General features: G+C 41.4%; 3 protein-coding genes and 1 pseudogene across 4 annotated transcripts; all 4 read left to right on the top strand.

The window, feature by feature from the left end:
- Nucleotides 1-17,102: 17,102 nt before the first annotated feature.
- Nucleotides 17,103-19,824, top strand: LOC147897591 (TMV resistance protein N-like; annotated as a pseudogene). The gene is made up of 3 exons (XR_015541644.1): nt 17,103-17,569; nt 17,693-18,800; nt 19,066-19,824. The product of XR_015541644.1 is annotated as a TMV resistance protein N-like (transcript).
- Nucleotides 19,825-37,662: 17,838 nt separating this feature from the next.
- On the top strand, nt 37,663-38,558 carry LOC147897590 (uncharacterized). The gene has a single exon (XM_087380417.1). It carries the CDS (start codon nt 37,699-37,701, stop codon nt 38,521-38,523), a length of 825 nt encoding a protein of 274 aa, XP_087236543.1. The 5' UTR covers nt 37,663-37,698; the 3' UTR covers nt 38,524-38,558.
- A 10,049-nt stretch (nt 38,559-48,607) lies between these two features.
- On the top strand, nt 48,608-54,308 carry LOC147897589 (uncharacterized). Its single transcript, XM_087380056.1, has 2 exons — nt 48,608-48,772; nt 53,513-54,308. The coding sequence occupies exons 1-2, from the start codon at nt 48,608-48,610 to the stop codon at nt 54,269-54,271; spliced, it is 924 nt and encodes a 307-aa protein (XP_087236182.1). The 3' UTR covers nt 54,272-54,308.
- A 3,754-nt stretch (nt 54,309-58,062) lies between these two features.
- Nucleotides 58,063-59,190, top strand: LOC147897588 (uncharacterized). The gene is given in 3 exon segments (XM_087380055.1): nt 58,063-58,103; nt 58,286-59,048; nt 59,050-59,190. Coding segments are annotated over 3 exon segments (945 nt in total).
- Nucleotides 59,191-72,089: the final 12,899 nt, after the last annotated feature.

The raw sequence follows: 72,089 nt of genomic DNA, 5'->3' as shown, positions 1-72,089 counted from the left end.
TAGTGCACATCGTTGCATTTTTTGTTAGCATCCTTTTTAGGATATATCATATAATTTTGTACAAATGGATACAATGTATCCTTTTGTATATGAATTTTTCCTTATGTAGATGAACTTATCCTTTGTAATGCAAACGATTACACAATGGATTTATTGTTGGAGTTGTTCTTCTATTGTAATTTAAAGTAAGAGAGAGAGAGAGAGAGAGAGAGAGAGAGAGTAGCATCCAACTTGAAGTTTTTGTTGCAATTTTAATACTTAAAATAAAATTAATAAATTTGAAGACATTTTAATATCTCACTTTGAGACCTAGTGGAGTGGGTCTCTACCCTATCATAGACGGGTCATGTTAATCATTTAAACAAAAAGAGTGAGTATTGGTGTGCTCAACCACACAGCTTCAAGCAAACTAAGCTAGCATTGTGTGAGTGGTGGTTCTAAGGGGGTATGTCTCCCACTTGTACTTATTGAAAATGCATGTTGTAGTGTGTTGGTTCATGTGCAAAAACATCTAGTGTGAGGGTGTTGCTATGTTGAGTTTGGTTGTGGGTTTTCTAAGTTTTGACACAAATACACCAAGCACTACTTTGTGGATGTGCAGTGAGGGGGTAGGCATATGAAGACAAGTTGGGATGCTTGCGCAAGTATCCCATTCAGGGCATTGATTGGCAAGGAAAGATCATGGCCATTCATTGGGCCTCATCTAGTACATTAGAGCAAAGACATGGCTAAATCAATATTTCAAAGTTTCATATTTCAAAAACAAAAAAGTAAGGGCAGTTTGCATCTTGTAGCCTTTTAAACATTCTTTTAAATTCTGGGTCATTTTGTTAGCCAAATTTCGAGTACATATCCCAAGAAATACTTCCTAGCTTGTAGGCTCTCCCTTCCACTACCATCTTTTGTTGTCCTCCTTTAAATTGGCCTCTCCCCCTTGTTTGTCCTCCCCCCTCTTGGATTTTGCCCATCTTCAACCTCCTTGTAAATTATGTCCTCTCCCCTTCTTTTGTCCTCCCTTTTTTGATTCTAATCTTCACACTCCCTACATATTTTTCCATCTCCCCCTCTTTTGTCCCCCCCCGTGCACAGGTTAATGCATGTAATGACTCAAGCAAATATCCATCAAGCTCACTTTTAGTGTCCATACAAACACCTCCATTTCACAAAATCACATGAGTGGGATGATTGAAGACACGAAGGCTATGATGGTAGAGGTGGAGGCTGGCAGAAGGAGTCTAAAAGTAGTTGGTAAGAAGTACAAAATGGGTTCATCTTCTCTTGCTGACTAGCTTCTAGTGTCCACACAAACACCTTCATTTCATGAAATCACATGAGTGGGATGATTGAAGACACGAAGGCTATGATGGTAGAGGTGGAGGCTGGCAGAAGGATTCTAAAAGTAGTTGGTAAGAAGTACAACATCGGGCATCTTCCCTTGCTAACTAGGTTGATGGTAGGACTTCTACAAAGCAGAAAGGATCAATCCATTATTGTCAAAGTAAGAGGAATAAATAATTGCCAATTCATTACCTGAACATGTTGAGGTAGCACAACCATTGACTTAGCATTACCTCATGATGAAAGTAGCCAAGTAATGTGACCTTAGATGCACACCTTTTTTTGGATAGAATTCCAAGCAGAGGTTGGTCGATGGGATTTTAGTGAAGAAACCTGAAGCTTGTGCAAAGGAATGCCCAAGGCTTGGATAGAGACAAAGCACTGAATTTAAACAAAGGATTGGTTTGGACTTTATGCAACAAGGAGTCAATGTATAGTTAGTATTGATACGACCCATCTTGTATTTGGAATTGTGATGAGATACATTGTGAAGCTCAAGGACATGAGGTATGAGAGGTCTTGCAAGAAAGGGAGCTTGTGGTGTCAAAGGGTTGATTCCAAAAGCATGAGAATGGAATAATGTGCATTGTTGCCTTAATGGCATGGGTGAAAGTATACCTAGCTTCTACATATTCACGGGAAATTGCAAGGTAATATTTTGCCTTGGGGAGTGTGAGCTAGCTTAAAGGTTGGATGGCAACTCATTTATTCCATCTATGGTTGAGACATTTCTAGAACTCAATGAAATGTATTTTAGCCCTGCCCATTCATATATGCTAATTTTGAAACAGAGAGCAAAACATAGATTTACATGGTTCAACCAATGTGGGCTACGTCCATGGATAAACAACTAGACTTAGTGTTTCTTATCCAAGAGACAAGCATATACAAGCTATAGTGCAACAATACAATCACACACTCTTCTCTACACCACAAAACAAGCCATTCGCTACTTTTTCTACATGAGTTAAAATTGCCATAATTTCACCACCAAATTAGCCAAAATCATCAACCAATTTTAGCGTGATTTTTGGCTTCGGGGGTGTTGCCAAACCCATGCTAAGGGGGCCTAAAGAGCTATTTTTGGCCCCCCTTGGAACCCCCCAAAAACCTTGTCCACTCTAGATGGCAAAAAACACCATGGGTCCCAAGCTCGACATAAAGACAACCTCTTCACAAGAAATCAAGCTCCACGTACAACAATCTCCCACTTGGAGAGTGATCATACCAACTCCATGCTGCCACCTTACGTGCATCCTTCACTTGATTGTTTTCCATTCTCCTTATTATCCTTGAAGGCCAATTGAAATTGAGCAAAAGTCTAACTTTTCCCTAGTTACCACCTTCATCAACATATCTACAGGATTTTGGCTAGTGTGTGTCTTCTCCAGCTTCAACTAACCATCATCCAAAATTGAATGCATGCAATGATACCTGAGATGTATATGTTTGGTTTTTGAATGAAAGGTTGAATTCTTTGCAAGATGAATAGCACTATGGTTATCACTATGCAAGCTGCAATTTTCTTGCTTCTTTCCAATTTCCTCCATAAACATTTGGAGCCAAATCATCTTTTTACTAGCCTTTGTCATTGCAACATGTTCAGCCTCTATTGTTGAGAGTACAACGACCTTTTGTAACTTTGAAATCTAGCTTACTGATGTTCTCTTCCTACAAGCAGTACTCCTACCATGTTTACCACCCACCATATCAAAATCAACATATCCTTGCAAAATAGCATCTAAATCTCCAAAGCATAATGCATTCTTATTGGTGTCTCTCAAGTATCTAAGAATCCATTTCACTACCACTCAAGTATCTGAGAATCCACTTCACTGCCAACTAATGCTCTTTTCTTGGATTGTTTATAAACCTACTTACAACTCCCACTACATGTGCAATATCCAGCCTTGTGCATACCATAGCATACATCAAATTGCCAATTGATGATGCACATGGGATAATTGACATGTAATCAATTTCTTCTTGCATCTTAGGACACATATCCTTGCATAATCTAGAATGATTGGCTAAAGGAATAGGAATTGGCTTTGCATTTTGCATTCCAAACTTTCCAACACCTTCTCAATATTATCACTCTGAGACAAAATCAATTTTCAAATTTTCATAACCCTTGTTATACGCACACTAAGGATCTACTTTCCAATACACAAATCCTTCATTGCAAAAGTACTTGCTTTTGAGTGCATTGATATCCTGCATGTTTGACCCTGCAATAAGCATGTTGTCAACATATAATAGCAAAATCGCATATCTACCATCATCTAATTTCTAGAATTAAACACAATGATCTGAGTGACATCTAGAATAGCCTTGCTCTACCATAAACATGTCAAACTTCAAATACCACTCCCTCAAAGCTTGCTTCAAGCCATATAGACTCTTTTTCAACCTACATACCAAATCTTCTTTTCCTTTGACCTCATAAATCACGTGGTTGTTGTATATAAATCTCTTCTTACAAGTCTCCATGGAGAAAATCTATTTTCACATCCATGTGCCCAAGATGGAAACCTTCTATAGCCACAAGACTTAGAATAATTCTAATTCAAGTCATCTTCACAACATGCAAAAATATTGCATCAAAGTCAACACCATTCTTATGTGCAAACCTGCAATGCCTTTTTAGCAATAGGAAGACAAAACAAATCCCAAGTTTGGTTTTGAGCCAAAGAAACTATTTCATCCATGCATGCGTGAATGATTGCATCTTGTTTCATGGTGCACATAAAGATGCTTAAGAGTGCCCTATCTATGGTAAGTCAAGATATAGAGTAGAACATATTTGAAAGTAGGAGAAGATCTCTCATGTGGTCGACTTACCCTTATAAATTTTCTTAGTGGACTTAGAGGTGTTTGAAGTTCTTGCTATGCATTCTCATTTGCCGCTCCATTTGGAATTAGTTTCTTAATATTCTCATCAAGATATGAGTACTCTTCATCTGCATTTAATTTCTGGCCTTTCTGCAAGTGATCCTTATGCATAATTGTCTCATTAAAAGCATCTCTACCCCTAAGAATCTTGTTGCTCTCATAATCCCACATATGATATCCAAATTCACCAACTCCATATCCAATAAAGATACACTTCTTGGACTTTGGCTCACGCTTAGTTCTCAACTCCTTATCAACATGAACAAAAGCTTCACAACCAAAAACTTTCAAAAACAAATAATTGACTTTCTTACCAGTCCATACCTCTTCTAAAATTCCACCATCCAAAGCATTTGAAATCTCTATATTTATCAAATAAACAATCATATTCACTACTTCTACCCAAAGCTATAAGGAAAATCCTACGTGTAGCCTCATGATCCTTGCACACTTCATGATTGTTTTTCTAACACACCATTTTCTTACAGTGTCCATGGAGTTGTCTTGTCTTTGCAAATACCATTGTATGCACAATACTTTTCAAATTCCTTGCTATAGTACTCACCTCCATTATCCGACTTGAGACACTTCACCTTTTTACATGTCTCATTCTCAACCAAGGCTTTCCATTTCTTAAATGCTTTAAACACATCAAATTTCCTCTAAATGCAATAAACCCTTATTTTCCTACTTACATCATCAATAAATGTGACATAATAATGAGATCCACCAAGAGATGATACTTCTTGATGACCCAGTACATCTGAATGCACAAGCTCTAACTTGTCATTAATATTTTGTTTTCCAATCTTGAGAAGACGTAATCTTTTATGTTGTCCATAAACACAATTCTCACAAAATTTTAAATAGATTTAATCCTGGCCACAATTTCCTTGAGTGAAGAATTTGCATCCCCTTCTCACTAATGTGCCCAAGCCTATGATGCCACAAAATTGTATTTGCATTTGTAGAAGCTGAAGCAATATTGGAGCAAACATTTTCAGCAAATAAATACAATGTACCAATTTTCTCTCCCTTTGTTAATACCAAAGATCCCTGGATAATGTTCTACGATTTTTATGAGTGTAGTCATGCAACCTTCATCATCCAACTATCTCGACAAAATAAAAATGCTTCTTAAATCTGGAATACATTTTAAATGATTTAGCATCCATTGGTTCCTGCTTTGTAGCTTTATCAACATGTTGACTTTTTCGACAACTTTACATGCTTTATCATCACCCAAATACACATGCAAAGTCACCTTGGAATAATCTTGAAATAGTTTCTATGAGGTGTAGCATGAAACAAGGCTCATGAGTCTACCATCCAAGCATAATTAATATTATCCAATGAAAGAATTAAGGCATCTTGCACAATAATACTTGCTGCATTTGTTTCTCACAAATTCTCCTAATATACTTCTCCTTCCCTTTTGTTTCTCAACCAAGTATCTTTCTTCACTTGTCCTTTATTTCCACAATTCCAACATTCCAAGTTAGCTTTCGACTTGTTGCAATTATTTTCTCTCTCCTTTGTCTTCCCATATTCTCAGTACTCAACGCACTACTTGATGTTTCACATGTGCTTTTCCTTGGCATTTCCTAACACCAACAACATCATCAAACACTAAAGTATTTGCACCAAAAACATAGTTACTCACAGCCATGACCAAGCTATCCTAGCTTTCTGGCAAAGAGCAATCAAGAGTGCTTGAACATCATCATTGAAATTTAGTGATACAAATCTTAGCTGGCTTGTAAATTGAGTTGAAGTCGTTCAAGTGACTTGCTACATTGCCACCTTCTGGCATCTTCAAATTAAACAAATGATTCTTGAGAAATACCTTAATGGAAGCTGACGGTTTTCCATACAATGTATTTAGTGCCTTCATCAAATCTTTTGTTGTCTTTTGTTCAGTGGCATTGAAAGCCACTAATGCTACTAGACATAGTCACATGGTGCCTAGAGTCTTTCTATCAAGCACCTCCCATGCTTCAATTGGCATACTCACAGGCTTCTTTGCAATCCTACCCAGTGGCAAGAATAGATCCTTTTGAAATATATAATCTTCAATCTACATCTTTCATTCTAGTAGTTCTTCTCATTGAACTTCTCGATTTTAAACTTGCCTTCTAACGTGGCTCCCACTCAAACTAAGATATCTCCTTTCCAATGAGTCACTGGATGTTGCTCGACCCAAAGTGAATGCCTCCAATTACAAGTAGGCTCTGTAACCAGTTATTAAGATCAATGTGCTAGTGGAGCAATGCTACAATGAAGAAGATGCAAAAATATACAAAACCTAAGTTCACAAAAATGGAAGAGAGAGCGAGACATAAATTTATGTGGTTCATCCAATGTGGGCTACATCCATGGAGAAATAATCAGACGTGTTTTTCTTATCCAAGAGAGAAGAAGATACAAGCTACATTGTGCAACACATTGCAACAATGGAGTCACACCATTCTCTATGCCACAAAATAGCCTTTTTGGCTTTGGGGCCATTGCCCCCCAAACCCTTAAGAGGGGGGCCTAAAGAGTTATCATTGGCTCCCCTTGGAACCCTTGGATGACCTTCTCCACTCTAGATGGCACAAAACACCATGGGTCCCAAGCCCGACATAAAAACAACCCCTTGACAATAGATCAAACTTCACATACAACAATATTCAATTAAGAGAATCACCCACTTTGTGTAGCATCAAACCACTTTGTGTGCTTTATCATGTTTCTCGTGTTCATCATGTCAAAAATGCCATTGTGAGATAGATATGCAGTCTCTAGATAGAACTATGACTTATGAGGGAAGGACAATAAGAATAGGGATGAACCAAGTAAAAAATCATTCACTCCCTAGAGGGAAAATTTTTGCACACAATGCATCTATCATGCGATTGAGGAATTTTACATGGATACCCACCCAAATAGTCCCCAATTGATGTGAAACTTTGCAAAAACCCCAATAAAAAATGAATTCAGACCCATGCAAAGTTGTATACCCATATCACACTTGACCATTCCATGATGGTCCACATATGGAAATTTGTTGCACCTATGCACTATCATGTGCACAACTAGGAATTTCACAATCACCCACCTTAAAGGTCCACTAAAGATAGTCAACTTATTTTTCATCTAGATTTTATGCCCATATGACACTTGATCATTGCATGTTAGTCTGATAAATCACCAAGTACTTGTGGAAGTAGTGACAATGATAAGGAGCTTGAGGAAAGTGATGGATGATAGTAACCAAAGATGGAAGAAAAGGCATCATGAGGGGGGAAGGAAACTCCAAGAAGCAAATGAACGTGCCAATCAAAGGAGGGATGAGTTGAAAGAAAAGCAAACCCATGATGAGGAATGCCGACAATGCCAAGCCAAGGTTAGGAAAAGTTGAGGTAGAAATGAGAAACATAGCAGAAGAAGAAGGTGTGCAAAAAGCCAAGGAAGATGCAAGGAAGTAGGCTAAGGATGAAGGAAGGCATAAATCCAAAGAAGAAGAAAAGTTGAGAACTAAGAAGGAAGCTCAAAAAAGGAAGAAGCAGACAAGAACCGATAGAGTGGCAAAGGAAAGGACAAAGCAAATGAAAGAGATCCTGCATCTGCTGATCAAGAAATTTCCACCACCCATCCAAGAAGAACGAGGGTGAGAAAAATGGTCATTGTGGAAGGCACCAACTGAAAAGACAATAGAAGGCTACATCGAGACGAGGAAGTATATATAGAACATACTTCTTGGAAACTCACAAATGATATTTGTTGTAGCCAACACCTATGTTCCTCCACAAATAGCCCAATACAATGTAGAAATTCATGCACAACCATTATGCCAAGTAGTTGTCTCAAAGTGAATCCAAGGTAACAACACTTCAGAATGATTATGAGAAAATGATTATGAACGCTGAATTTTTGGCAATATCCATGCAACTCTATTTGTCGCATCTCAACATAGTTGCCTCATCCTCTTGCACTCCCATGTGCCATAAGATCCTCCTCAACCACACTACTTGTCATGCACCGTACTTTCACAATCGCCAATAAAATTGTAGCAAGACAATTATCACGAACGAACAAGAAGGAAGATTCCAATATGAATCAAACTGTTGAGTCTTTACAAGAATTTTGGAGAAGAATCACTTCGTGAAGGAGCTCGAATCGCCCGTCCACCCCCGAGCTTATCTCACTCTCACTCTCACTCTCACTCGCATAAAGATGATCAAATCAAATGATCAAATCTTGATTAAATCTCAATCACACTCTCACTCTCACTCTCAAAATATCTTGATCTTATCGTCTTCTTTGTGTTGCCTTGATCTGCATGTGATATTGTCACTTTCATGCAGCCTCGATATACGTGCCCTTCTCTTCTCTTGTGTAGCCTCGATATGCATGCGTTGATTTGTTGTCTCCCTCTCATGATCTCCTCTTCTTTTATAGCCTTTCACGACTCCCAAAAAGCGGCCAAAAGCCTCCAAAACCGACCAAAAGCAGCTTTTCTCAAAGAGCGTGGACGTGCTTTTGCCATGTGTGCTTTTCCCATCTTTGGTGTGTGCGTACAAAATCTCGACGTTTCTTTTTTTTTTTTTTAAAGTATAGAAAATAGCCCTGTTCGAAGCCTTGCCACACCTGCCTCGTAGATCTGATGGACAAGCTCAATAGCTCATCTTGAAGATCGGACCCTCTTCTTTCCCTTTGCATTTGGCCCTTCTTGTCTAACTCTTCCATCTCGACCTCCATCTAATGCCTGCAACTCTTGACACGGAAATCTAGATGCACTTTTAGCTCAAAACCACTTTGTTAGCAACTTCTGACCTCCATACAGGCATGAAAACGAATGAACCACAAAATTTTCACAAGGCAAAGTTTTTCTACTCAACGAGATCTAAAACTCTCTCATACAGAGTTTCTTCAAATTATTCCTCTAACCAACTCAAATTCAAGCTGCAAAATCAAGCCAACTCAATAATGGACAAAGACAAAAAATTTTCGACCAACAAAACTTTCCCAAAACCTTCAAAACATCAAAACCATCCATTTTGAACAGTAACTGTGATATATATTTTAAAATATTTCATATACAAAATTGGAGCGTCACACTTCACATGCAACAAAGCATGCTACCTTATACTCAGCCTCGGTAGTAGATAATGTCAATCTTTTGATGTTGACTACTTTATTTCATGTATGGTTATTCATTAGGAAAAAAAGCAGCTCATTTTGGGGCCTTTAAGGGCTTGGAAAAATAGGCTCTCAACCAATGGGATGAGGGCCAACGTTACATAGAGAGAATTATAAAAAAGAGAAAATATTCATGAATATTAGAGAAAGAATTAATATTTCATGCATCAATAACTGTCAAGTACAAATAAAATAGTATTTCAAAGATATTCATAGCATCTAAGGCTTGACAAGGGTGATATTGAAAAGATACACTTTGAGAGCAGAATGTGGCAAATTTTGACATCGTTGATGCATCCAAGGTAGGCCAAAACCCCCCAAAACGACCCTAAAAACACTCAAAATTGGCACCAAGAGGACCAAAAAAGGCCAAAAAAGCATTTGCCAGAAAGTGTGTCAGAGAAAGCAACTTGGGGGCTCTAATAAATCGCCTTCTTGTGCACACTTTTTGGTCGAACATTTTTAGGCCTTTTTCAGGCCTTTTGGTGTCTGTTTCGAGTGTTTTCAGGGTTGAATTGGGAGTTTTGTCCTGCCCCAGATGTGTCGACGATGTCAGATTTGCCAGATTTTGCATTAAAAATAGAGTAAAATATACAAGCATTTATTGTGAAGCCATCATACGTGTGAATATTGAACATAAAATAATATATTTGTTTCTTTTTGCAGGTGCATGGTACATTTTTCATTATTTTAATTGATTTTTTATGAAAGGAAATACAAGGAATTGTGAATTTCTCTCACGGGCCCAAAATGAGCTGCCCTTTCTCCTAATGAATGTGAGCTAGATACTAATTAAAATAATTAGTGAGATAATTGCAAATATGAGTATGAGTGGAGTGCATCATTGTAAATACCATGGGTATAAATTATAAATACCTTGGTATAGGGATAGAGTGGTTTGGGAGTGAAATGTTATTTGGATTGTATTTCAAAAATAGAAATGAGTCATATATTTAAAGTGGGCCAATCACCTACATGGACTCAATAATGTACTAAAATAATATAGAGAGCCCATGGTAAGTATGTGGAGGGCATGTGGAAGAGTGTGGAGGAGTGTGGGATCAAGACAAATCCTTCTAGAATTCCTAAGTGCAATATGGAGGATGTTGACATGTGGAAAGAGAGAGGGACTCCTTGGGCTCCATGTGGGGGAACTCTTGACTTTTCTACTTTACATGATAGAAAAACAGCTTTTGATGGGACACTTGTACAAATGTGTCTAAAATGACAATTGATGGTGACCCGTATCCTCATGTCACATGGGGGTGAAAGAATCGATTGAGAGGAAATATAAATGGTAGAGGGTGAAAATTGCACTACAAAAGAAGCCCCTCCCCTCCCTCTCAAGCATCTCATTTTTCTTTTCTAGTTGCGTCCTTGCCTTGTAACTAGCTCCTTCTATTCCCCTTACTTCCCTTTGAGCCTAAGTCCCTCCTACTCTTGTAGCCCTCTCCAAATGGAGCACTTCTTTCCTTTGTGAATCTAGCTTTTGCTCATTTTCCATATCCTTCCTCTTATTTTTCATCTTTGCATCAATGCTTTGTGTGCCCATACTAATGACTTGTTTCCAATTTTGTTTCAAGTGTATCATGTACTCTCTTAGCTGACCTCATTCTACCATGTGTCTTGAAAGGTGCTTCTTCCATGAGGGAAAACATTGCCTCTCTCCACCAATGCAGTCGGGTATGGACAATTTTGATAGTTTTTGCTAAAATGGTCATAACTTTTTGCTCCACTCTCCATTTTCAATGAAAGTTATATCGATTTCTTTATCTAGTTGAGCTTTATGAGTTTATTTATTCCTTTTTTTTATTTTGATCAAAGAAAAAAAACTAATATTAGTCTCATCAGAGTAGACTTTATATATGGACATTTTTGGTTTGTTTTGCTAAAATGGTCATAACTTTTTGCTCCAATCTCCATTTTCAATGAAAATTATATCGATTTCTTCATATCTTTGATCTATATGATTCTATCTATTTGCTTCTTTATTCTAAGCAGAGTAGGAAAACTTCTAGCTATTTCATCAGTGCAGACTTTGTATATGGATAATTTTGGTACATTTTGCTAAAATGGTTATAAGTCTCTGCTCACTTCTCCGTTTTCTACGAAACCTCTATGAAAATGTTTTTCTTAAGATCTATTCAGTTATGCTCTAATATTTTAGTATTCAATTCCTCCATAGAAGTTATTGCTATTTGAACATAGCTATTTTTTTTAATATCTTGCAATCTTGGGTTTGTCAAATTCTTAAGCCTTTCAAACTTTGGAAAAATGATGCGACCTAACAATCCGATTCATCAAAATGAGCCATATCAATTTGTTTCCTTCACCTCTATTCATGTGATACTAAGTAGTAAGATTTTATTCCAACAAAGGCTTGCACTTACCTTTGGAGTTGACCGCTTGGCTGAAATCAATGCTTCTCCCCAACCTTTCCTTTTGCCTCTTTTGGATTACAACCTCACCTTTTATGTTTATATCTTCATTTTGATTTAGAAACGATGAAAGTGAGTCAATTTGAACTCCAAACCTATGCCTTTTTTCACTTAAAACCTGATTCAATTGGAATCCACCTCATTTATCCAAATCATAAGTCTAATATTGTAAGTCATATGTATTTTTTTTTTCTTGTGCTTCTTTTATTCAACCACATCCATATATTACATGCCTCATCAATTTGAGGGGTCTCTCTTTACAAACATTTCCATACACACATTCAACAAGATTATAATCTAACAATCTTTCTTAACAATCACTCTATAAGGCATGGACAAGTCAACTTTGAGATGTGAAGGGAACTTGGGGAACTTGGTGATAGATTTAATCCACCTACAACAATCTCAAACTTTCAAGGGAGCTAAAATCTTTAGGCAACTCCTTCAGCTTAATGTCTAACTCTCGTAGCTTATTGAGTTGCGTGAAGGAAGAAGGGAGCTTAGTGATGGATGATAATCCACCTGCCTTGAACGACTCCAAACTTTCAAGGGAGCCAAAATCTTCAAGTAGCTCCTTCAGCATAATGCACTAGCTAATGTTCAACTCCCGTAGCTTTTTGAGCTGCCCAAAGGAAGATGCAATGAGGCTACCAAAACACCATCTCATGCATGTCTTTGAATGTGGACATATGGTGGGAATGAAGATCTCAAACTCCGTAGTAAATTTGCATCATTTGCTTCAAATTGGGTCCTTGGTTAGGGCTGAAGACAACCTCACAGCAGAGGTTCAACTCCTCTTCTTTTTGACTTGGGGTCATGTCTCAAAGCCACGTGATTATTTACCAAACTACAATAATGATGATTGGACCTTGGATCTTGGCATAGACCTTGGTGAATTTTTCAAGAAGTTCACAGAATGCCAAAGTAGTCTATCTCATTTTTTAGGAGGCCACCCAATCAACTTCCAGAAGGACATAGTTATTCTTATAAGAAAGATCACAAATTATGATATTTTTTGTTATTATTCAAGAAATATTTGCTTAAAGCCTAGATATTATTTGGCATACATTACATATGCACTTACAAGAGGGATGCCAAAACCTGAGGGCTTACAAGTGCATGAGAAGCATCATCTTGTGAGGTTTAGGGTGCTACTCTAAACAAGTAACAAGGCAATGGAAAGTGAAGATCAATGAAAGGATTTGTAAGAAAACAAGATACATTTGAAAACAAAAGGAGAACAAGAAGGATTCATTGATTGTAAATAGAGCAATGATCTACATATTTGATAGGATGCCAAGAAGAATATGTTTGAATTATGCCAAAAATACATCATTGAATAACCTTTGTGCTAAACTCTATCAATCCACCAACAGTTTCTATAAATTTTGGAGTGCCTCCATTTAGTATGCTTTTGTATTGCAATTGAGTTGTCTAGTATGCATCTTATTCTTTACCTTCAAGCAATTCTTAATGCCAATGTTACCTATAAATTAGCTACTTTTTTATTCACTTCCAGGCATTGTATTATATCGTAATAGAAGCATTGAAATACTTCTTTGAGGCAATTTGCCTTTTGAGCTCCTCTAAAATGTTAGGTGTGTTAGAAGAATGCATTTCTTGTAGTGTAATGTGACTTCTCCATGCCTCCGATGGACCAAATTACAATGTATCCATATTTCTTTGTAAAGAAGTAGGGGAGATGATTATAAAGAATCTTGAGATTCAAGTAGATCCAGGGAACCAACAATCTAAGCTCAATAAGAAGTAGAAAAGAAGAAGAAGAAAGTCTTAAGGAGGCACAAGAGGAACAATAGCAAAAGGAACATGAGGACCAAGGTGAAGATCAAGGCAAGGAGGCCTCAGATCAAGAAATGGATGACCCAACCCCACATAATAGCCTGATTCAAGAACATCAAGGGAATGGTCATACAAATGGCACAAGAGCTAACTAAGAATCCAACACAATAACCGAACCAGTAGCACATGCACCATCATCAAGGACACATATGGATCTCAAAATCTTGATTCCGTCAAAGCAAGAGAGGTTCTCCTTACTACCAATTGCAATCTTTGTATCTGACCCAACAAGCAAAAGTTGCGTGCCTTAGGATGTCATGGTGGATATGTTCAACCATGGCTGCTCTGCGACTTGGCCTCAATAATCTTGGGTTCTGAATATTGTGATGATGGAACATTTCAACGTTTTTTTAGCACTATCTCTTCTAGAACTATAGCCTGGTACCGTGTGTGGGAAGTTCCAATGAATTTTCAACACACAGGCCGTTGATACATGGGAGATGCATTTTTTATGCCTTCGTTCTTGTGGATGACTCAAGCTATGACGTTTCTGGCTTTTCAATGCAACAGTAGGACTTTGCAATAGCAAGGTTTGATGGTTGTGCTACACAGCTTTTTTTTTGTATGCCAAAAATACCCCGTAGGGTTGAGGCACAATCCAATGTCAGAACTGTTGTTTTTTAGTCTATTCTAGCCCTATAAGAGAGTAGACACTGCCCAAATCGTGGGTAAGACCCTCTCATGGCAACTGTGGTTCATGTTTGTCAGCTTACTTCTTGTTCTCCCTTCATCGCTTATATTACACCAAGTTAGTGACGTTCATTTGTTGGGTTTTTTGGTCAAAAGAAAGCACTTACACTCATTCACCTTTGGGTGGTTTTATCTCTTTTTATCCATTAGCTTATATCTTTAATGTTTTATGTCCCATACACATGAGTATTGAGATAGTGTTATATCCCTTTTATGTCTTGAATACATGTAAAGATGATATATACACGTGCTCCTTCTTAATTTTCTTGATTGATTAAAACATTGGAATTAGTTTATGCAATGTAAGCGTAGATGCATTGACATATATGGATATGTATCGTTGAATTCTTTATTGGTTTCATGCAAAAGTAGCATTTGAAAAAGGTTCTTTGGGATTCGAAATTGTATAGCATTTATATTATGAGGTATGCATATGCATCATTGTATTTCATAATACTTGCATGCGAAAGTATGATTTTTATAGTATTAACAAAATTACCATTTCGATAGTATATGTAAATTGTTCTTTGCATTTGGAGATGTGCTATGAAGATAGTGGGAGAGAAGGAAGGAGTCTCACTTGCGGCTTTCTCACATACATAATGGGGGAATACACACAAAGGTGAAGGCTGAAAACAGTTTTCCTCTTCTTAGTTGTGAAAGCCAAAAGAACTCTAGTACAAAGAAATAGAAGAACCCTATATTTGGGTCTCAAACCAAACTCAGCTAACTAAGGTGGCATACTAACTGAGCCACGAACTAGAGTACATAAAGATAGCTGTCATCCAGCTATTGTTCATGGGCGGTGTACCAACCGCATTTGCAGCTAACAAGTTGGTGACATAAATGCACAGCAACTACCCTGGCATATCACAAGTGGAGCTCGATATCTCAACACTCCCCCTCGAGCTCAATCCCAATTCCTGCACGCCAAGTAGGTCTCTGAACTTGCGCAGCTTTCTCTGCGCCTAATGTCTTCGTGAATATGTCAGCTACCTAATCCTCTGTGCTGACATAAACTAGATCAATAAGACCTGGTAAAACCTTCTCCCACACATAGTGATAGTGCACCTCAATGTGCTTTGTTCTAGCATGATAGACTGGGTTATTTGCCAAGTGTATACTGCTCATGTTGTCACAATAAATGACAACTGGCCCATCTGTAGACTGATGCATATCATAAAGTAGCTTATGCAACCAAGCTACCTCACATGCAGCCATTGTTGCACCCCTGTACTTAGCCTCTGTACTCGATAAGGCAACTGTAGGCTGTTTCTTGCTACTCCAAGTGACTGCAGCACTCCCAAAAGAGAACACATATCCACTGGTAGATCGTCTATTAAAAATACTACCAGCCCAATCAACATCAGTGTATCCATGCAACTGTATCTGAACCCCAGTCTCATAAAATGGTCCATACTGCAATGTGGACTTCACATACCTGAGTATGCATCTAGCCGCATCCAAATGCAGTTTCCTTGGAGCCTGCATAAATTGACTTACCAATCCAATATCATAGCTCAAATCTGGCCTGGTAATAGTCATATAAATCAAATTTCCTACTATGCGTCTGTACATAGTAGGGTCTTCCACAAGCTCACCTACATTTGCGCTCAACTTCACATTATGCTCCAAAGGAACTGAAATAGGCTTACAGCCTGTCATCCCATATTTGGACAGCATGTCCAATCCATACTGCCTCTACAAGAGCCGTATCCCACTTGGTGATCTAATCACCTCAATGCCTAAGAAATAACGCAGCTCTCCCAAATCCTTCATCTCAAACTTCTGCTTCAATAGCATTTTCACATGAAGGATATCTTCATCACTATCACCTGTGATGATCAAATCATCAACATAAATGACAAGCAGTGCAGCTAACAAGTCGGTGACATAAATACACAACGATTACCCTCGCATATCACGAGTGGAGCTCAATATCTCAACAGTGCATATTTGTTATTGGAAATTACATTCTATGCATATTTTTCAAACACATGGAAGTAGGAATAAGAACATACCACATACATAGGCTCCCCTGAATGGAAATAATATTTGAGCTATCTTAGCCTATGGGGAAGACTTTCCAAGTACCGTGTGTTGCTAAAATATATGTGAAATGGTCTATAACATGAGGTGTTTAGAGAACAAAAATATACATTAGAGGATTGTATCGAAAAGAATCAAATTTTACAACCATAAAATCTAGATATTAGGATTCCTAATAACACCCCTTGATAGATGTTGCATGCCTATTTTACAGAGTGGACATCTTAGCAGAAAGTGCTTGCTTGATTGCACCTCACCCAAGCAATATCCAAGGCTAAATATTAGGGTTCCTAATAACACCGCTTGATAGATGCTACATGCCGGTTTTATAGAGTGGACATCTTGCATAAAGTGCTCGAGCTTGATTGCACATTCCCAAGTTATATCCAAGGCTTGAAAACTAGGATGACATTGTTAGAATTAATGTATTAATTACAGTGGCCAATGTTTACTAAGAAGAATGGGTAGGGGCACTTTTTTCCTTTTAAAAAGGTTTTTTTCCCCTAACTCCAATTAGTGGATTGAGCTAGTTTGTGTGTGTGGACTAGTCCCGGTTAAGGTGGCACACTAGGGTTTTATCATGTTGACAACTCAAAAGATACACCCATCCCTTTTGTCGTGAATTTCACTCAAGCTTCTACATCCTCCATGGCCTCTTACCAGGTGTTCATCAGCCATCGTGGAGACGTCATCAAGAAGGGCCTTGCAAATCACCTTTACCATGTTCTGAAGTCCCGTGGAATCTCCTCCTCCTTGGATCTGGAGGAGCTTCCTCCCAGCCAAGACGTTCGTGACACCATGCTAGAAGCTGCTCGGACCGCACTTATTGGAGTGGCCATCTTCACTCAAATCTACGGAAGCTCAGGTTGGTGTCTTGATGAGCTCGCGGCAATGATGGACAGCCACCGGAATCACAGGAGCAAGCTCATTCCTGTCTACCTTGACGTGAAGCCAGAAGCGCTGCGGATGAAGGAGGAGAATGGCTCGTTTGCCCAAAATTTCCAGAAGTATGTAAATGGGCCCGAGCGCATCGAAGAGGACAGAATGGAACGGTGGAAATCTGCTTTGGACGATGCCTCCTGGGTCGCGGGCGTCCGGCTGGAGGACTATGGCGGGTATGATGTTTGTTTTTTGCATTTCGTCTCACAAAAGGTCTTTATGTGCAAATGAAGAAAAAGCTTGAGTAGTATCAGACTTGATAACAAGTGGATGGATATTAACTCATCACTAATTTGCAGACGGGAAGGGGCGTTGATCGACGCTCTTGTACAAAAGATAGTGCAAGAGATAGCTAACAGACTCCCCGTGAACAGACTGCCCACAGGAGTTGGATTGGACGGCAAGGTCCAGGATGTGATGCAGCGGTTTCGTTTGCACGAGCAGACAAGTGTGTACGTTGTTCTGCTTTGGGGTATGGGTGGGATCGGGAAGAGCACTCTTGCCCGAGCTATTTACGACACGCATAGAGATTGTTTCCAGGCATCATGCCTCGTTGAGGATTGTGGGGTTGAGAGAGCTTTGCAAATTCAAGCTCGTCTCAGGCAAGATTTACTGCTTGATGGCGATGACGTTAAGGTGGACGATCTTGCGAGAGGGAGAGCACGTTTAGGAGGTGGGTTAAGGAGTAAGAAGGTTCTGATAGTACTGGATGATATGAAGAGATTGGATGGCATGAACAGTGACTTCAGCTCTGTTCAGAAGATCTTAGATCCAACAAGTCTCTGCCCTGGAAGTCTAATCTTGTTGACATCAAGAGACCAACGATTATTCCCTGACACAGACGACCTCTCTGATCTCTTCCGGGGCGAGACATACGAGCTACACACCTTGGATCCTCAAGAGTCACGGAAACTTTTCTGTTCTCACGCTTTTAAAAGATCTCCAGATCCAGATTTTGAGGAGCTTGTAAAGGAAGCTGTGGAAGCTTGTCACGGGCTTCCCCTTGCCCTGGAGGTGCTTGGTCGGCATCTCAGGAGAATGAGAGAAAAGGTACTATGGGAAGAAGCTATTCACAAGCTGAGGAGCAACGAATACACTGAAATATCGGGAAGCTTGAAGATTAGCTACGAAGCTCTCGATGTGGGGGAACAGCAAATGTTTCAAGACGTGTCTTGCTTCTTCATTGGCAGAGAGGAACGGTTGGCTAAGTATTTTTGGGATGGTTCAATAAACGGCTACGAAACCAGTCTAAAGAAGCTAAAAGAACTGTGTTTGGTGAAGGTGGACGAAAAACTGCGCTTCACTATGCACGATCTTTTGAGGGACTTGGGAAAAGAGATGAGCAGAAGTAGCAAGACATGGGTGCGGAATGATCAGGACTTGAAACAAATGCTACACAATAACCAGGTACTTACTTTTCTCTTTTCAGGCACGTCCACAATAATAGTATAGGGAAGTGAGGTATCAGATAGGAAGTCTCCATGAAAGGCTACTCCGTTGAGCTGCTCAACCGTGACCTGAGTATGAAGAATCTTTGTGATTGATGAAATGCAAAGATTACGTTGTGACGTGATGATTTGATCGGTTTGTTTTTGTAGGAATTGAAGTTTGTGACTGATGAAATGCAAAGATTACGTTGTGAGTTGATGATTTGCTCTCTTTGTTGTAGTAGGGACTTGATCAAATCCGGGGACTTATCACTTCCCTGCCCAGGCTAGACGCAGATCAACTTTCCAAAATGCAATCCTTGCGGCTCCTCCACTTAAACGGAACAGATTTGAATGGTACATGTGAGGAACTTCAAGGCCTGCAAATCAGGTGGCTGAGTCTTTGGAATTCTGTCGATATCACTCCTCCTAAACATTTGTCCTTGGAGTTCATCACTGTGCTCATTTTGTCCAAGGATTATCGGGTGGATGTGGAGGAGATGGGAAGGTGGTCATCTCTGGAGACTCACGAGGCTCGTCAGTTTTATGAGAAGAGCAGTTGCCTTTCACAGCTGAAAAGGTTACGGCACTTGGACATTACGGTATGCGATATGGTGGAGAAGCTGCCCGATGATTTTGGCTCCCTCGGAAGTTTGGAACGATTGAATGTTTCGGGATTGAAATTCATCACCAAGCTGCCTTCTACCTTCGGGCAGCTCAAAAAGCTACGGAAGTTGAACATTTCCTGGTGCACGCAGTTAATGGAGCTGCCTGAAGATTTTGGCTCCCTTGGAAGTTTGGAACGGTTGAACGCAATTGCATTGAAGCGCATCACCAAGCTGCCTTCTTCCTTCGGGCAGCTCAAAAAGCTACAGGAGTTGGAGATTGGCTGGTGCACGCAGTTAATGGAGCTGCCTGAAGATTTTGGCTCCCTTGGAAGTTTGGAACGGTTGTGCGCGCATGGATTGTAGCGCATCACCAAGCTCCCTTCTTCCTCTCGGTGATCAAATTATACCTGACTCACAATATTAGATTTATGATTTGGATGGATGAGGTGATCTCCAATTGAATCTATTTTTAAGTGGAAAAGGGGCATTGGTCTAGAGTTTGAATGACTCACGCGCACCATTCATTAATCACAAAAAGAGAGCTACTCTTGCATACACAAAGCACACTAATGTGTGCACACACGCACGAGCGCACATAGATTTTACTAACTAGTTTATAGCCTTAGGGATGTCTCACGCCACACACCAGTGGGTGGATGGACGTTCTAGTCAAAAAGCACCAATAGAATCATAACAAACACGAATCTGGGTGCAAGTTGCATACACACAAAGCTACGAATGTGTTGATTTTGCTGTATTTAATGTTATCGCCCTCTTCTCTTTGCTTTTTGGGCGGGGGAGTTTGCTTGCTCAGCTCCCCATTCAATGGACACTTCTTCTCCACCAATCCATGATAGTTTCATTTAGAAGGAGCATTTAATACTCGCTTTTTTGAGATCTCTGTCCAAATGTTTGGTGTGTAAGCACTCCATGGACATAACATCCTACAACTCCTGCCTATGAACTAGGTGCAACTTGGGTGGGGGGCGAAGGTGTGTAACCACTCTTAATCAAGAGATTCAAATGAACATAGGACAATTATTCTTATGTACAATCGAAATGCTCCATTAGAGTTGTTTATGTGTAAAGGATGCTTATTGTGTTTATTCTTAAGTATGGGGCAATTGTTTTATGCGATACTTTATAAGCAAATCTCAACAAAACAGAAATTCTTGAAGCTTTCAATTTCAAGTGGAAGTTCTCTTTGAGTGGTTCATTTTGACAATGTGGGCAAGCCATTCTTTGTGCTTGCAATCAACAAAACTCTCACTTTTAGCTAAAGTACATCATAGCAAGATTTTGTTTAAGAGAGTTTATATTTTCATACTTCATTTGAGTGATTTGGTCCTTACACTTGCAATTGTAACCTTGAGATTCGGTCTAAAAGTGTTGCATGTTTAAAAATGATTTTTCCTAAGTGCAAGAAACAACTTATACAAAAAGTGCAAGGCGAGAACCATCTCTATAGGAGGTTTTAGGACATGCCTTGGTAAAAATGCAAGTTTAGTTCTTCACCACTTCTTTTTTTAAAAATAAAGGACGAGTTTTTTTTCTTGTCACTCTTACAAAGTCCATATGTTTTAATGCACATGTTCATAACTTATTGTAAAAAGGCTTTGACAAGGTAATGCTTGTTGATATTTTACAAAAAACTCCTCATAAGGACACAAGCTTTGAAACCTAGAATGATTTGATCCTACAATGTTTGAACCATTTTTCATATTAGTTAGAGCCTCTGATATTAAGTTAGATGTAAGAATACCAACTACTAATTGTGAGCCAAGCCACACTTGAAAACCATGTCAAACTTTCATTATGAATTAGATTTCTTGATTTGCTTTAGAGTTGCCGTATTTTGAGGGATTTGCATCAATTGGTATAAAAGAAAGTCATTGAACCAAGTTTGAAGGATACTCACATGTATATTGCCCCTTTACTCTGTCGGAGAAGAGCAATGTAGAGACAAAATGAGTGGAGAACAATTGCATAGAATGAAAGAGAATGAGGGCCATATGTAGGCTACCTCTATATCCACTGTGACATCATAGATGACCTCGGACCAAAGGCCACCAAGCTCCTAGAATCTCTCCCCAATCCTTTAGAAGCATCTAGCTCCACCTAACTGCTCCTCTAGCACACACACAGGATCACAAGTGTGCCTATGGAGAGGTAGGAAAAAACAAAACCCCTCCCAATGGTTATCTCCCCTGCATGTACAAACACAAATCTACAGGAGGTACCAAGGGGACAACACATACTCACATGGTCTACATCGTAGGTGACCAGAGGTGAGGACAAAGATGCTCCAGTAGGCTAGACTAGTGACCATAGGTTCTCCCGCATCAACGTAAACTTAATCTTCATTTGCCAAGTGTGAAAGGCTTGACCATTGAAAAGGTGTGTCTGTAAAAACCACATTTTAAAACATACTAATTTGAGTGTATTCACCTAATAATGCATCCAAAACATAAAAGAGAACAGCTAATGGATAAAATCCTATCGTATATATTTTTGTTCTATAAAACCCCTCATGTTACAGACCATTTCACATATATTATAGCAACACACAATAATTGAAATGTGACCCCCCATAGGCTAAGCTAGCTCAAAACTGCTTTCCATTTAGGAGAGTCCATGCATGTGATATGTTCTCATTCGTACTTTCACATGGATCTGAAACATTTGCATAGAATGTAATGGCAAATATGCACATCTCCAAATGCAAAGAATGATTAGCATATATGTCTTTGCAAATGCAATGGTACTCCTCATTATATTGCCATACATATGCATACCTCATAATACGAATGCTATATAGTTTCAAATCCCAAAGAACCTTTTTCAAATGCTACTTTTGCATGAAAACAATAACAAATACAACAATACATATCTAGATATGTCAATGCATCTACACATACATTGCCTGAACTTCCAATGAATTGTAGCTAGAGTTTGATAATGTTTTAAGAAACCAAGAAAAGTATGAAGTACTACATATGTATGTATTGTCTTTATGTGCATTTAAAACATAAAAGAGAGATAAAAATATCACAACGCCCATGTGTGTGAGACACAAAATATTAAACCTCGGTGCTAAGAAACTTACTAAGGAACTTATCTCCCTCTTTAAGAATGGTTATGGAGAAGCAAAGCATCTCCTTTGATCCATGATAGATTTGTTAAGTCTTCTTGACGGAGACCGACGTGCCATGGGGATCTTCAACCGAGCCACTATGGAGAGCTCAACCTCCAAGCCACTTCATTGTGAGAGCTGGTTCACTGTCTACTGCTGTGGTGTTGTCACTGGCACCGTCCTCGGATTCTAACTCGTGCTACTACGCGATCGTAAGGGGGAGAGGGAGGAGATGAAGAGAAGAGAGAATCATGAGTGTGGTAAATGGGGAAACGATCGTAAGCGTAGCAACAAAATGATAGTAAGATGGAAAGAAAGGAAGCATGACACAACACAATAGTGAGGGAAGCTTTGCTCTCTATACCACTCCTTCAAGCAAGGAAGAATGAAGACCAAGGTCAACACCCTTGGCTTTTATACAATGACCTTTTGAAGGGAGGTTCAATCCTAAAATGGGGCCTAGCCCTCTAGTCCTTTCTCTCTTTGTTGGCCCGCGACCTATATTGAATGGAATACAAATGAATGGACTATGTTACTTGCATAACATGCCCCCCTTCCTGTACTAAATTCCATCCTTGGAATTGTCAAAACTGTTTGGGCTTTAGGATATGCGTTGTCAGACATGCATTTAGGTCTTTTTTTGATGACGCTGGCCGTTGAAGGCTCTCCAATTTCCTGAGGTGCTTTTTGTGCAGTAGTTCGTTTCTTTTTGTCCCTTGCTTCTTCATTAGTGGATTGCCCTAGTAGGTGGAAATGGGTCTCCGATTGGCCACATGTGAATTCTGTGTCCTCTTCCTGAAGGGTGTTGAAGTGTCTTCGGATGATTTCTTCAGTGTCATAAGACATCTTTGGTTGGTTCGGTTGGAGGTAGTTGGGAGATTTGAGGGTAGGTTTGGAGGCTTTTGGTTGTAGTGTAAATTTGGGTAGCGTTCAGTTAAGAACCATAATGTAGCGTGCTGTTGTTTTGCATATATATAGAATTATTGCAATGTGCCCAATTACGATGTACTTGTGGCCTATTTTAGTGCAACAACATTATGAGTGGCATTTTATCTGTCTACTTGATCATTCCATGCATCTGGGTCACTTACTTGGATGAGTTGTCAAACCCCCGATGCATTAGCCTGTTAATGCAGCGTCCCTGTTTTTTTGCTACTGTAAGCACCTAGTTGACCATTCGGAGTTCTCATGGCACTATTGAAGTACAGTATGACCATATGGAACCCTTGGTTGTACTCTATTGTGCAGGCCTATGCATGCTGATGCATTAGCATGTTAATGCAGCGTGATCATTATATATACAATGCATGCCTGGCTTATATTGGTGACTAATGGCCCTGGCATGCTTGATAGGTCTTGTTGATAGGTCTTGTATATGCTCTACCTGTGTGCTGGATACATTTAGTGGCATTTTGCATAGCTCCGATGCAATGCGGTGTTAATGCAACGTCCTGATTTAAGCCACTTTTTGAGCTGATTCTGACCACCCAGTATAATAGACCTCTGATATGCACTGTACTAAGTTGCAAAGACACATTGGATCACTCTTTCGTTGACCTAGGTTATTGCAACGCGCTGCAATAACCTTAACTCCTGCACCTCTTGTGTTGCTGCCTTTGACCCCTTTTACTTCTGGTCATGTGCATTCCATCATGTTTATGTGATAGGGCAGATGTGTGTGCTGGAATGTGCTGACCCTAGTAAGTGCTTAAGCTATTTGATAAAGGTGTCGTGCTTCTAGCACCTACTTGGTTGTTGACCTGACTTGGACTTGGGCTTGACCTTCGTGTTGTGAGTGCTTGTGTATACACAGTCCTGCCCTTGTGCGGTTGTTTCTACTAAGGACCCTAGAATGTTGGCTTGACAAAATTATGCCCTAGCTTAAGTTAGACCTATCTACTTGAGTACTTGATATGCAACACTTGGTTCAAGGTAAAGCATTGAAGATCCAAGTGGCATACCTTGTGGCCGACATCGTTACTGTTGGTGGAAGCTTGACTTGCAATGTTGTGGTGATCACTATTTGCGCAAGATCCTTGAGCATCATCTTTGTATCCTTGATAATGTCCGATTCAGCACGCTCTTCGATCCTTGCATTATCATGTGGCAAGACAGGTTCTTATGGTTCTACTTCCTTTGCGGAAGTAGGTTCTTGTGTTTCTGTCTTCCCTTCCACATGTTGTGTATCTTGCCTTGGAGAACTAGTTTTACTCGGGGCAGGTTCTTGTGTAGCTACCTTAGGTCTAGACACTCTTGTGATTGATTGCGACCTTGGCAAAAAATACGTAGATGTTGATGATGATGGAACATTTGTAACATCTACCATTTTGCCTTTGCCTTTGTCTATGAGAGCAGGTTCTTGTGGTTCTACCTTTTGAAGTGTGGATTTGACCATGACTCTTCTCCAAGTAGGTTCTTGTGGTTCTGCCCTTTGGCGCGGTACATTTGTTGGTGGTGATGGGCATGTTGGCTTTGTTGGAGAGTTTGTCTTTCGTACCCATACCATCTTTGTCCTCTTTGGTGGTTTCTACTGCGGCTTGTTTTGATGTGATATGTTTGTAGCAGCTGCCTTCTTTTGTTTGGGTAACCATATCTGATCATTGCCTTGGTAAAAACCTTGGCCTTCCAATAGCTACACTGGCACCTATTGCTGATGCGTTGTGACGCGATGTTGCACTTTCTTAGCTCGAGATTGACGAGGTTTGGGCCGCGAGGGAAATGTTGGCTTTTGATGTTGAGGTTGATGTGGTAGCCATACATCTCTTTCGCCTCTGGAATAACCTTGAGCTTGTAGCAGCTTCTTGGGAATCTAGCTTGTTACTGATGATGTAGTCTTTTATGGGATAAGGTGTCTTGTGCTAGAGTTTGTTTACCTTTACTCTTTTGCATGCTTGACTCACCACTTGTTGGCATTGGAGATTGCATCAATATGCCTTCTTGTAGCAATGGCACTTGAGTAGCATGGCCTTTGTAAACCATCTTGGCTTGTTGCTTGTGCCAATCGATTTGAGAGTTCGTTAGATAACACCACGTACGTCCAAGGACCACATGCTCTTCCATGGTACCTACAGGCAGTACATAGAAGTGTACCTGCAACACATGTTTAGTAAGGATTACATCTAATGTCACATGTCCAATTGGCCTTGTTCGTGTGCCGTTTATTGCTCTAACAGTCGCATTGGTCGGAACCATGCTTCCCTTGGGCAATGTTTGCCAAGCTTCTGTGAGGGAAAGAGAGAGGGAGTGGAACAAAGGAGACAGAGAGAAGGAGACACAAGAAGTGTGGGTGTGTCAAAAGTGTTAAGCCACACTACAAACTCATAGGTTTTTTTAGGATTAGGGATTCACCCTATGACTGTCTTAAGACAGTCATAGGTGTCATAACATTTTAAAGGGTGGCAATGTGCCTTTACCCCAACAACCTCCCACCTAAAGGCCAATGTGCCTAAAGGGGAGAAAAGAATAAAAATTACAATAATATACAGTTACTGTATACAAGACCATAAAATAAGAATATTCTCATCCTAATCCCATGATGTGGCGACAATGTGCAAACCGCTCTGTAGGCAAGCTCTTAGTGAGCAAATCTGCAGGATTATCATCAGTATGCACCTTCACAAGCTCTTGAGCCGCTTGTCTTCCAGTACCTCCCTGATGAAATGGTATTTCACATCTATGTGCTTGGTCTTCTGATGAAAGACCGGATTCTTTGCCAACATGATAGCACTCTGACTATCACAATGCAAAACTGGCATATCTCCTGTAATGCCCAAATCTCCCACCAGCCGAGTAAGCCATATTGCTTCCTTGCAAGCCTCAGTGGCCGCAACATATTCAGCTTCAGTGGTTGACAGTGCAATGCATTTCTGCAACCGAGACACCCATGATATAGCACCTCCTGCAAATGTAAAAATATAACCGGTAGTAGACTTCCGGTTATCTGCATTCCCTGCATAGTCTGAATCTGTAAAACCATGCACCAATGCATCCTGCCTACCATAGCATATGCACAACTCTTTGGTACCCTTGAGATACCTCAAGATGCCTTTCACTACTTCCCAGTGCCGCTTGCGTGGATTTGCCATATACCTGTTGATGACTCCCACCGCAAAAGCAATATCCGAACGAGTGGCAACCATGGCATACATCAAAGAACCAACTGTAGATGCATACGGAACCTTGGCCATTTCAGCCTTATCATCATCTGATCTGGGGCTGTCCTTACTGCTGAGTTTTAAATGTGGAGGCAATGGGGTACTAATAGACTTCCCCCCCTCCATTTTAAACCTCTGCAGTACTTTGTCAATGTACTCCTTCTGTGACAGAAACAAAAGTCCCTTGGACCTGTCACGAATAATCCGCATACCAAGAATATGGTTTGCATCACCCAAGTCTTTCATGTCAAAAGACTTATGCAGTTGTTTCTTCAAGGCACTAATCTCCTGCTGAGATTTGCTGGCAATCAGCATGTCATCCACATATAGAATGAGTAGCATCAAACTGCCATCCTTTGCCCGTTTGGTGTACAAGCAATGATCGGTTTCACACCTATGATACCCTTGGGACTGCATGAAGGCATCAAACTTCTTGTACCATTCTCTTGGCGCCTGCTTGAGTCCATACAAGCTCCTCTTGAGCTTACACACAAGCTGCTCTTTCCCTTTAACAGCATATCCCTCTGGCTGGCTCATGTAAATCTCATCATGGAGATCTCCGTGAAGAAAAGCAGTCTTCACATCCATCTGACATAAATCCATGTCCTCATGAGCAACAAGAGCTAACACTGCTCTCAAAGTAGTCATCTTGACTACAGGGGAAAAGATCTCATCAAAGTCAATGCCCATCTCCTGCTTAAATCCCTTGGCAACCAATCTGGTCTTATACCTCGGTAAAGCATTTGAATCCACTTTGACTTTGTAAACCCACTTGCATGGCAAAACCTTTCTGCCTGCAGGTAGCTGCACCAAGTCCCATGTATCATTTTGAAGTAGGGAGTCCATTTCTGACTGCATGGCTTGCTCCCACTTCTTTTTCTCTGTTCTTCCCATAGCTTCCTTGAAGTTGGAAGGCTCACCACAATCTGTCAGCATGATAAAATCAACCACATTATTGGCTCCTGGAACAAACCTGTCAGGAGGCCATTGTACACGGGTGCTCCTCCTAACAAAATGTTCCGTAATAGGCTGCTGTCTAGCTTGTTCGTCATGCATGATGGGTGGCTGTACCACCATATTTGGCTGTTCTACAGCCCCATTTTTGCTGGCATATCCAGTGGTGCATCATTGGCAAAATTGTCTGGCTGATTTTCAGCCTGTATACCCTCTTGAACAGGGTTATCTACAGCAGCCTGCTGCTGCATATTAATGGGCATTCTTTGCTATCCGACATCATCATAAACAACCCTCCTGTATTCCACAGGTTGCACGGGTTCTTTGTGTACACTATCCTCTTTAAAGATGACGTCATTGCTGCGTATAATCTTCCGTTTGACGGGATCCCATAACCTGTACCCCATTTCACCTTCGTCACCGTAATCCATGAAGATGCATCTGAAAGATTTTGGCTCCAGTTTGGTGCGCAGTTCTTTGCGTACATGAGCAAAGCACTCGCAGCCAAACACACGTAAGTGCTTATATGAAGGTGGCTTGCCAGACCACACCTCCTTTGGCACTTTCAACTCCAAAGCCTTGTTCGGCGACCTGTTAATTAGGTGAACTGCTGTTTGCACGGCTTTTGCCCAAAAGCCATGGGGCAATGCAGCATAAGACAACATACATCGAACCTTCTCCTGAATAGTTCGATTCATCTGCTCACTCACACCATTTTGAGATGCATTATGAGGGGCTGTGAGTTCCTGTTTAATGCCCTTAGCTTCGCAAAACTGTACAAAAGCATGTGACACATACTCACCCCCATTATCGGATATGAGGCATTTCAGCCTGCGTCCTGTCCGATTCTCAACCTGAGCGACAAACTTCTTGAAAGCATCTAAGGCATCGCTCTTATGCTTCAAGAAATAGACCCACACTTTGCGTGTGGCATCATCAATAAAAGTAATGAAATACTTTGCACCCCCTAGTGATAGCTGTGGCATCTCACACAAATCAGTGGTGCACTAGATCAAGCGGTGCTCTTTTCTGGGGAGTTCTCCTCTTATGAGGAGTCATAGAATGCTTTCCAAAAATGCAATGATCACAAGTAGGCAAATATGAAAATGAAAGAGACGGCAGATAACCCAAACATGACAGTTCTTGCATTCCTTTAACGGACATGTGTCCCAACCGGCTATGCCACAATGAAACCTTTGGCAGCTCGGTTATGGCAACAACATGATTACCTGCACTGGAAACATAAAGAGGGTACAAGGTATCACTCTTATAACCCTCAGCCACTACAACTTGGCCATCAGTAATCACCCATTTGGAATCCCCAAATGTGGTGTGGTAACCACTATCATCCAACAAGCCAATGCTAATCAGATTTTTCTTGATTTGCGGCACATGGCGAACACCATCAAGCATAAATATGCATCCATCAGGGAATACTATCTGTATACTGCCAATCCCTGCAATCTGACATGCATAGTTGTTCCCAAGGTGAACAACTCCATGAGAACCTGTGTAGGAAGTAAACCACTCCCTATGAGGAGTAACATGAAAAGAAGCACCTGAATCCAAGAGCCAGGTGTGCATGTCATGACCATCAATAACCAATGTATGTGCAATTACAGCAGAAGAACATAATACATCATGTCTGTCACTGTCACTGTCCTCTGCTGCAACATTCACTGCATCCAAGTCATCTGCCTTGGCCTTGCCTTTGCCTTTGCTTCCACTGCCTGCATCCTTTGTCTCAGCCTTCTTGGCTTTCTGATCCCGTATAAACTTGAAGCACTTAGACTTCACATGTCCCTTCTTGCCACAGTAAAAGCATTCAATATCCTTTTTGCCACGGGACTGACTGCGGGATTTGGACTTGCCAGCAGATCTCCCCTTCTGCTGAGTCCTACCTCTTTCCTGTACCTGCAAAGCATTGGAAGACTTGCTGCCCATATTATTCTTCCTGCTCATCTCCTCCATAAGGAGAGAGCTCTCCACATCAGCATACATAAGAGTGACATTTGAATTTGACAGAGTGGTCTTGAAAGTGTCCCAACTCTCAGGGAGGGTACACAACAAGAAAGTAGCCTTGAACTCCTCATCAAGGTTCAATCCCTGTGCAATAAGCTGTGTAAAGATGGCATTGAACTCACTCAAGTGTGAGGTCATAGCTGTACCTTCCTTCATGCGAAGGTCGACAAGCTTCTTCAACCAATAAACCTTATTGGCTGAACTCTTTTGGGCATACAACTCTTCTAGCCTCTGCCATAGGCCATAAGAGGTCTTTTCAGCCTGAACATTGAACACAAGAGAATCAGTGAGAGTAAGCATAATAGCAGCCCTTGCAGATAAATCAAGCTCCTCCCACTCATCATCTGCCATCCCAGATGGCTTGACACCCTTCACCCTTATGGGCTTAGAAATCTTCTTTAGCAGAAGTACATTCAAACACTGTTCTGCCCATAATGCATAATTGTGTGCCCCTTCCAATTTCTTTATGTTCAGTATTGAAGATTCACTTCCCCCTGATGCCATATCAGATAAGGAAAGTGCCTGACTCCCTGTAAGTCAAAAATGACTAAATAAAATTCTGATTTCTTAGAAAACCTGCTCTATCAAGAGCCAGGAGCACTCACAATAGTGCTGTTTTTTTTACTGTTAAGAAATCTGCAGCAAAACAGAAAATTTTCCCTCCAGTCACTGTACCTTCTGACACACTGTACCGTGCTCAAATAGGCATAAAACAGTAACTTCAGAATGCTGCAGCTGTTCCACAAGTGCTTTACAAGTGCATCATCATCTGACGAAACACAAAACACTGATGTCCTGATCACTTCTCCCACCTCAGATGAGGTATTGCACTGATTTTATATGCATAAACCACTTGTCATACACTGTTTTGTTCACTAAAAAAGGCTCCAAACACCTCAGCCTGTCACAAACCTGCAACAAAGTATGGGACAAATCCCAAACAATCACCCTTCTGCCAAGGGGATAAAAGGCATCCGAAGTTCTCAAACAGTAACTCAAGGGCTCACAAGCAAAATCTGGGCAAAAGCCCCTTGATTTGACACCTGTACCAAGTGAAAAACACCTCAACACTGAGGTAGCATACAAAATACAGCGCTCTCCTGGCACTTTCACCTGACAAAGTAATGCATAAACGGCCCTGTGTACACAGTAACAACACAGATCCCAACGTACAAACACCGAAAAGAAAATATTTTGAGCACTGTCAACGATGGACAGTTAGGGATCGAGTAAACTCGATACGCCCTGGCCAAGCGTGGCTCAACTGAGATTTTCAAAGTGTCGTACACAGAATGTGACCTGCAAGAAATGTCACTGAATACACTGCGGAAACAAGACCAATGTGGGCACCCTGGCTCCACACTGCCTCAAGGCATACACTGCATACACTTCCAGGCAAAAGCCCTTTGAAATTGTCACCCGAAAACTGAGATTTGCACTTAGCAAAAGCATAAAAGCCCTCTACAAAATCAAGGCATCTGACCTTCCCGAAACAAAATAACTGTGCAACCACCACACACTGTGGCACTAGTCACCTCAACCACGATGGACACGAGTGTACTTGCTGTACCTCAAACACACAGTTTTAGAACTGAAAAATTTCGGGAATGCAGAGCAGAGTGCTCTCTCTTTTTCCTTCTTCCCCAAAACAAAATTTCTGTGCATGCTGTACCTCCTGTACCTGCGCAGGGTACCTGCTGTACCCTGTACCTGCGAGGGCACGAATCCCCAAAATTTTTTTGGCCCTGTACCTGCTTGTCGCGGCGTCCGTACGGTACGGCTGCCTGTACGGCGTCCGTACAGTCGGTACGGATGGTCGTACCTATCGCGGCTTCTGCCTTGTAGTCGGTCGACGGGTTGCACGCAGCCGGTGCTGCGCGCGGCCGATGCTGTGCGGTGCGCGCACTGGCTGCGCCCGCGCAGCTAGCAGCAGCTAGCTGCTGCTGCCGCTATAGTTGCGTGAGCAGCTGCTCCTGCGCTGGCTGCTCGCCCTGCTCGCTCGCGCTGCCCCGCTCGTTGCTGCCTCGCTCTGCTCGCACGCGCTACCGCCCTGCTAGCTGCTGAGGGCACGAGGCCCGAGGGGAGAGGGAGGGGTAGACCGAAATGAGAGGGAGAGATAAAGGCTCTGATACCACTTGTGAGGGAAAGAGAAAGGGAGTGGAACAAAGGAGACAAAGAGAAGGAGACATAAGAAGTGTGGGTGTGTCAAAAGTGTTGAGCCACACCACAAACTCATAGGTTTTATTAGGATTAGGGATTCACCCTATGACTGTCTTAAGACAGTCATAGGTGTCATAACATTTTAAAGGGTGGCAATGTGCCTTTACCCCAACAGCTTCAAATGATATAAAATTGTGACTTGCACTTGGATCTATTAACGACTCCAAACCAAACGTGGTTTCTTCTGTGATTTTCAAGGTTAAGGGGATTCTAGCTGGTTCAATCTATGGTTCATCATCCCCTAAGTCTTCATCTTCAAGGGTGCTCTTGTATAAGGTCATCCTCTTGGACTTCTCTTTTATTTCGCTCTTTTTGGCTTCTTCGCGAGCTTGCTTAAAAAGCTTGATCATGCGGAGTGGGACTATTGTACCCTTAGAGCCGCTCCCATCCTTAACCATATGAGTTCCTCTTTTCTCAGGTATATCAATGGTTGCAAGTAAATGCATCCAATTATGCGAGTACTCTGGTTCAGGTAGAGATGCATACCACGTTTCATCCACATCACCTCCCACTATCTTCTCGTTGGCCGCTTCAAACCGGTTGACAGTTGTTGTCCTAGTGGTCGTTTCTGATTCAACAGCAAATAAGTTGCCACCTAGTGGACAAGATTTCCACGTTGTAAGGTCCACTTTTATTACCGAAGAATCCTTCATGAGATAGAGAGTGTTGGATAGCCAATCATGCACTACTCCCACTGCTCTCAAGAACGGTTTTCCTAGAATGATGTCGTACGAGTCAATTGGGTTCTTAAAGTCCATGACTACAAACCAGACGTGATAAGTGATACCAAAGGTTTTAACCTTTAAGTCCTTTACCACCCCCACCGGCCTTGTAGTGGTTCCATCAGCCAACTTGACTATTAGCGAGGTTTTCTCCATAGGCGGGCTTCCCCACTTTTCCCAAAATTGTTTGGTCATTATGCTCACTCTGGCGCCTCCATCCAGGATGGCTTCCACCTTCCTATGATGATACGATATCGGAATAACTGCATTAGAGTCATCACTTTCAAAATATTGGCCTAACTTATTGATAGGCACCCTGGGTGTGTCGTCTTCTAAGTCGGGACTCCTCTCTTGTCTATTTTTCCTCATTAGCTTCCGTCACTGAGTCGAGGTGTCCGTTCATCCAATCTGATAAGTCATGCCATAACATCGGGTTTCCCCTTAGCAATGAAGCAATTGGCATCTTGACTTCTATGGATAGAAATGCAGCAAGTTCTGCGACATCCCTTGGTCCACCTGGCATTGTGATGCCGTTAGACTGTCTCTCTATGTCGTCATGAAGGTTGTTTAGAACCTCATGTCTCAGTCTTTCCATAATTGGATCCTCTTCAAACATACGATCCATAAGCAGAGATCCATCATTTGACATTCAGTCTTCGTTCATTTCTGCTATGATGGATGGTACTTTCACTGGTGCTCTATGTGTTTGGGTAATTTTGATGTTTTGGAAATTTAATGTTAGCTAGCACTCTGGGTTCAACCTGCGTCGCTTGACATTCTTCGACTAGAGCCATGGCCTTCACCAAATTTTCATTTTCCTTGATTGGATTAGGGTACTCATGAAATCCACTCGGTGTTTTTGGTTTGGGCTCCTTTGCTTTTCTCCAATCGAATCTTCCTCTCCTTTACCTCCTTGACTAGATCTGCTTCCTGTGGTCTCTAAGGTTGCTATCGTGGCCGTGTCCTCGTCAGAACCACTTTGCACTATCACTTTATCCTTACCCTTACCCACTTTGATCGCTGGCTTTTTAGTTGGGCTATTTTGGGGTTTCGGATTCTGTGATGTTCTAGCTTGACCTTCTCTTTCTCTTTTATGCAATTCTCGCGTGATTGCCTTGGCTTGCATATGAGTGATCGCATTTAAGGATACTTGAGCAATGCATCCGCGTTCAATCCCTAACAAGTTAAGACTTGTTGTTCTTGGGTTTGAAGCATCAACAGGTGCTCTTCACATCGAACAATCTTTATAAAGATGGTCTATACCACAACCACTACATAACGGAACATCAATAGCGACTGTAGTCGTAACTGGTGGTGCACTATTATGTTTGTATGGACAATCCTTGTAATACTGAGGTTCCGTGCACCCATAACATTGGACAGACTGTCCAGCTTGCGCTTTCTGTGGACACTCATTCGCTTTATGTGGTCCATTGCACTTGTAGCATTGGATCGGAGGTCTAGTGTTTGTGTTGTTCATATCCCTAGCCTTTGCATTAACTGGTGCTGTTTAATATACTGGGATATGTTGATCACCTTGAACAACATAATGACTGAGGTAACTCGTATTCGTCATCCTCTTGCGTGGATATCGGTTGTTTAGTGTAAGTCTCGGTGATTCTGGAATCAGGTTCATTCCAACCCTGAGACATTTCTTCCACCATCACTTGATTCATTGGCGTAATTCTAGGTGGAGGTGGTTGAGGTCCTAGGATTGACAGTGGTAATGGCACATTCTGCGGTTGGTATGACATTGGCCTAACATTACTAGCCCCTTGAACAAATTGATGCGACTGTAGTGGTGGAGCTGGTAATGCTAGTTGTTGCGGCCTAGGTTGATAAGTCTGAGTTTGTGCTTGCGGCAACATTCTTAGATATTTGCACTAGGAAGTCTAGTGGTTTCCCCACCTATTACAGTGTCCACACCATAAGGCTGGTGGTCTTGCTCTTAGCCTTGGACACTCATTTGAGGGTTTATTCCCTGAGCATACACTACACCATACCATATCTCTCCTTGGGTATAAGTGCGCAATTCCTTGGGTATCTCGATGAGCTGCGTTTTTTGCTTGAGTATTTAGCCTTGCGACTATTAAGTCTGCAAGCTCATCTATGTTCAAATCCTTGGCCTCCTTGGATTGCTCCTTAGAAACCCTAGACGAACTCGCGTCAGGATCCTTGGATCCCATAATCGAGGGTACTGATGTATTAGTGGTCTCGTCGCCCTCTCTCATGTTATCTCCTAACCTGATCGCTTCTTTATTGCATGTCTCGAAGGATGTGATATTCAAGAGGTCCTGAAGTCACTGTGGTTGTGCAAGCCAACAGATTTATGTCTTCTGTGTTCTCAAAAAGTTGAGCTCGTGGGTCAAATCTTCCAAAGAAATTTGTAATTCCCTCATAAATCCTATTGGAGGTTGACTACGTCGGGGACTGAGTCCCTATGTTTGGAGTAATGAAAACTTGAACTTCATTCTGGTTAGACATGTTGTCCTCCATGCTCATAGTCTTGTCTGTGCTTGATTCGTATTCAAACAATGGTCCTAGCACAGATGATGTGCTGTTCAATGAAGATCTTTCTCTAGTGGTTACACTTGAGCCCAAAATGGCCTCTAAGTCAACGTTTGAAGTACTATCTTCTGGAACAATTTCAGATCCTAAGGTACGACCGGACCTAAGGTGCATGTATGTTACTAAGGTTCAGGTGAAGTTGAGTTCTGCTGTCAATGTGTTCAGGCTGTCACAGGCAAAGTGTGCAGTTCTGGTGCAAAGAATTATTGCAGCGCCCTAAATTGTTTGGGCTCTTCACTCACTTTGGCTGATCAATGCATTGGTGTTATGGAAATGTTAACCTTTTCTGGTGATGGTGTAGGTCTCTGATGCAATATAATAATGCAGCGTGCTGCAATAAATTATTTCAGCGCCCTGGCTTTTTTGACTCTGTTTGACTTTTTGGGTTGAATTTGAATTGGAGCACTTCATGAAAACACTCTCAGAATCTAAGTATTGGTCAGTTCACAGGGTCACGTTGCAATAATTATTGCAACGCCGGTGCAATAACAGACTGATTGACAGATTGGTGGTTAATTAAGTGGTTTCAGGTTTTGTGTTCACTGAATCATAGCTAATTTTGAAAAAGTCAAGTTTAATTAATGCAGCGCCGATGTAATAAATGCTGACAGGCTAGTGCATTTAATTTTTTGACAGGTAGGTGCTGACAGCTGTCAGTGACTGTTGGAGCTTATTACAGTGCCCTAGAACACTAATGTAGAGCCGATGACTCCGACCTTAGTTTTAACCCTTTTGTCCATTTTTTTGGTGTTTTTTCTAATCTGTGATTTGTGCACAGTGATCTGTGGGTGCTCTACTAACTATGTGAAGCTAAAAAACACAAAAAACAACAACTTAAAAAACTCGAAATGAAGAAAGTGGGTTTTTGACCTCACAAGCCTCTTCCTGGGTCGCTTCTTGCCCAAAAGATGACTGTGATAGGTCGTTTTTGATGTACAAGAACTACTTTTTATGGATCTAAACTCAAAACAACAAAAAACAACTTCTTAAAACTCGTTTTTGATTTTTCTAGCCCCTTGGCCACTCTTCCTTCCCTACTCTCCTTTGCAACCAACTAACGGTTTAGAAAGGGTAACTACAAGGAATACAATAGCAAGAACCTAAGCAAGGTTGCTTACCTCCTCGGCAACCATGCCAAAATTTGTTAAGTCTTCTTGACAGAGACCAACGTGTCGTGGGGATCTTCAACCGAGCCGCTATGGAGAGCTCAACCTCCAAGCCACTTCCTTGTGAGAGCTGGTTCACTCGCTACTGCTGTGGTGTTGTCACTGGCACCGTCCTCGTGCTACTACACGATCGTAAGGGGGAGAGGGAGGAGATGAATCGTGAGCGTGGTGAATGGGAAAACGATCATAAGCGTAGCAACAAAATGAAAGCAAGATGGAAAGAAAGGAAGCATGACACAACACAATAGTGAGGGAAGCTTTGCTCTCTATTCCACTCCTTCAAGCAAGGAAGAATGAAGACCAAGGTCAACACCCTTGGCTTTTATACAATGACCTTTTGAAGGGAGGTTCAATCCTAAAATGGGGCCTAGCCCTCTAGTCCTTTCTCTCTTTGTTGGCCCACGACCTATATTATATGGAATACAAATGTTTCAAGACGTGTCTTGCTTCTTCATTGGCAGAGCATTGGCAGAGAGGAACGGTTGGCTAAGTATTTTTGGGATGGTTCAATAAACGGCTACGAAACCAGTCTAAAGAAGCTAAAAGAACTATGTTTGGTGAAGGTGGACGAAAAACTGCGCTTCACTATGCACGATCTTTTGAGGGACTTGGGAAAAGAGATGAGCAGAAGTAGCAAGACATGGGTGCGGAATGATCAGGACTTGAAACAAATGCTACACAATAACCAGGTACTTACTTTTCTCTTTTCAGGCACGTCCACAATAATAGTATAGGGAAGTGAGGTATCAGATAGGAAGTCTCCATGAAAGGCTACTCCATGGAGCTGCTCAACCGTGACCTGAGTATGAAGAACTGAATTGTGTTCTTTGTGATTGATGAAATGCAAAGATTACGTTGTGACGTGATGATTTGATTGGTTTGTTTTTGTAGGAATTGAAGTTTGTGACTGATGAAATGCAAAGATTACATTGTGAGTTGATGATTTGCTCTCTTTGTTGTAGTAGGGACTTGATCAAATCCGGGGACTTATCACTTCCCTACCCAGGCTAGACGCAGATCAACTTTCCAAAATGCAATCCTTGCGGCTCCTCCACTTAAACGGAACAGATTTGAATGGTACATGTGAGGAACTTCAAGGCCTGCAAATCAGGTGGCTGAGTCTTTGGAATTCTGTCGATATCACTCCTCGTAAACATTTGTCCTTGGAGTTCATCACTGTGCTCATTTTGTCCAAGGATTATCGGGTGGATGTGGAGGAGATGGGAAGGTGGTCATCTCTGGAGAATCACGAGGCTCGTCAGTTTTATGAGAAGAGCAGTTGCCTTTCACAGCTGAAAAGGTTACGGCACTTGGACATTACGGTATGCGATATGGTGGAGAAGCTGCCCGATGATTTTGGCTCCCTCGGAAGTTTGGAACGATTGAATGTTTCAGGATTGAAATTCATCACCAAGCTGCCTTCTTCCTTCGGGCAGCTCAAAAAGCTACGGGAGTTGGACATTTCCTGGTGCATGCAGTTAGTCGAGCTGCCTGAAGATTTTGGCTCCCTTGGAAGTTTGGAACGGCTGTGGGCAGATGGATTGCGGCGCATCACCAAGCTGCCTTCTTCCTTCGGGCAGCTCAAAAAGCTACAGGAGTTGCACATTGGCGGGTGCACGCAGTTAATGGAGCTGCCTGAAGATTTTGGCTCCCTTGGAAGTTTGGAACGGCTGTGGGCATATGGATTGGAGGGCATCACCAAGCTTCCTTCTTCCTTCGGGCAGCTCAAAAAGTTACAGGAGTTGAACATTGCCTGGTGCACGCAGTTAATGGAGCTGCCTGAAGATTTTGGCTCCCTTGGAAGTTTGGAATCGTTGAGCGCAAATGGATTGGAGCGCATCACCAAGCTGCCTTCTTCCTTCGGGCAGCTCAAAAAGCTACGGGAGTTGCACATTGGCTGGTGCACGCAGTTAATGGAGCTGCCTGAAGATTTTGGCTCCCTTGGAAGTTTGGAATCGTTGAGTGCAAATGGATTGGAGCGCATCACCAAGCTGCCTTCTTCCTTCGGGCAGCTCAAAAAGCTACGGCGGTTGGAGATTGACGGGTGCACACAGTTAATGGAGCTGCCTAAAGATTTTGGCTCCCTTGGAAGTTTGGAACGGTTGTGCGCAGATGGATTGCAGCGCATCACCAAGCTCCCTTCTTCCTCTCGGTGATCAAATTATACCTGACTCACAATATTAGATTTATGATTTGGATGGATGAGGTGATCTCCAATTGAATCTATTTTTAAGTGGAAAAGGGGCATTGGTCTAGAGTTTGAATGACTCATGCGCACCATTCATTAATCACAAAAAGAGAGCTACTCTTGCATACACAAGCATACACAAAGCACACTAATGTGTGCACACACGCAGGAGCGCACATAGATTTTACTAACTAGTTTATAGCCTTAGGGATGTCTCACGCAACACACCAGTGGGTGGATGGACGTTCTAGTCAAAAAGCACCAATAGAATCATAACAAACACGAATCTGGGTGCAAGTTGCATACACACTAAGCTACGAATGTGTTGATTTTGTTGTATTTAATGTTATCGCCCTCTTCTCTTTGCTTTTTGGGCGGGGGAGTTTGCTTGCTCAGCTCCCCATTCAACGGACACTTCTTCTCCACCAATCCATGATAGTTTCATTTAGAAGGAGCATTTAATACTCGCTTTTTTGAGATCTCTGTCCAAATGTTTGGTGTGTAAGCACTCCATGGACATAACATCCTACAACTCCTGCCTATGAACTAGGTGCAACTTGGGTGGGGGGCGAAGGTGTGTAACCACTCTTAATTAAGAGATTCAAATGAACATAGGACAATTATTCTTATGTACAATCGAAATGCTCCATTAGAGTTGTTTATGTGTAAAGGATGCTTATTGTGTTTATTCTTAAGTATGGGGCAATTGTTTTATGCGAGACTTTATAAGCAAATCTCAACAAAACAGAAATTCTTTGAAGCTTTCAATTTCAAGTGGAAGTTCTCTTTGAGTGGTTCATTTTGACAATGTGGGCAAGCCATTCTTTGTGCTTGCAATCAACAAAACTCTCTCACTTTTAGCTAAAGTACATCATAGCAAGATTTTGTTTAAGAGTTTATATTTTCATACTTCATTTGAGTGATTTGGTCCTTACACTTGCAATTGTAAGCTTGAGATTCGGTCTAAAAGTGTTGCATGTTTAAAAATGATTTTTGCTAAGTGCAAGAAACAACTTATACAAAAAGTGCAAGGCGAGAACCATCTCTATAGGAGGTTTTAGGACATGCCTTGGTAAAAATGCAAGTTCAGTTCTTCACCACTTCTTTTTTTAAAAATAAAGGACGAGTTTTTTTTCTTGTCACTCTTACAAAGTCCATATGTTTTAATGCACATGTTCATAACTTATTGGAAAAAGGCTTTGACAAGGTAATGCTTGTTGATATTTTACAAAAAACTCCTCATAAGGACACAAGCTTTGAAACCTAGAATGATTTGATCCTACAATGTTTGAACCATTTTTCATATTAGTTAGAGCCTCTGATATTAAGTTAGATGTAAGAATACCAACTACTAATTGTGAGCCAAGCCACACTTGAAAACCATTTCAAACCTTCATTATGAATTGGATTTCTTGATTTGCTTTAGAGTTGCCGTATTTTGAGGGATTTGCATCAATTGGTATAAAAGAAAGTCATTGAACCAAGTTTGAAGGATACTCACATGTATATTGCCCCTTTACTCTGTCGGAGAAGAGCAATGTAGAGACAAAATGAGTGGAGAACAATTGCATAGAATGAAAGAGAATGAGGGCCATATGTAGGCTACCTCTATATCCACTGTGACATCATAGATGACCTCGGACCAAAGGCCACCAAGCTCCTAGAATCTCTCCCCTATCCTTTAGAAGCATCTAGCTCCACCTAACTGCTCCTCTAGCACACACACAGGATCACAAGTGTGCCTATGGAGAGGTAGGACATTGACGAACCCCCCCTCAAGGGACTGCCTCAAGCTATGTCAAGGATACAGCTAGCACAAGCTGTCACATGCCATCTCATGGTGGTCATGGATCTATCAATGGCTAGGATCTCAAGCTAGCAAGGGTTTCCATGGGTGTAAGGCATATAGAGTAGGGAACATAACCCCCCCCCAATGGTTATCTCCCCTGCATGTACAAACAAAATGTCTGCAAGAGGTACCATGAGGGAAAAAACAAAACCCCTCCCAATGGTTATCTCCCCTGCATGTACAAACACAAATCTACAGGAGGTACCAAGGGGACAACACATACTCACATGGTCTACATCGTAGGTGACCAGAGGTGAGGACAAAGATGCTCCAGTAGGCTAGACTAGTGACCATAGGTTCTCCCGCATCAACCTAAACTTAATCTTCATTTGCCAAGTGTGAAAGGCTTGACCATTGAAAAGGTGTGTCTGTAAAAACCACATTTTAAAACATACTAATTTGAGTGTATTCACCTAATAATGCATCCAAAACATAAAAGAGAACAGCTAATGGATAAAATCCTATCGTATATATTTTTGTTCTATAAAACCCCTCATGTTACAGACCATTTCACATATATTATAGCAACACACAATAATTGAAATGTGACCCCCCATAGGCTAAGCTAGCTCAAAACTGCTTTCCATTTAGGAGAGTCCATGCATGTGATATGTTCTCATTCGTACTTTCACATGGATCTGAAACATTTGCATAGAATGTAATGGCAAATATGCACATCTCCAAATGCAAAGAATGATTAGCATATATGTCTTTGCAAATGCAATGGTACTCCTCATTATATTGCCATACATATGCATACCTCATAATACGAATGCTATATAGTTTCAAATCCCAAAGAACCTTTTTCAAATGCTACTTTTGCATGAAAACAATAACAAATACAACAATACATATCTAGATATGTCAATGCATCTACACATACATTGCCTGAACTTCCAATGAATTGTAGCTAGAGTTTGATAATGTTTTAAGAAACCAAGAAAAGTATGAAGTACTACATATGTATGTATTGTCTTTATGTGCATTTAAAACATAAAAGAGAGATAAAAATATCACAACGCCCATGTGTGTGAGACACAAAATATTAAACCTCGGTGCTAAGAAACTTACTGAGGAACTTGTCTCCCTCTTTAAGAATGGTTATGGAGAAGCAAAGCATCTCCTTTGATCCATGATAGATTTGTTAAGGCTGTGCCATGGGGATCTTCAACCGAGCCACTATGGAGAGCTCAACCTCCAAGCCACTTCATTGTGAGAGCTGGTTCACTGTCTACTGCTGTGGTGTTGTCACTGGCACCGTCCTCGGATTCTAACTCGTGCTACTACGCGATCGTAAGGGGGGGAGGGAGGAGATGAAGAGAAGAGAGAATCATGAGTGTGGTAAATGGGGAAATGATCGTAAGCGTAGCAACGAAATGATAGTAAGATGGAAAGAAAGGAAGCATGACACAACACAATAGTGAGGGAAGCTTTGCTCTCTATTCCACTCCTTCATGCAAGGAAGAATGAAGACCAAGGTCAACACCCTTGGCTTTTATACAATGACCTTTTGAAGGGAGGTTCAATCCTAAAATGGGGCCTAGCCCTCTAGTCCTTTCTCTCTTTGTTGGCCCGCGACCTATATTGAATGGAATACAAATGAATGGACTATGTTACTTGCATAACATGCCCCCCTTCCTGTACTAAATTCCATCCTTGGAATTGTCAAAACTGTTTGGGCTTTAGGATATGCGTTGTCAGACATGCATTTAGGTCTTTTTTTGATGACGCTGGCCGTTGAAGGCTCTCCAATTCCCTGAGGTGCTTTTTGTGCAGTAGTTTGTTTCTTTTTGTCCCTTGCTTCTTCATTAGTGGATTGCCCTAGTAGGTGGAAATGGGTCTCCGATTGGCCACATGTGAATTCTATGTCCTCTTCCTGAAGGGTGTTGAAGTGTCTTCGGATGATTTCTTCAGTGTCATAAGACATCTTTGGTTGGTTCGGTTGGAGGTAGTTGGGAGATTTGAGGGTAGGTTTGGAGGCTTTTGGTTGTAGTGTAAATTTGGGTAGCGTTCAGTTAAGAACCATAATGCAGCGTGCTGTTGTTTTGCATATATATAGAATTATTGCAGTGTGCCCAATTACGATGTACTTGTGGCCTATTTTAGTGCAACAACATTATGAGTGGCATTTTATCTGTCTACTTGATCATTCCATGCATCTGGGTCACTTACTTGGATGAGTTGTCAAACCCCCGATGCATTAGCCTGTTAATGCAGCGTCCCTGTTTTTTTGCTACTGTAAGCACCTAGTTGACCATTCGGAGTTCTCATGGCACTATTGAAGTACAGTATGACCATATGGAACCCTTGGTTGTACTCTATTGTGCAGGCCTATGCATGCTGATGCATTAGCATGTTAATGCAGCGTGATCATTATACAATGCATGCCTGCCTTATATTGGTGACTAATGTCCCTGGCATGCTTGATAGGTCTTGTATATGCTCTACCTGTGTGCTGGATACATTTAGTGGCATTTTGCATAGCTCCGATGCAATGCGGTGTTAATGCAACATCCTGATTTAAGCCACTTTTTGAGCTGATTCTGACCACCCAGTATAATAGACCTCTGATATGCACTGTACTAAGTTGCAAAGACACATTGGATCACTCTTTGGTTGACCTAGGTTATTGCAACGCGCTGCAATAACCTTAACTCCTGCACCTTGCAATTGTCTTGTGTTGCTGCCTTTGACCCCTTTTACTTCTGGTCATGTGCATTCCATCATGTTTATGTGATAGGGCAGATGTGTGTGCTAGAATGTGCTGACCCTAGTAAGTGCTTAAGCTATTTGATAAAGGTGTCGTGCTTCTAGCACCTACTTGGTTGTTGACCTGACTTGGACTTGGGCTTGACCTTCGCGTTGTGAGTGCTTGTGTATACACAGTCCTGCCCTTGTGCGGTTGTTTCTACTAAGGACCCTAGAATGTTGGCTTGACAAAATTATGCCCTAGCTTAAGTTAGACCTATCTACTTGAGTACTTGATATGCAACACTTGGTTCAAGGTAAAGCATTGAAGATCCAAGTGGCATACCTTGTGGCCGACATCGTTACTGTTGGTGGAAGCTTGACTTGCAATGTTGTGGTGATCACTATTTGCGCAAGATCCTTGAGCATCGTCTTTGTATCCTTGATAATGTCCGATTCAGCACGCTCTTCGATCCTTGCATTATCATGTGGCAAGACAGGTTCTTATGGTTCTACTTCCTTTGCGGAAGTAGGTTCTTGTGTTTCTGTCTTCCCTTCCACATGTTGTGTATCTTTCCTTGGAGAACTAGTTTTACTCGGGGTAGGTTCTTGTGTAGCTACCTTAGGTCTAGACACTCTTGTGATTGATTGCGACCTTGGCAAAAAATACATAGATGTTGATGATGATGGAACATTTGTAACATCTACCATTTTGCCTTTGCCTTTGTCTATGAGAGCAGGTTCTTGTGGTTCTACCTTTTGAAGTGTGGATTTGACCATGACTCTTCTCCAAGTAGGTTCTTGTGGTTCTGCCCTTTGGCGCGGTACATTTGTTGGTGGTGATGGGCATGTTGGCTTTGTTGGAGAGTTTGTCTTTCGTACCCATACCATCTTTGTCCTCTTTGGTGGTTTCTACTGCGGCTTGTTTTGATGTGATATGTTTGTAGCAGCTGCCTTCTTTTGTTTGGGTAACCATATCTGATCATTGCCTTGGTAAAAACCTTGGCCTTCCAATAGCTGCACTGGCACCTATTGCTGATGCGTTCTGACTCGATGTTGCACTTTCTTAGCTCGAGATTGACGAGGTTTGGGCCGCGAGGGAAATGTTGGCTTTTGATGTTGAGGTTGATGTGGTAGCCATACATCTCTTTCGCCTCTGGAATAACCTTGAGCCTGTAGCAACTTCTTGGGAATCCAGCTTGTTACTGATGATGTAGTCTTTTATGGGATAAGGTGTCTTGTGCTAGAGTTTGTTTACCTTTACTCTTTTGCATGCTTGATTCACCACTTGTTGGCATTGGAGATTGCATCAATATGCCTTCTTGTAGCAATGGCACTTGAGTAGCATGGCCTTTGTAAACCATCTTGGCTTGTTGCTTGTGCCAATCGATTTGACAGTTTGTTAGATGGATCTATTAATGACTCCAAACCAAACGTGGTTTCTTCTGTGATTTTCAAGGTTAAGGGGATTCTAGCTGGTTCAATCTATGGTTCATCATCCCCTAAGTCTTCATCTTCAAGGGTGCTCTTGTATAAGGTCATCCTCTTGGACTTCTCTTTTATTTCGCTCTTTTTTGCTTCTTCGCGAGCTTGCTTAACAAGCTTGATCATGCGGAGTGGGACTATTGTACCCTTAGAGCCGCTCCCATCCTTAACCATATGAGTTCCTCTTTTCTCAGGTATATCAATGGTTGCAAGTAAATGCATCCAATTATGCGAGTACTCTGGTTCAGGTAGAGATGCATACCACGTTTCATCCACATCACCTCCCACTATCTTCTCGTTGGCCGCTTCAAACTGGTTGACAGTTGTTGTCCTAGTGGTCGTTTCTGATTCAACAGCAAATAAGTTGCCACCTAGTGGACAAGATTTCCACATTGTAAGGTCCACTTTTATTACCGAAGAATCCTTCATGAGATAGAGAGTGTTGGATAGCCAATCATGCACTACTCCCGCTGCTCTCAAGAACGGTTTTCCTAGAATGATGTCGTACGAGTCAATTGGGTTCTTAAAGTCCATGACTACAAACCAGACGTGATAAGTGATACCAAAGGTTTTAACCTTTAAGTCCTTTACCACCCCCACCGGCCTTGCAGTGGTTCCATCAGCCAACTTGACTATTAGCGAGGTTTTCTCCATAGGCGGGCTTCCCCACTTTTCCCAACATTGTTTGGTCATTATGCTCACTCCGGCGCCTCCATCCAGGATGGCTTCCACCTTCCTATGATGATACGATATCGGAATGACTGCATTAGAGTCATCACTTTCAAAATATTGGCCTAACTTATTGATAGGCACCATGGGTGTGTCGTCTTCTAAGTCTGACTCCTCTTTTGTCTATTTTTCCTCATGAGCTTCCGTCACTGAGTCGAGGTGTCCGTTCATCCAATCTGATAAGTCATGCCATAACATCGGGTTTCATAGCAATGAAGCAATTGGCATCTTGACTTCTATGGATAGAAATGCAGCAAGTTCTGCGACATCCCTTGGTCCACCTGGCATTATGATGCCGTCAGACTGTCTCTCTATGTCGTCATGAAGGTTGTTTAGACCCTCATGTCTCAGTCTTTCCATAATTGGATCCTCTTCAAACATACGATCCATAAGCAGAGATCCATCATTTGACATTCGGTCTTCGTTCATTTCTGCTATGATGGACGGTACTTTGACTGGTGCTCTATGTGTTGGGTAATTTTGATGTCTTGGAAATTTAATGTTAGCCAGCACTCTGGGTTCAACCTGCGTCGCTTGACATTCTTCGACTAGAGCCATGGCCTTCACCAAATTTTCATTTTCCTTGATTGGATTAGGGTACTCGTGAAATCCACTCGGTGTATTTGGTCTGGGCTCCTTTGCTTTTCTCCAATCGAATCTTCCTCTCCTTTACCTCCTTGACTAGATCTGCTTCCTGTGGTCTCTAAGGTTGCTATCGTGGCCGTGTCCTCATCAGAACCACTTTGCACTATCACTTTATCCTTACCCTTACCCACTTTGATCGCTTGCTTTTTAGTTGGGCTATTTTGGGGTTTCGGATTCTGTGATGTTCTAGCTTGACCTTCTCTTTCTCTTTTATATGCAATTCTCGCGTGATTGCCTTGGCTTGCATACGAGTGATTGCATTTAAGGATACTTGAGCAATGCATCCGCGTTCAATCCCTAACAAGTTAAGACTTGTTGTTCTTGGGTTTGAAGCATCAACAGGTGCTCTTCACATCGAACAATCTTTATAAAGATGGTCTATACCACAACCACTACATAACGGAACATCAGTAGCGACTGTAGTCGTAACTGGTGGTGCACTATTATGTTTGTATGGACAATCCTTGTAATAATGAGGTTCCGTGCACCCATAACATTGGACAGACTGTCCAGCTTGCGCTTTCTGTGGACACTCATTCGCTTTATGTGGTCCATTGCACTTGTAGCATTGGATCGGAGGTCTAGTGTTTGTGTTGTTCATATCCCTAGCCTTTGCATTAACTGGTGCTGTTTAATATACTGGGATATGTTGATCACCTTGAACAACATAATGACTGAGGTAACTCGTATTCGTCATCCTCTTGCGTGGATATCGGTTGTTTAGTTCAAGTCTCGGTGATTCTGGAATCAGGTTCATTCCAACCCTGAGACATTTCTTCCACCATCACTTGATTCATTGGCGTAATTCTAGGTGGAGGTGGTTGAGGTCCTAGGATTGACAGTGGTAATGGCACATTCTGCGGTTGGTATGGCATTGGCCTAACATTACTAGCCCCTTGAACAAATTGATGCGACTGTAGTGGTGGAGCTGGTAATGCTAGTTGTTGCGGCCTAGGTTGATAAGTTTGAGTTTGTGCTTGCGGCAACATTCTTAGATATCTGCACTAGGAAGTCTAGTGGTTTCCCCACCTATTACAGTGTCCACACCATAAGGCTGGTGGTCTTGCTCTTAGCCTTGGACACTCATTTGAGGGTTTATTCCCTGAGCATACACTACACCATACCATATCTCTCCTTGGGTATAAGTGCGCATTTCCTTGGGTATCTCGATGAGCTGCGTTTTTTGCTTGAGGATTCAGCCTTGCGACTATTAAGTCTGCAAGCTCATCTATGTTCAAATCCTTGGCCTCCTTGGATTGCTCCTTAGAAACCCTAGACGAACTCGCGTCAGGATCCTTGGATCCCATAATCGAGGGTACTGATGTATTAGTGGTCTCGTCGCCCTCTCTCATGTTATCTCCTAACCTGATCGCTTCTTTATTGCATGTCTCGAAGGATGTGATATTCAAGACTGTAAGTTGATCATGCAGTTTTGAACTTCTTAACCCCAATAAAAATCGAGGCAAGAGTTGTTCATTGCTGAGTCTTTCATGAGGCTCGCACCTTGCGTTCAAGTGTTTGATTTTAGCAATGTAATCTCGCAAGGAGTCTTTACCCTGTTTAACTTGATTTAACTAATTTACAGGGCTCCACTTTGGACCTTTTGGAGAATACTCCAAAATGAACGACCCTCTTAATGTTTCCCACGTATCCTTCTCCTCATTTTTAAGCACTCGATACCACGCACCTACCTTGCCATCAAATTGGATCCCAAAGGCTCCAATTTTATCGCCATCGGAGACATCTTCGAATGCAGCACATACTTGTTCAAACCGTTCTACATATGTGATCGGATCACTTTCTCCTTGGAATTTCGTGATTAACTTGGCAATGGTAATGGATCTATTTCTAGACCCATGATTTTCTCTAGCTACAGAAAATGCAGCTGGCGCTAGCGCCCCCCTTCCTATAGCTTGCACTAACGCCCTAAGCGCTTCATCAGAAAACACCGTCTGCTGATGAATAGGAGGTGGCTGTTGATATGGCATTTGTGGTGGATTTGGATATGCATAAGTTGGTTGTGGGGGAACATAGGCTTGTTGGGTTGGGACCGGTCGTGGATACTGTCTCATGTGAGGATCCACATAATAAGATGTGCTTGGTGTTTCATGCGGTGGATTCACCGTTGGACGAGATTGCGTGAATGTTGGTCCTATTGACACCGGGTTAAATCTAGGTATCAGCCCTTGATAAGCTATTGTTGTGATCGATGGTCGTGCCATTGGAGGTCTATCTGGAAAGTATGGCACAAGTCTCTGTGGTTGAGGCATCCTCTCGACATTTGCCATGCTGTGTATTCATATATGATCTATAACTTCCTTGAGGATCAGATGGTCCTGCTTCCGAATCAAATCGAAAGACTAGTCCGCCTTCAGCATGTAGGTTCTGAGAATGTAGATCATTTGCAGAGGGTGTCGTCATCACCCTCGTCGTGTTTTCCGCAACAATAGGAGGTCCTGAAGTCACTGTGGTTGTGCAAGCCAACATATTTATGTCTTCTGTGCTCTCAAAAAGTTGAGCTCGTGGGTCAAATCTTCCAAAGAAATTGGTAATTCCCTCATAAATCCTATTGGAGGTTGACTACGTCGGGGACTGAGTCCCTATGTTTGGAGTAATGAAAAATTGAACTTCATTCTGGTTAGACTTGTTGTCCTCCATGCTCATAGTCTTGTCTGTGCTTGATTCGTATTCAAACAATGGCCCTAGCACAGATGATGTGCTGTTCAATGAAGATCTTTCTCTAGCGGTTACACTTGAGCCCAAAATGGCCTCTAAGTCAATGTTTGAAGTACTATCTTCTGGAACAATTTCAGATCCTAAGGTACGACCGGACCTAAGGTGCATGTATGTTACTAAGGTTCAGGTGAAGTTGAGTTCTGCTGTCAATGTGTTCAGGCTGTCACAGGCAAAGTGTGCAGTTCTGGTGCAAAGAATTATTGCAGCGCCCTAAATTGTTTGGGCTCTTCACTCACTTTGGCTGATCAATGCACTGGTGTTATGGAAATGTTAACCTTTTCTGGTGATGGTGTAGGTCTCTGATGCAATATAATAATGCAGCGTGCTGCAATAAATTATTTCAGCGCCCTGGCTTTTTTGACTCTGTTTGACTTTTTGGGTTGAATTTGAATTGGAGCACTTCATGAAAACACTCTCAGAATCTAAGTATTGGTCAGTTCACAGGGTCACGTTGCAATAATTATTGCAACGCCGGTGCAATAACAGACTGATTGACAGATTGGTGGTTAATTAAGTGGTTTCAGGTTTTGTGTTCACTGAATCATAGCTAATTTTGAAAAAGTCAAGTTTAATTAATGCAGCGCCGATGCAATAAATGCTGACAGGCTAGTGCATTTAATTTTTTGACAGGTAGGTGCTGACAGCTGTCAGTGACTGTTGGAGCTTATTACAGTGCCCTAGAACACTAATGTAGAGCCGATGACTCCGACCTTAGTTTTAACCCTTTTGTCCATTTTTTTGGTGTTTTTTCTAATTCTGTGATTTGTGCACAGTGATCTGTGGGTGCTCTACTAACTATGTGAAGCTAAAAAACACAAAAAACAATAACTTAAAAAACTCGAAATGAAGAAAGTGGGTTTTTGACCTCACAAGCCTCTTCCTGGGTCATTTCTTGCCCAAAAGATGACTGTGATAGGTCGTTTTTGATGTACAAGAACTACTTTTTATGGATCTAAACTCAAAACAACAAAAAACAACTTCTTAAAACTCGTTTTTGATTTTTCTAGCCCCTTGGCCACTCTTCCTTCCCTACTCTCCTTTGCAACCAACTAATGGTTTAGAAAGGGTAACTACAAGGAATACAATAGCAAGAACCTAAGCAAGGTTGCTTACCTCCCCGGCAACCATGCCAAAATTTGTTAAGTCTTCTTGACGGAGACCAACGTGTCGTGGGGATCTTCAACCGAGCCGCTATGGAGAGCTCAACCTCCAAGCCACTTCCTTGTGAGAGCTGGTTCACTCGCTACTGCTGTGGTGTTGTCACTGGCACCGTCCTCAGATTCTCACTCGTGCTACTACACGATCGTAAGGGGGAGAGGGAGGAGATGAATCGTGAGCGTGGTGAATGGGAAAACGATCGTAAGCGTAGCAACAAAATGAAAGCAAGATGGAAAGAAAGGAAGCATGACACAACACAATAGTGAGGGAAGCTTTGCTCTCTATTCCACTCCTTCAAGCAAGGAAGAATGAAGACCAAGGTCAACACCCTTGGCTTTTATACAATGACCTTTTGAAGGGAGGTTCGATCCTAAAATGGGGCCTAGCCCTCTAGTCCTTTCTCTCTTTATTGGCCCACGACCTATATTGAATGGAATACAAATGAATGGACTATGTTACTTGCATAACAAGATTGAGTTATGTCCTCCTAGTTTGCACGCCTTGGATATCAGATGCATAATGTGCAATCAAGCAAGCACTTTGTGTTAAGACATCCACTATATAAAATTGGCATGTAGCATCTATCAAGTGGGGTTATTAAGAACCCTAATTTTCTAAAATAAAAAGCCTGATTCTTTTCAATACAGTCCTCTAATATATTTGTGTTCTATAATGCCTCATGTTATAGAACATTTGACAAATATTTTAGCAACACATCACTTATCAGCATATCTTAGAAAGGGTATCACATTTTTAATTACACCAAAATTGCATGCACTTGTGGTGAGCAAAATGCACAAAAGACATGGTAGAATAATGTTTGTATGGTTGCATTTTCCATAATGAATGGAGATCACTGCCCAAGATATTGAACAAATTCCATGCACTCTTAGGAAGTTTGAGGTGGACATTGATGTACCAAGAATACACATGGATTTGCTTTGGAAGCATTCACATGTTTGATTGCGATACATAGATCATGGTGTTGTCTAGTTAGTTGCTAGTTAGAGAGGAGCATTGGGAGGTTTTCTAGGAAATGCGTTTGTTGGGAGAGCATCCATGAGTCTACAAAAATACTCAAACATATGGCCTTGCACATGCATTTAGAAACCTACACCTCTCTAAGAATCTCTAGAGATGAAAACAAGCAAACAAAATGTAGATAGAAGAAATAACTTTTGTGACTCCAATTGTGAACCTTGGTTGAAGTTTTCAATGAGATACCACCTCAACAAGCACCATGTAGGCATGGCTACAAAAAATGTTGCATCTAGTCAATTAAGAAAATAAATAGAGGATTAATTAAGAAATGAGCACTTGAACCCATCCCTCTACAAATAGTATTCGATGTCCCACCTTTGTAGTGGTTTTCAGACGATGCAAGCTATGTTTGAGCATCATGATTGGGTGAAGACTATGCTAGAAAGGAGCCACTTATGGAAAGGCATTGACCATGATTTAATATAGTGAAGTTGAATCTAGAAATTTATATGTAATTCGTGTTTCCCTTAATGATTACGACTTTAGGATTGGTGTATCTAAGTTGAACAATGCTCAATGAAGAAATTTCAAAGGCTCTCCATATATGTTGCAAGATTTAAAGACTCATGAGGCATCAAATATAAGGACTAGGAATGAGGGAGACTATTGAGGAGCCTTTTGGGATATTTAGTCTAGAGCATAAAGAAGATGTGGCCTCAGATCAAGAAGTGGAGGAAGATTCTTAATTTGATCCGATATTCTATTAAAAAGAATCTAGAGCAAGAGTAGCTAACGGTAACTGCGAGCAACAGATCTGTGTGATAGGTAGGAGCTGTTGGAAACCATCGCTTGCCTCAACCATCTCTTTCCTTTTTGTGCATGCACGTGTGTTTGATCACACATAAGCTAGCAAGATCTGCCTTGAATGTTAGCACAATCTCTCCTCCTACATCTTTGCAGATTAGCTTCCCAATGGCCTTAGTTTGTAGCCATGCCTTGATCACCACTCTTTCCATGAAATTGCCTTGAACCGCTTTTTGTTGAAAAAAGTGATATAGTGCAAGTTATGGTTGGTATCAGAATCCTATTTGAGTATTGCATCGATTAACGAACTTGAGTGCCATGAAGTGTGAATGTCTCTTACTTGTGGCACCCTTCTCATCACTCTTGGCAACCCTTCTTTTTAGGTCAAATTTTAACTTGGACTTATGCTCGACTTAGGCAACATTTTTGTGGATGCCACCTTGTGAACAATAAGGGCACGATCATGCTTGGCCATTGATTTGAAATCTTTGTAGGAAAGCTCACACTCATGTAGAACAAATTCATATTCATTGCAACTCCATTGATGAAGTGAAGACCTTTTTCCAAAATTTTGACTAAAGAGTGGACTTGCTACATCCATCTTTGTAGGAAAGATCGCACTCATGTAGAACAAATTCATATTCATTGTTGCAACTCCATTGATGAAGTAAAGATCTTTTTCCAAAAGTTTGACTAGAGAGTGAACTTGCTACATCCATCTTATAGTTCATTATGTCCCACAAACCACTTCTCTCTTTTTGGTATGTCTTGAAAGGAGAGGGCTAATTAGTGAAATCAACCTTCAAAAGGGAAATTCATAATTTTATTTGGGTTGGTTTTCTGTGTTGGACTGATGTGAGTAGTCTAGTTGACTGTAGTGCATGTTTCCTTTGTTGTGTAAATCCATAGTTGCCTCCATCCATTTCCACTAGTTTTGTGCTTTTGTTTTTGGCCCTCTTGCATCCATTTGCCTTCATCAATTTCCACTAGTTGGTGGGTGCTTTCTGTATTTGGTCCTCTTGCATACTTTCCCATCCTTTATGATCAAAGTTGAGCTTTTGATTGGAAAATTTGTGGGGCTTCAAATTAAGGACATGCCCAATATAATTCACCTTGTTTTCTGTAAACCACTTTGCCGGGTAGCACTTCATTTGTGGGTATGTACACTGGTGCCCACATTGGGCCAAGCAATCCCCTCATCACAACATCTAGTTAGGAACATTGTGCCTTTCCTAAACAAGCAATTTTCCTTTCCTACACAAGTTCATGATGTTGTGGAGATATATATATATATCTATATATCTATATATATATATATATATATATAGAGAGAGAGAGAGAGAGAGAGAGAGAGAGAGAGAGAGACCTGTCTTGCTTCTTCATTGGCAGAGAGGAACGGTTGGCTAAGTATTTTTGGGATGGTTCAATAAACGGCTACGAAACCAGTCTAAAGAAGCTAAAAGAACTGTGTTTGGTGAAGGTGGATGAAAAACTATGCTTCACTATGCACGATCTTTTGAGGGACTTGGGAAAAGAGATGAGCAGAAGTAGCAAGACATGGGTGCGGAATGATCAGGACTTGAAACAAATGCTACACAATAACCAAGTACTTACTTTTCTCTTTTCAGGCACGTCCACAATAATAGTATAGGGAAGTGAGGTATCAGATAGGAAGTCTCCATGAAAGGCTACTCCGTTGAGTTGCTCAACCGTGACCTGAGTATGAAGAACTGAATTGCGTTCTTTGTGATTGATGAAATGCAAAGATTACGTTGTGACGTGATGATTTGATCGGTTTGTTTTTGTAGGAATTGAAGTTTGTGACTGATGAAATGCAAAGATTACGTTGTGAGTTGATGATTTGCTCTCTTTGTTGTAGTAGGGACTTGATCAAATCCGGGGACTTATCACTTCCCTGCCCAGGCTAGACGCAGATCAACTTTCCAAAATGCAATCCTTGCGGCTCCTCCACTTAAACGGAACAGATTTGAATGGTACATGTGAGGAACTTCAAGGCCTGCAAATCAGGTGGCTGAGTCTTTGGAATTCTGTCGATATCACTCCTCCTAAACATTTATCCTTGGAGTTAGTCACTATGCTCATTTTGTCCAAGAATTATAAGGTGGTCGTGGAGGAGATGGGAAGTTGGTCATCTCTGGAGACTCACGAGGCTCGTCAGTTTTATGAGAAGAGCAGTTGCCTTTCACAGCTGAAAAGGTTACGGCACTTGGACATTACGGTATGCAATATGGTGGAGAAGCTGCCCGATGATTTTGGCTCCCTCGGAAGTTTGGAACGATTGAATGTTTCGAGATTGAAATTCATCACCAAGCTGCCTTCTTCCTTCGGGCAGCTCAAAAAGCTACGGGAGTTGAACATTTGCTGGTGCACGCAGTTAATGGAGCTGCCTGAAGATTTTGGCTCCCTTGGAAGTTTGGAATGGTTGAGCGCAGATGGATTGCGGCGCATCACCAAGCTGCCTTCTTCCTTCGGGCAGCTCAAAAAGCTACGGGAGTTGAACATTGGCCTGTACACGCGGTTAATGGAGCTGCCTGAAGATTTTGGCTCCCTTGGAAGTTTGGAACGGTTGTGCGCAGATGGATTGCAGCGCATCACCAAGCTCCCTTCTTCCTCTCGGTGATCAAATTATACCTGACTCACAATATTAGATTTATGATTTGGATGGATGAGGTGATCTCCAATTGAATCTATTTTTAAGTGGAAAAGGGGCATTGGTCTAGAGTTTGAATGACTCACGCGCACCATTCATTAATCACAAAAAGAGAGCTACTCTTGCATACACAAAGCACACTAATGTGTGCACACACGCAGGAGCGCACATAGATTTTACTAACTAGTTTATAGCCTTAGGGATGTCTCACGCTACACACCAGTGGGTGGATGGACGTTCTAGTCAAAAAGCACCAATAGAATCATAACAAACACGAATCTGGGTGCAAGTTGCATACACACTAAGCTACGAATGTGTTGATTTTGCTGTAATTAATGTTATCGCCCTCTTCTCTTTGCTTTTTGGGCGGGGGAGTTTGCTTGCTCACCTCCCCATTCAACGGACACTTCTTCTCCACCAATCCATGATAGTTTCATTTAGAAGGAGCATTAAATACTCGCTTTTTTGAGATCTCTGTCCAAATGTTTGGTGTGTAAGCACTCCATGGACATAACATCCTACAACTCCTGCCTATGAACTAGGTGCAACTTGGGTGGGGGGCGAAGGTGTGTAACCACTCTTAATTAAGAGATTCAAATGAACATAGGACAATTATTCTTATGTACAATCGAAATGCTCCATTAGAGTTGTTTATGTGTAAAGGATGCTTATTGTGTTTATTCTTAAGTATGGGGCAATTGTTTTATGCGATACTTTATAAGCAAATCTCAACAAAACAGAAATTCTTTGAAGCTTTCAATTTCAAGTGTAAGTTCTCTTTGAGTGGTTCATTTTGACAATGTGGGCAAGCCATTCTTTGTGCTTGCAATCAACAAAACTCTCTCACTTTTAGCTAAAGTACATCATAGCAAGATTTTGTTTAAGAGAGTTTATATTTTCATACTTCATTTGAGTGATTTGGTCCTTACACTTGCAATTGTAACCTTGAGATTCGGTCTAAAAGTGTTGCATGTTTAAAAATGATTTTTCCTAAGTGCAAGAAACAACTTATACAAAAAGTGCAAGGCGAGAACCATCTCTATAGGAGGTTTTAGGACATGCCTTGGTAAAAATGCAAGTTCAGTTCTTCACCACTTCTTTTTTTAAAAATAAAGGACGAGTTTTTTTTCTTGTCACTCTTACAAAGTCCATATGTTTTAATGCACATGTTCATAACTTATTGTAAAAAGGCTTTGACAAGGTAATGCTTGTTGATATTTTACAAAAAACTCCTCATAAGGACACAAGCTTTGAAACCTAGAATGATTTGATCCTACAATGTTTGAACCATTTTTCATATTAGTTAGAGCCTCTGATATTAAGTTAGATGTAAGAATACCAACTACTAATTGTGATCCAAGCCACACTTGAAAACCATGTCAAACTTTCATTATGAATTGGATTTCTTGATTTGCTTTAGAGTTGCCGTATTTTGAGGGATTTGCATCAATTGGTATAAAAGAAAGTCATTGAACCAAGTTTGAAGGATACTCACATGTATATTGCCCCTTTACTCTGTCGGAGAAGAGCAATGTAGAGACAAAATGAGTGGAGAACAATTGCATAGAATGAAAGAGAATGAGGGCCATATGTAGGCTACCTCTATATCCACTGTGACATCATAGATGACCTCGGGCCAAAGGCCACCGAGCTCCTAGAATCTCTCCCCTATCCTTTAGAAGCATCTAGCTCCACCTAACTGCTCCTCTAGCACACACACAGGATCACAAGTGTGCCTATGGAGAGGTAGGACATTGACAAACCCCCCCTCAAGGGACTGCCTCAAGCTATGTCAAGGATACAGCTAGCACAAGGTGTCACATGCCATCTCATGGTGGTCATGGATCTATCAATGGCTAGGATCTCAAGCTAGCAAGGGTTTCCATGGGTGTAAGGCATATAGAGTAGGGAACATAACCCCCCCCCAATGGTTATCTCCCCTGCATGTACAAACAAAATGTCTGCAAGAGGTACCATGAGGGAAAAAACAAAACCCCTCCCAATGGTTATCTCCCCTGCATGTACAAACACAAATCTACAGGAGGTACCAAGGGGACAACACATACTCACATGGTCTACATCGTAGGTGACCAGAGGTGAGGACAAAGATGCTCCAGTAGGCTAGACTAGTGACCATAGGTTCTCCCGCATCAACCTAAACTTAATCTTCATTTGCCAAGTGTGAAAGGCTTGACCATTGAAAAGGTGTGTCTGTAAAAACCACATTTTAAAACATACTAATTTGAGTGTATTCACCTAATAATGCATCCAAAACATAAAAGATAATAGCTAATGGATAAAATCCTATCGTATATATTTTTGTTCTATAAAACCCCTCATGTTACAGACCATTTCACATATATTGTAGCAACACACAATAATTGAAATGTGACCACCCATAGGCTAAGCTAGCTCAAAACTGCTTTCCATTTAGGAGAGCCCATGCATGTGATATGTTCTCATTCGTACTTCCACATGGATCTGAAACATTTGCATAGAATGTAATGGCAAATATGCACATCTCCAAATGCAAAGAATGATTAGCATATATGTCTTTGCAAATGCAATGGTACTCCTCATTATATTGCCATACATATGCATACCTCATAATACAAAAGAGTCTTTAACGTCGTAGGAACAATCCCAAGAGATCACATTGATGTATCCAACGAGAGGATTCGAATAGAAAGCGTGCGAAATCTCACAAATTGGGATAATCAATCTACCATTGTTGGGTGATAGAGAGAGAAAGAGAGGGGCAATTTTTACGGAGGAGGAACAATCCCAAGATGCTTCAAAGGCATGTTCGAGGAGTCCAAGAGTTGAATCCAAATGGACATAGGGAAAATACTTGGGGCCTTTGCAGCAACCACTTAAAGGAGAAGTGGGACTATAAGGGAGGTGGACTTAAAGGGAGGCGATAAACCATCCACTAGTTTTGTGCTTTTGTTTTTGGCCCTCTTGCATCCATTTGCCTTCATCAATTTCCACTACAAGGAACCCCCAACCCAGCAAATCCGGGGAGTACAATACCTCCTAATGCTGACCTTGTATGAGCTTGGAAACACAGGAATGTAGATGCTCTGTGTGCCCTGGTTAGAAGTACTACTGATAGTGTTTGGACCTTGATTCAACATACATCTAAGGCAACTGTGGCCTGGAACATATTGAAGAGTTAGTATGATATGTGGAATCAAACAAGGATCCAGAACCTAGAGAATTAGCTCGCAGTAGCTGAGAAGTTTAATGAAGGAGAGACAATGGAGGCATTCATAACCCGAATCAAAAATTTGTGTGACTAATGGCTGGTGTTGGGATACAAAAGACTAGTGCAGCAGTGTTGGGTGCTTTCTATATTTGGTCCTCTTGCATACTTTCCCATCCTTTATGATCAAAGTTGAGCATCAAAGTTGAGCTTTTGATTGGAAAATTTGTGGGGCTTCAAATTAAGGACATGCCCAATATAATTAACCTTGTTTTCTGTAAACCACTTTGCCGGGTAGCACTTCATTTGTGGGTATGTACACTGGTGCCCACATTGGGCCAAGCAATCCCCTCATCACAACATCTAGTTAGGAACATTGTGCCTTTCCTAAACAAGCAATTTTCCTTTCCTACACAAGTTCATGATGTTGTGGATATATATATATATATATATATATGAGAGAGAGAGAGAGACTCAAAGGAGTATAAGGAGAAGTGGGAGTATAAGGGAGGTGGACTTAAAGGGAGGCGATAAACCATCACTCACTTTGTGAGTCATGTTCCCTCATGGTGTGGGAGGAGGAGGAGGAATAACAGGGTAAGCCAAGCTAAAATGTTTTCTCCTTTCTTTCTTTCTTGTCATCATCATGCATTCTGTGCTTCATCATCTTCTTCTTCTTGCGCTTCATGCACTCTGTACTTCTTCTTCTTCTTCTTCTTCTTGGGTTTCTTGTGAGGCAAGACAGACTGACAAATTTGATATCATGTGTTGCTTTGAAGGAATGGCTTGGACGAAGATGACGGATTCTATGTTGGAGCCCTCAAAAGACAGCGTCTCATCTCTGCAAGTGCTTTTTCTACTGCTGCAGCTTTCGATGCTGCTATGGCTTCCTCTTTCTATACCTACCCATCTTTGTCTTCCCTGGCCTCTTACTTTGCTGGATCTTCTTCCTCTTTATCACCCAATCTCAGCCCCTTGACTCCCGTTTCTTCTTCCTATTCCTGCCTTTTTGATCGTCCCGTGTATTCTTCCCCCAACCTCTTCGGACCCTCTAGGTCTTTCCCTCTCGTTCGCCTTCGAGGCTTGCCTTTCAACTGTACCGAGAGTGATGTCTACTCTTTCTTTGCTGGACTGGATGTCATCGATATCTTGCTCATCCACAAACAAGGTCGATTCTCTGGAGAGGCTTGCTGTGTCCTCGGAGCCCCTCTGCAAGTCGACTTTGCTCTCCAAAGAAACAGACAGAATATGGATCAGCATTACATCGAGGTCTTTCGGTGCAAAAAGCAGGATTACTACTCCGCAGTGGCCGCTGAGATAACAAAAAGCAATAAAACCCTAACTAGGGAATCCGCTCCAAGTTTACCTCCTCCTAAATCCTCCTCTCGTAAAGAGCATCTTGAGCATACGGGTATTTTGAAGCTCAGGGGACTACCTTTCTCAGCTTCCAAGAGGGATATCATGGAGTTCTTCAAGGGTTATGGTCTGAGAGATGAGAACATTCACTTCGTTGTTCACTCTGATGGTTGTGCCAGTGGTGAAAGCCTTCGTGGAGTTTGATAGCCCTGATCAGTCCACGGATGCCATGTGTAGAGACAAAATGATGCTTGGAAATCACTATGTAGAGCTCTTCCCTTCTTCCTGTGAGGAGGCAACGGGGGCTATTGGTCGCTTCAGAAAGTGATACCAAATTCATCTGCAGCATTAGTTTATACCCAGAAATTTGTGGATGCCTCCTATTCCGTTGGGTTACACCATCTACAGTTTTTGGGAGGACCAATGAGAATCATTCTTGGTTCTCACTTTTCAAGCACAAGGTCGATGTCGAAACATCAGGGTTCTACCAAAGTCTTTGTACGAGTTGAAAGTTCAGAGAAGCATAAAGTTTTGTCCGTCTCAGGTTAGATGACTAACGCTTTTGAAGATGTGCTGCATAGTAAGTTTTTCACAGTGAATGCTCCATTGAGTTTACATTTAATTTTTAGAGTTAGGTCTGTTAGTGCTCCGTCATTGTCTTTCCAGCTCTGGACTGAGGTTTAAGGGAAGAGAGAGAGAGAGAGAGAGAGAGAGAGAGAGAGAGAGAGAGAGAGAACTTTAACCATTGTTTTAAGTTAAGTGTGATGCAAGTTTTATCAGTAGTGAATCTACTAATAAATGTTTCCCGCACATTTCAAATCATCTTGCTTGTTCGAATGGTCTTTTATGTAAAATATTTGACTATACATGAGCATTCATAGTTTGGATGAACACTATTGCCTCTCTTAATACAAAGCGTAGATCCTGATATGGTTTGCCCATTGTAGAAGCTCCGTATGAAGGTTTTGTGTAAATAAAGATTTTTGTGTGAATTTGTGTGCGCACGCACAAGTGCCCATATGCCACATGCTAGGGGAGTCGTTTGTTACAAGCAGGTGTGCCATAGTGGGCATCATAGTAGCCATCTCTTAACCTGCTTCATTTGGTACACATCTAGATGTATACCCTATTGATTGCAAAGACATTGATTGCTTAACTACGTTGAAATGTTCTTCATGGACATTGGTAAGTTTTTTCCTTGCCTTGCCTAGGTTTGGGATGTGCTATCAGTGGAACTGAGTTTTTGAATTATCATTGGGTTTTTAACAAGAAGACATCTAGATAAAAGCACGGTTGGCTAATGCTCTTCCACTTCCTTTTTTAAAAACCTCTTTTTCCTTTATGCCCATCTTTTTTCCCTTCCTCTTTTTCTCACCAAGCAGTCACATATATGGCAATGCATTTGGGAAACCTCATTAGGTTTGCAGTGAATATCGTATTAAAAGTGCTCATGCACCCACTATGCTACATGGAGGAATGCTTTCTATTTGGAGTGTTCATTATTTGAAGTAGCTAAGGTGGTGTTGAGATATCAAGCTCTAGCCCCGATATATCTCCTGGATGACTATCACTTATGTCACCGACTTGTTAGCTGGAGATGCGGTTGGTACACCGCCCACGAATAATAGCTGGATGATAGCTATCCTTATCTACACTAGTTCGTGGCTTAGTTAGTATGCCACCTCAGTTACTTGAGTTTGGTTTTGAGACCCACATATAGGGTTCTTCTATTTCCTTGTATTTGTGTTCTTTTGGCTTTCACAACTAAGAAGAGGAAAACTGTTTTCAGCCTCCAACCTTGTGTCCTCTCTCTTTTGTGTGTTGTGAAGAAGGCTGCACTTGAGTCTCCTATCTCTCTCCCTCATTCTTTTCATGGTATCAGAGCCTTGTTCGTGGTAAGGAGATCAAGAAAGCAAGCCAAGTTTGTGGTGTCCTGGTAAGAGGACCAGTGTTGCTTCCCTATTTTGAGTTTGGGAGCAAATCTCTGCAGGTAGCACAGCCAGAAGTGCAGGAGTGCACTGTTTCAGATTGAGAGGCCCTTCGCGGTGTGGCGAGAGTGCAGTATATTTGGCCGTTTCGGGGCCCGTTTTGAAGGCGGAAGTTCTTCGCAGGCACTCAGAAAAAGGCCCTGTTTTTGGCTGTGCGACCACTGCGCGGCTAGTCGGTGGAAAGGTGCCACAGAAAGTGCATCGTATGCCTGTGTGCAGAGATATTGGGAGTTGCAAATTCATGCCTGTTGCCTGTTGATGCAAAATCGTCACTAGGAAGTGACTGTGTGGTGAAATACCACTTTCGTCAGTGTTGCAGATCTGCCCCTGTGAGGCCTTTTGCAGAAGTTTTGCTATTTGCCCTTGTGAGGCATTTGCTGTGTTTACAGGTTGCTGTTGCAATTCGTGATTTGTAAAATGTCTGAGAATCTGTCTACCATTGTCAGTGAGAAGCTTGACAAGAACAACTTCCAAGCATGGAAGTTCAGGATGACAAACTTCCTCATGGGAAAGGGAGTTTGGGAGTACATCAGTGGTGAAACTGCAGAACCAGTTTTGGGTGCTGCTCCCACTCCTGCTGAATTGAAGGCCTTTAAAGAATGGCATGAAAAAGCCAGAAAATGCTTGTATTGGCTATCTGTTAGCATTTCAGTTTCTATGATTGTGCATATACAAGATTTAGAGACGCCTAAGGAGGCATGGGATACATTGGTGAAGCTGTATAGCACAAATACCAAAGCACGAAAGATGCAGCTAAAGCAGGAGTTGCACAATGTGCAAAGGAAAAATATGAATATAAATGAGTATTCCTTGAAGGTGAAAGGCCTTGCAGATTCTCTTGCCTCCATTGGAGCACCTGTTGATGATGAGGACTTAGTGTCCGTGACCTTGAATGGTCTTGGGAAGGATTATGCACAGTTTCGGACATCCATTGGAGTCCGTGAAACATTTCCTGATTTTCAGGAACTTATTGCTCTCTTGCTGAGTGAAGAGCAAAGGAATGGTGGTTCATCCACCTCAACTTCTCAAGAGACTGCTACTCGAATACAGGTAGAGGCAGGGGTAGAGGAAGAGGCCGTTTTGGTGGCCGTGCAGGAAATCAGAACCAGCAGCAACAATAGGAAAACCAGTCCTATGGAGGAGGACGTGGTAGTTCTAGAGGCAGGGGGAGCCAAAGAGGCCGTGGTTCATGGCAAAGGAACCAGCAAGTAAATAGCAGCACAGAATGCTATTATTGTGGAAAGCCTGGACACAAGGAGAATACATGCTATAAAAAGCAGAATGACATCAAAAGTGGGAAGTTGCAGCAAAGAAACTATGCATCATCAAGTGGGCATGGTGACGACAGAAATGAGCACCTTTTTGTGATGCAGCATATGGTTAACTCTATGTCAGGAGATGCTGCAGCTTGCAATGATGTTTGGTATGTTGATTCAGGTGCCTCTAACCACATGACCAGTCATGGTGAGTGGTTTCATGATGTTAGAAATTTGGATAAGCCAGGTTATGTTGAAACAGGTGATGATACTGCGCATCCAATTACGCAGGTTGGTAAAGTGCCATTGGCTATGCAGGATGGCAAAACGAAGTACTTGGCAGATGTACTTCATGTTCCAAAAATCACTAAGAACCTGGTTTCAGTTGGCCAGATGGTTGAGCAAGGTCTGCAGGTTAGATTTAATCCTGATGGATGCTTTGTTGAGGACTTGAAAAATAAGTGCCGCTTGGTTGCAAAAGGCAACAAAAATGGCAGAATGTTCACCTTGGATGTTGATATGCCTGAGGTGAAAGCTGCTATGTTTGCACATGGGAGAGGTGTCATTGCAGATATTGAGATATGGCACAAGCGCATTGGGCATGTGAATATACAAAGGCTGAAATCTATGCAAACGAAAAACACTGTTGCAGGTTTGCCTAAATTCAGAGTTGAGGGAATGCAAAAGGTATGTGAAGCATGCCAAATGGGTAAGCAGGCCAGACATGCATTTCCCAAAAATGCTAAGGTGAGCAGAAGACCTTTGGAAGTGATCCATTCAGATGTTTGGACAACCAAAGCTGCTTCTATTGGTGGATGCCATTATTATGTGACGTTTATTGATGACTATACTAGAAAGGTGTGGATTTATTTTATGAAGCACAAAAGTGAAGTGTTCAGCCATTTCAAGGCTTTTAAGGCCATGGTTGAAAAAGAGAAAGGTGTGCATATTAAAGTGCTAAGATCTGATGGAGGGTTGGGGTACTTTTCAGAAGAATTTTGTGAGTATCTGAAAGAACAGGGAATTCAAAGGAAGTACTCATGCAGGTCTACCCCTCAGCAGAATGGGGTTGCAGAAAGGAAGAACAGGCATATTGCAGAAGTAGGACGGGCGATCCTAAATGAGAAAAACATGCCTGATTATTTTTGGGCTGAAGCAGTAGCAACTGCTGTTTATATTATGAACAGAACCCCCACTGCAGCTGTCCATGGCATGACGCCTGAAGAAATGTATACAGGCCAAAAACCAGTTATTTCTCACTTGAAGGTATTTGGTTGCATAGCTTATGTTCATGTTCCTGATGAGAAGAGAACAAAGCTGGATCCAAAGGCAGAAAAATGCATCTTTATTGGATATGCTCTGCACCAGAAAGGGTATCGCTGTTATAACCCTTCCACTCGCAAAATGCAAGTGAGCAGAGATGTTGTTTTTGATGAAATGAGCAGCTGGTATGCACCAACTGTTATGGTAGGAGATGCAGATGCAGGAAATGGGAATGCTGCAATAAATGCAGAGCAGCAATCTCAAGCCTTGAGTGGACCCAGAGAGTCCTCTACTAGTGGATCTAATGCATGGACAGGGAGATTGAGATCTAGTGAATCGTCACATGGCAGTCCTGATAGTGTTGTGCAGGTATCACATAAGGGAAAAGAAAAAGTGGACCATGCTCCAGTGTTTGATGTGTCTGCTGGTAGCTCTCATGTTGATGGAGAGTCAAGTGGCTCTGAAATGAGCCTTGATGAGGAACTTGGGATTCCTTCTGTTGTTACACCTGGTGCAAGGAAAAGCAGGCATGATTTAAAGACTCCTGCAACTGATCCAGCTGTACGGAGGTCCACTCGTATTAAGTATCCAGTTGACAGATGATGGGTATACAGCACATCACTATGCTTATATGGTCAAGGTTCTAGAGGAGCCAGAGCCCACATGTTTTGAGGATGCAGCAGGGCATAAAAATTGGGAAGCAGCTATGGATGAAGAGATGGCTGCCTTGGATGCAAACCACACTTGGGATTTGATGCCTTTGCCTCATGATAAGAAGGCTATTGGCTGCAAGTGGGTTTACAAAGTAAAGCACAATGCTGATGGGTCTGTTAGCAGGTACAAGGCAAGATTGGTTGCCAAAGGTTTTGCGCAGACATATGGAATTGACTATGAGGAAACTTTCAGCCCAGTTGCAAGGATGGCAACCGTGAGAGCAGTAATTGCTATGGCTGCTGCAAAGGGATGGTCTTTGCATTAGATGGATGTGAAAAATGCCTTCTTGCATGGTGATTTGCAGGAAGAGGTATATATGATGCAGCCAGAAGGTTATGAGGATAATGCACACCCCGATTTTGTATGCAGGTTGCGCAAAGCCTTGTATGGCTTAAAACAGGCGCCGAGAGCATGGTCAGACAAGATAGGGCAATATCTTGTCACTATTGGATTTCAGATTTCCAATTCAGATTTTTCACTTTATGTGAAAAGGACAAACAGAGGGATTATGCTTGTAGTCATCTATGTTGATGACTTGATTATTACAGGTGATAGTGATGCAGACATTAATGAAGTGAAGCTGCTGTTGAAGCAGAAATTTGAGATGAAGGATTTGGGAGAGCTGCGTTACTTCTTGGGCATTGAGGTTATTAGATCCCCGAGTGGGATATGGCTGTTGCAAAGGCAATACGGTTTGGACATGCTGTCCAAATATGGGATGACAGGCTGTAAGCCTATCTCTGTTCCATTGGAGCAGAATGTGAAGCTCAATGCAGAGTCAGGTGAGCTTCTTGAAGATATTACTATGTACAGGCGCATAGTAGGTAGCTTGATTTACATGACTATAACCAGACCAGATTTGAGCTATGCTGTGGGGCTGGTGAGTCAGTTTATGCAGGCACCGAGGAAGCCACATTTGGATGCGGCTAGGCGCATACTGCGGTATGTGAAGTCCACATTGCATTATGGACTGTTTTATGAAGCTGGGTGTGCATTACAGGTACATGGATACACAGATGCTGACTGGGCTGGTAGTGTCTCAGACAGGAGATCTACTAGTGGTTTTATGTTTTCCCTTAGGAGTGGTGCCATCAGTTGGAGCAGCAAGAAGCAGCCAACAGTTGCCTTGTCCAGCACAGAGGCTGAGTACAGGGGTGTAGCAATGGCTGCATGTGAGGTAGCTTGGTTACGGAAGCTACTTGCAGATATGGGACAGTCAGTTCATGCAGCAGTTGTCATTCATTGTGACAACATTAGCAGCATCATGCTTGCTAATAACCCAGTTTATCATGCTAGAACGAAGCACATTGAGGTGCATTATCACTTTGTGAGAGAGAAGGTTCTAGCTGGTGAGATTGATCTTGTCTATGTCAGCAGCACTGAGGAGCAGGTGGCTGATATTTTTACGAAGGCATTGGGTACCGAGAAGCTTCGCAGATTTAGGAGCTTGCTTGGTGTACTTGAGATGGATTTGAGCTTGAGGGGGAGTGTTGAGATATCAAGCTCTAGCCCCGATATATCTCCTGGATGACTATCACTTATGTCACCGACTTGTTAGCTGGAGATGCGGTTGGTACACCGCCCACGAATAATAGCTGGATGACAGCTATCCTTATCTACACTAGTTCGTGGCTTAGTTAGTATGCCACCTCAGTTACTTGAGTTTGGTTTTGAGACCCACATATAGGGTTCTTCTATTTCCTTGTATTTGTGTTCTTTTGGCTTTCACAACTAAAAAGAGGAAAACTGTTTTCAGCCTCCAACCTTGTGTCCTCTCTCTTTTGTGTGTTGTGAAGAAGGCTGCACTTGAGTCTCCTATCTCTCTCCCTCATTCTTTTCAGGTGGAATATTTGAATTCTTGTGCACATTTGTAGTTTGGTATAGAGAATGGGGACTATTATTTCCCTACTTCGTGAGGATAGACTATCCATCTTTGGAGCTTTGACTGAAGCTTAGTTATGTGTTGTGTTGTTATGTGTGCTTTGCATGCTTTCGCTTGTGACCATACAATGGGGCTATGGTAGTTAGCAGTTTGGATCCATCTACTTGTATATCTGTTGTAAATTTTGACAATGAACTATCATTTATCCATTAAATCCTCTTTTCCTTGTATGGATCCATGTACTTGTATCTGTTGTTTGATGTGGAAAAATCTGAAGTGGTAGTACATGGTTTCCTAAATTTTGACAAGGAACTGTCACTAATCCAATAAATCCTCTTTCCCTTGTATGGATGCTGTACTGCCGACTAGCGATGTATTCTATATAACTGCTCTATATAACTGCTGTGATCAAAAGTTTTACTTTGTCAGTATTTGGATTCCTCTCTCTCTCTCTCTCTCCCCCCCCCCCTTCTCCCCCTTTTTCTGTTGTTCTCTCTTTGTCTCTCCATAGTCTTATCTATTTGTTTCCTTTCCTTTATTCATTCAATTTCAAAAGCTTCTAAACCCTAAACTATTTTCTTGGGGATAGATGTGATCAGAGGTTTCCATTGGCATAGTAAGTCATTTTTATTCATATTTTAATTCTCTCTCTCTCTGTGTGTGTGTGTGTGTGTGTGTGTGTGTGTGTGTGTGTTCTGTTTGTTTCTTCTAGGTCTCTTTTACCATATATCTAAACCCTAAACCCTATTCTTGGAGATTGATGTGATAAGAGTTTTGCTTTGCTTAGTAAGGTGGTGCATATGCCCTATCAACCACCCTTAGTTTTGTAATAATTCTTTCTATCTTTCTTATTTTTATTTGGGAGAGACTAAAATGAAATAATTTTGGACTATGGTTTGATTAGCCTTCTCCCTTGAGTGCTAGCCTTCATTATGGCTGAGTCTGCCCAGACGCTCTAGAGCTCTGACAGAAACTCAATACGCAGACCTTTGTATGAATGTATGCTCTTGTGCGCTTGTGTGTGTGAGAGAATATATTGATACCGAGCTCTACACCCACTACTGGGCATTGATGACATTAGTGGGGATGTCATGGTAGCTAGTCCCTACTGTGCGTAATGGAGTTGAGGGTTTATAAGTGATTAGATGACTACCATGAAGTTATAAACTGCACTTCTTTTATTTTTAATGTGATGAGTTTGGGCATGTTTCTGAATTCATGTAGGTATATATGTAATTTCCACTTGTGAAATTTGTCCAAGTTATGGCCAGCTGATTTGTGATAAATATTTATATCTTCAGTGGTGCATATGCCCTATCAGCTACCCTTAGTTTGGTAATAATTTTCTCTTACTTTAACATATTTTTGGGAGAGACTAAAATGAAATAAATTTGGACTATGGTTTGATTAGCCTTCTCCCTTAAGTGCTAGCCTTCATTATGGCTGAGTTCTGCCTAGAACCTCCGGAGATCTGACAGAAACTTAGTACGTAGACTTTTATATTAATGTATGCTCTTGTGTGCGTGCAGGTGTGTGAGCATATATTGATACATAGTTCTACACCCTGTTGGAAAGCTGAAAGGAAAGCAAAGAGTGGACACAAACTCAGAATACTTGCATTACTTGGTTGTAGAATGAAGAAGAGTGAGGTCCTTAAGTAGGCACCTCATACATGCTCACTGACATCAGTGATGACTTCAGAGCTCCACAATCATCTCCTCAATCTGCTCCTAGATTCTCTCAATCATCCTATGTGGCTCTTCCACCACCTAATTGTGCTTGTGGGCACCGAACTGTGCCTCTAGCACTCACACATAGAAACATAAGGTGTGCCTGAGGCATACACCTTGAGATATCCCAACAAACCCCCCCTCAAGGAAATGCCTCAGGCTATGTCAAGGATACATCTAGTCTCATAGTTTCTCATGCCATCTCATGGTGGTCAAGGATTAATCTATGGCTAGGTTCTCATGCTAGCAAGGGTTCCCTTGGGTGTAAGGTAAGGGTGTAAGGTAAACAGAATGGGATACAGAAAGACCTTCCAATGGTTATCTCTCCTGCATGTACATGCACACAATGTCTGTAGGAGGTACCATGGAACAAAACATACACATGGCCTACATCATAAGGTGACCAGAGGTGTTTACAAAACACACAAAACACAATAGTTTATTTTCATTCATTTTGGAGGACTATCCAGGCTGAGTACCTTGACATAAAAAGAGAGATCTAGAGCATACATAGAGATGTTTTAAAATGCATAATCTTCATGGGATGCCTCATCTTGTGGAGGCTCAACTGTAAGTAGATTTGCATTTTCTTTCTTTGAAGTTGCTTCCTTTTTGGCAGCCATTGTTTTGGCAATCTTCAATAAGGAAGTCAGGTTGGCATTTTCATCCTTTGTAGCATAACAAGACATTGCTTTATGTTTTGGCTTTTCACATATTTGGCATAAGCAAGCCATGAGAGGCTCTAACCCAAGTATTGGGTAGTGTCTTCTCTCTTACAAGGCAAAAATAACTGAAATGCTTCCAAAGTATAGGCACTTGATGTAGCAAATAGTAGTGACTAGTTTTCAAACAATGATGCTACCTTTTGCATGCTTTATAAAAGTGGATGAAATAACCACTTTCCAATCACAACCAGGTCTAGCAAGTCAAGACAAAACTGAAGTAACACTTGTAGTGAAGTTATTGAAAACTTCAAAAGACCAGAAATGCTAGAGTAGCATTTTATGTAGCATCATTTTCAAAAGCATGTAAAAACTGTCAAAACTAGAGAGCTGAACTTAGAGGGCTCATAGCACACTCTTCAAAGGAAAAGAAAGGGGGCTTTCTGAGGCAAAAGAAAGCTGGTATACCACAGTAGATCCTCTGGGAAGAAGAGGCGAAAATATGCGTCAGGTCGCCTTCACCTTCTTGAACAAAGTCGACTGGTTTTTCTCTGTTTTCTCCTTCAATATGCAGCCATTGCTGCTCAGATTTCAGCACAAGGTAGCTCTAGGATGTAGAAGCTTGCCCTGGAAGGAATTAAGAAAAGACAGAGCAGGTGCAGAGAAAATGCAGAAGAGAAAATCGACGACTTTTTTGCAATGGCGACCAGCAGCGCGGGTTGTTCTCCAATTGCTTGCAGCCCGAAGTTCGCCCTAACAAGAGGGATCTACAGCAGAAAGGGCGTGGGAAATGGTTGAGGATTGAAGGAGAACAAGCTCAAGCAAAATTTTGGGAGAAGAGGGAGAGATGGTGAAGAAGAAGAAGAAGAAGATGATGATGATGTGGCAGAAATGGGCTCAAGGGGGATGAAATAGCTCTGATACCATGTTGGAAAGCTGAAAGGAAAGCAAAGAGTGGACACAAACTCAGAATACTTGCATTACTTGGTTGTAGAATGAAGAAGAGTGAGGTCCTTAAGTAGGCACCTCATACATGCTCACTGACATCACTGATGACTTCAGAGCTCCACAATCATCTCCTCAATCTGCTCCTAGATTCTCTCAATCATCCTATGTGGCTCTTCCACCACCTAATTGTGCTTGTGGGCACCTAACTGTGCCTCTAGCACTCACACATAGAAACATAAGGTGTGCCTGAGGCATACACCTTGAGATATCCCAACACACCCACTACTGGCTGCTGATGATGTTAGTGGGGATGTCATGGTAGCTAGTCCCTTGTATGCACAATGGAGTTGATGGTTTATTATCGATTGGACGACTACCATGAATTTATAAACTGTACTTCTTTTGAAATTCATTTTTAATGCGATGAGTTTAGGCATGTTCCTGAATTCATCTCGGTATATGTATTCGATTTTTTGCTTTGTTTGTCTGTTCTCTTTAAGCCCTAAACGCTCTTCTTGGAGGTTGATGTGATAGAAGTCTTGCTTTGCTTAGTAAGGTATATTTTGTCAATATTTTAAATCTCTCTCTCTCTCTCTCCCCCCCCCCCCCCGCTCTCTCTCTATGTATTGCCTTTTAGTGTTCATTCAATTTGAAAGATATACGAACTTCAATTGGAGTAGTATCATCTGCTGGATTTTGTCCATTTGATGTTGCTTAGTGAATAGGAATAGGGCACTCACTTTGGGGGTATAGTTTCCTGCATCTGACTCTCTTAACTTTCCTATCTCATTGTTCTTTGTCAAAGTTTTTGGCTTGTACTTCTTGATGTTAGTGCTTTCAAGTTCTTAGGCCAGAAATGTCTCAATACACTTCATCTTGCACCAACAAAAGCATTCTGATGCATTGTTCTGACAAGTGTGTGAAATTTACCATCCTGATGAGGGAACCACTGTAGGTATGCCTTGGAAATCATCAATAATTTGTTGGAAAATATGTAATTGAGAACTGTTGTAAAGGTTAAAGCCTCTGAAAATGAAAATTTTGAATTTGTAAGATTGGATATATTCTAGTCTTACTAAAGGTTAAAGCGTAGGAGTAGCTTGCTTTTGGACAATTATAAAATGCTAAATAGTTGGAGTTATCGGCTTCTGTAAAGGATTGGGGGCAATTCTAGGGTGCATGGCTACTCACTTTTTGCACCACATTTTTCTATTGAACTCCATTTAATTCCACCTCTAGACATATAACCCTAAGGATGTGTGGGAGTGCACTTGGATGCACTCTTGGATATCCATGCATTAGAAGTGATCAAGTCTCTTCCTCCCTTGTAAAGAGCCATTGTCTTACCTTCCTCTTGACATCCCTCATATGGTTAATAGCTGACATAGAGCCATTTGAATTTGCAATTGATGTATCGCCTAGAGTGTATAAAAGGCAATACGAAGAATCCATAAGAGGTCTACATGGGTTGATTGAAGGTTTCTTTTTTTTTTTTTTGTGTTGACAAAACTATAGGTTATTGCTTGTGATTAGCTTCATATGCAATTAGGAATTTCTTCTTGGAATGCACTTTTGGAGTGAACTAGCAATCTTTGCTATAGAGCTTGCACAAATTGTTTTTATGGATCATAGAACTCATATATTCGGAATGGAGATGTGTAGTAGAGAACGATGTGGATGAGTTTGGTTGGTTTGTTCCACTAGTTAAATTTAGTACTTAGCCAGTGTTGTATCCAAGTTGGGTTTCTAGAAAAATGTGAGGCAAGTATTTCAGCAAAATAGGTAAGAAAGGCAAAGTCAAATGGATGTACATTTGAAGGGGAAACACATTGTATTGCAAGAGAGGCATCCAATAATTGAAGGGTTATATACTAGATGTCTTGTTGTTGGAAAAGTTGGGGTGGCATTTGCATAAAGTTAGACTTTAGCTAATGTATAGGTTAGATGGGGTTGATGACCTTGGGTACACTTGATGCAACATTAATACCTCTCCATCACCCTTTTGGTTGTAGTATATTGAACCCTTAGGTAACTAGTCTTTAATGCATTTGACCAATCCCTCAAGGGTTAAACTTGGGTTGTAAGTCCTCAACATATTGCAAAATACCCTTGTTGTGCTTGAGGATTCTCTTGGTTGCCTTCTTGTGAGCCTTGTTATGATGTGTCATAGTGAATAACAAAATTCGTTGCAAAGGAATTGTCAAGCTCAAAGGATAAAACTTGAATTAGTTTGCCCACTAGTGACCTATAGAATGATCTAATTTTCTTCTATATGAATGGAAATGTGTATGCTTTCATGCATATTAAAATTTTCCAACAACTTTGTCATGTATTTGATTAAGAATGTTGTTCTTTTGTGACTCAATCCTTTTATCATGTCAACTAAGCAACAATCAAGTGCAACTCCATTAGAACATTGCAAACTTTTCATGTTAAGTCAAGCCAACATCTTATTGAGTGGATTTACCATCACTTTATGTAGCTATAGTTAGATTAATGAATTGACCCTTCCTTCATACTTGGTATTGTCCAAAAAACTAAAATGACAAGCACTAGAGCCATAAAAAATAGAGAAGCCTCTAAGAAGAAACCTTAATCACGAAGATAGACAAAGACCCCTTGGAACAATAGTAAACCAACATGGAGTCATTCGTCAAAATGAACAATTAAGGTGGGTAGTGAAACATCAGGTAAATATTAAAATTCTTAAATTTCACTTTTCGAATCCCAATAGGACCACATACCATACAATTACAATACATGTAACTCAAAACATGTCATGTA

Source organism: Dipteris shenzhenensis, chromosome 10 (genome assembly GCF_047967505.1).
Source record: "Dipteris shenzhenensis isolate YYH24624 ecotype China chromosome 10, Dip_SZ_1.0, whole genome shotgun sequence".
NCBI lineage: Eukaryota > Viridiplantae > Streptophyta > Polypodiopsida > Gleicheniales > Dipteridaceae > Dipteris > Dipteris shenzhenensis.
Note: the sequence above shows the minus strand (reverse complement) of the source record. Positions and strands in the feature narration are given on the sequence as shown.

Coding starts and splice junctions, on each gene's coding strand:
- LOC147897590 (XM_087380417.1), top strand. CDS start 37,699: ATGGTGGAGAAGCTGCCCGATGATTTTGGCTCCCTCGGAAGTTTGGAA.
- LOC147897589 (XM_087380056.1), top strand. CDS start 48,608: ATGCTCATAGTCTTGTCTGTGCTTGATTCGTATTCAAACAATGGCCCT. Junction 48,773..53,512: donor GAACAATTTCAGATCCTAAG/GTACGACCGGAC, acceptor TTGTTGTAGTAG/GGACTTGATCAAATCCGGGG.